Raw genomic sequence first — 72089 nt, 5'->3', positions numbered from 1 at the left:
CCTTCACTTGTGCTTAACAACAACTTGCATTTATATAGCTCTTTTAGCATAAAGACACCCAAGAACTTCACATGAGCGGTATACAGCAAACTTTGCCACCGAAGCACATTCGGTAATATCAGAGAAGATGGCACAAGACTTGGTCAAAAAACAATCAAATAACATATGCTGCAGATATCATAAAATCAGCGACTAGTAAATAAATGACACTATCTGACCTGTCGAGTCTGCACCAGCTCTTTAAAAGAGCAACCCAGTTAGTCGCACTCTCCCACTCGTTCCACATATCCTTGCAGCCTTTTCTCCCTCAAGTATTTTTCCAATTTCTTTACAGGAATTGCTGTTGAATCTATATATACCAGACTATCAGGCAGTGCATTCCAAATCCTAACCACTCGTTGTTGCATAACATTTTTTCCTTCATGTTGCTTTTACTAACCATCTGAAATCTGGGCCCTCTGGTTATCGACCCCGAAGGCATTGGAAATAATTTCTCTTAATTTGCCCTATCTAAACCCTTCATAATTTTAAGTACTTCTAACAAATTCCCTCATAGACTTCGTTGCTCCAAGGAGACCAATCCCAGCTTCGCCAGTCTAACCACGTAACTGATATCTCTCATCTTTGGAAAGGCTCTGGTAAATCTCCTCTGTATCTTTCCTAAGGTATAGTTCCCATAATTGTACACAGTTTTCCGTCTGGGGCCGAATTAATGATTAGGGAGACTTCGCACAGCCTCCTGACTTTAGCATTCTATGCCTCTATTTACAAAACCAGAGGTGACATGAACTTTATTAACTGCTTTGTTAACATGCCCTACCACCTTCAAAGACATCTGCACGAAACCCCATGTCTCTCTGTTCTTACACCGCCTTTAAAGTCTACAATCTAGCTTGTACTGTCTCTCCTCATCGTCCTAAATACATTACCTCACACTTGACGTGGTTGAATTTCATTTGTCATGTGTCTGCCCATTCCACCAGCCTGTGTAATTACTTTTGGTTTATTGCTATCTTATAGAGTCATAGAGTCATAGAGTCCTACAGCATAGAAACAGGTCCTTCGGCCCACCGCGTCAATGTCGACCATAATGCCTATCTATACTAATCCCACCTGCCTGCATTAATTCCATATCCCTCTATGCCTTGTTCTTTCATGTACCTGTCCAGATGCCTCTTAAATGTTGCTACTGTTCCTGCCTCCACCAACTCCTCAGGCAGCTCATTCCAGATACCCACTATTCTTTGTGTGAAAAATCTACCCCTTTGATCCCCTTTAAACCTCCTTCCTCTCATCTTAAATCTATGCCCTCTAGTTTTAGTCACCCCTACCATGGAAAGCAGACTCTGGCTATCTACCATATCCATGCCTCTCATAATTTTATATACCTCTGTCATGTCCCCTCTCAGCCTCCTTTGCTCCAGGGGAAACAGACCTAGCCTATCCAATCTCTCTTTATAACTCAAGCCCTCCAAACCAGACAACATTCTTGTGAATCTTTTCTGCACCCTCTCTAGCTTAATCACATCTTTCCTGTAGTGCGACGAGCAGAACTGCACACAGTACTCCAAATGCAGCCTGACCAACGTTATGTAAAACTGTAACATGACGTCCCAACTCTTGTACTCAATGCCTTGGCTGATGAAGGCAAGCATGCCATATGTCTCCTTCACCACCCTGTCTACCTGTGTTGCCACTTTCAGGGAACTATGTACTTGCATCCCAAGGTCTCTCTGCTCAACAACACTCCCCAGGGCCCTGCCATTCACTGTATATGTCCTGCCTGGTTTAACTTCCCAAATGCATCACTTCACACTTGTCTGCATTAAATTCCATTTGCCACTCCCTTGCCAACTTCCCCAGTGGATCTATATCCTGTTGCAACCTTAGATAACCTGCTTCACTGTCCACTATACCACCAATTTTGGTGTCATCTGTAAACTTACTAATCATGCCCCCTACAGTCACATCCAAGTCATTAATATATATGACAAACAACAGAGGGCCCAGCATCGATCCCTGCTGCACACCACTGGTCACCGGTCTCCAATCAGAAAAATAACCCTCCACTACCACCCTCTGCCTCCTATCACCAAGCCAATTTTGTATCCAATTTGCTCGCTCACCCTGGATCCCATGTGTTCGAAACTTCTGGACCAGCCTACCATGCGGGACCTTGTCAAAGGCCTTGCTAAAGTCAATGTAGACAACGTCCATCGCCCTGCCCTCGTCAATCCTCTTGGTCACCTCCTCGAAAAACTCAATCAAATTCGTGAGACATGATTTCCCAGGCACAAAGCCATGCTAACTATCCGTAATCAGACCATGCCTTTCCAGATGCATATAAATCCTGTGTCTCAGAATCCCTTCCAATAACTTTCCCACCACTGATGTAAGGCTCACCGGCCTGTAGTTCCCTGGCTTATTCCTGCTGCCCTTCTTAAATAAAGGCACAACATTAGCTATCCTCCAGTCTTCCAGTACCTCACCCGTGGCTAATTATGATACCAGGAGGCCCCCGCAATCTCCTCCCTTGCTTCCCATAGCATCCTAGGGTACACCTGGTCAGGCACTGGGGATTTATCCACCTTAATGTGCTTCAATATCTCCAACACCTCCTCCTTTGTAATGTTGATATGCTCCAGGATATCAGTGTTCCCTCCCTTCAACTCACTAGCTTCCATGACCTTCTCCAGGGTAAATACAGACGCGAAATATTCATTTAAGACCTCGCCCATTTCCCGTGGCTGCATACATAGATTGCCAAACTGATCCTTAAGGGGACCTAGTCTCTCCCTCGTTACCCTGTCACTCTTAATATACTTATAGAATCTTTTAGGGTTCCCCTTTATCTTATCTGCCAGGGAAATCTCATGGCCCCTTTTCGCCCTCCTAATTTCCTTCTTATGTTTACTCCTACATCCCCTATAGCCCTCGAGGGACTCGCTCAATCCCAGCTGCCTATATCTGACATATGCCTCCTTCTTTGTCCTGACCAGACCCTCAATATCCCTCGTCAACCAAGGTTCCCTAAAATTGCCAGCCTTGCCCTTCCATCTAACATGAATATGCCGGCCCTGAACTCTTCCTATCTCACTTTTAAAAGCCTCCCACTTGCCAGACGTCCCTTTACCTGTAAACATCCTCTCCCATTCAAAGTTTGAGAGTTCCTGTCTGATGCCATCGAAATTAGCCTTCCCCCAATTTAGGACTTCAACCTGAGGACCAGTCCTGTCCTTTTCTATAACTATCTTGAAGTTAATAGAGTCATGGTCACTGGTCCCATAGTGTTCACCCACTGACACATCAACCACCTGCCCATCCTCATTTCCTAAGATCAGGTCGAGTGTAGCCCCTTCTCCAGTAGGGCCATCCACATACTGCTTCAGAAAACTATCCTGGACACACTTAACAAATATTCCCCATCTGATCCCTTAGCACGAAGGCAGTCCCAGTCAATATTAGGGAAGTTAAAATCACCTACTATTACAACACTATAATTCCTCCACCTATCTGTGATTTCCCTACATATATGCTCCTCCACTTCCCTCTGACTATTGAGGGCCCTATAGTATATTCCCATCAAAGTGATCACCCCTTTCTTATATCTTCATTAATATTTTCTGCACTTCCAAGCTTCGATTCATCCGCAAATTTCGTTATGGTGCTCTGCAATCCCAAGCCTAAGTTATTAATATATATCAAAAACAGGTCCTCGTCCTGAAGCTTGAGCCACACCACTATACACTTACTTCCAGTCCGAGAAAGCGCCATTCATTACAACTCTCCGTTTTCCATATCCATACTACTACTGCACCTTTTATCCTATGGGATTTAACTTTGTGAAGGAGCCAGAAAGGTGGTCCTTTATCAAATACCTTTTGAAAGTTGATATTCCCATCAACTGCCTTATCCACCCTCTCTTTTACCTCATCCAAAACTGAATCAATTTAGTCAAACACGATTTTCCCTTAATAAATCACTTCTGGCGTTTATTTATTAATGCATACTTGTCCAAGTGGTTGTAAATTTACTCCTGCATTGTTGTTTCTAAAAGCTTCCTTACCACTGACGTTGTTGTTACTGGTCTGCAATTGACACGTTTATCCTGCTCCCAATTTTTGAACAAGGGAGTAGCATTTATAATCCTACCATCCTCTGCCTCCCATCCTGTATCGATGGAGGGTTGGAATATCTTGGCCAGCACCTCAGCAATTTCCATTCTTACTTCCCCAAGCAACCTCACATTTACCTTTACGGAACTGGATCACTTACCCACTTTATGTACTGCCAGCCTTTCAACTACCTCCTCTTACTTTTTAAAAAAAATGTCGTCCAGTATCCCAGAAAACTCCTTGTTTACTGTAGCTGCGGCAAAGGCCTCTTCCTTGGTGAACACTGATGCAAAGTACTCATTTATTATACCAGCTATGCATTCTGCCTTCACCAATAGATTCCCATTTTGGTCACTATCTCACCATACTACTCCCCTTTACTGTCACATGCCAATAGAAACTCTTTGCATTCTCTTTATCTTAGCTGGTACTATTTTCTCAGACCATCTCTTTGACCCTCTTTTCTTCTTTTACACTTTTCCTCTGCACTTTTCACATTCGGTCGGATTCTGCCTTTCATTATCAAGATGACATCTGTCATACGCACCCTTTTCATGCTTACCCCTGCTCTAGAAATCATTCCTCATCCAGGAAGCTCTGACTTTGATTGGGTTCCCTTTTCCCCTTGTGGCAATGTACCTAGACTATAGTTGAACAATCACCTCTTTAAAGGCCGCAATTAATCCAATACGTTACTACCTGCCAGTCTTTGACTTCAATTTACCTGGGTGAGATCCAGCCGAATTCACAGATGTTAGCCCTCCTCCAGTTTAGTATTTCTATTCGAGATTGCTCTTTGTCCTTCTCCATAACTAATCTAAACCTTATGTTAGAATGGTCAGTATTCCCGAGATGCTGTCCCACTGTGACATTCTCGGCTTGGTTCGCTTCATTCCCCAGGACGTCAGACAACAATGCCCCCGCCCTGTTGGGCAGAAACAAACTGATCAAGAAACTTCTACTGAATGCACTTTAGAAATTCCCCTTCCCTCCCTTAACACAATCACTGCTCCTTTCAATATTCGGAATAGTTGTCTCCCATATCATAACTCGATGAATGATATACCTCTCAATGATTTCCCTGCAAATCTGTTGCTCAATCTCTTTCCCACTATTTCGTGACCTTTCAAAATACACCAATTATCGTTAAAGCTCTTATATTGCTTCTCAGCTCCAAGCAAAAAGATTCTGTCTTTGACCCCTCACGCAAATCCTACATATCAATAATTTCTTGCCCACATTGTACTCTTTATACTTTCCAAACAGTGCATCAATCCATAAAACAATAGTCAGAGCCAGAAACATATAAGTCTCTTTTACCTGAATTTATCTGCCAAATGCAAATCAAGAACTGATAACATGTGACTATTCCACAAAATACCTTTCTTTGTTGCTTAAAATTTCTCTCTAGATTCACTAAGCATATAATCAAATGAAATAATTCAATGCGTTGGCAATTTAGTACAATTGATCAACGAATAAAACTATAATTTGCATCTATATTTTTCCAGCTGCAACCCAGGAAAATGTGAGGTAGCAAGTGATCTACACAACTGGTATCACAATTTCTTTGGCAGTTCTATGGAATAGCAACATCAATGGCAAAAGTCTGACTGTCCAAGGCAGGGTTGTATTTTGCTCTGGCATGTTTTGCGTAAACACATTTGATTAATGTATAATCCATTGACTTCAATGGAACTGAACATCGCACGAGGCCGCAAGAAGCCACCCCATTCCACACAACCCGTTTTGTGGTATTGAGGAACGAATTTCGACCCAGTGCCTTCGATTGCATTAATCAAGCATAATTACCATTACATGTAAAAGCATTTGGTTGCACCACAAAAAGGTAGAGCTCCATCCTGAACTTAACTCAGTTTTGAACTGTACTGTCCGCACCCAAGAATTCCTTCTTCCATGACATCACCTCACCAAGCATAAACAGCTTCATTATTCGCAGAATTGATTTTCACCTACCTGCTCACCGGCCTCTTCATCTATCACTTGTCAACAAATCGGGAACTCTGCGAACCCTCTGTCTCCCATCCAATGGGCGTGGAATTTAACTTCAGCTGGGCACAAAACTGGCGTTTACCATTAAACTGGCCTTCAGTTATACACCGCCGGATTTTCCTTTTCAGCAGAGGCAATACATAAGATAATCAGACAGGTGTAAAGGAAACCTATCTGTTATCGCCCGTCTTGCACTATCTCTGGAGAACAATTACACCCGCACAGTATTTTCCAGTCCTAACATCTCAATAATTGCCTTGTTTCATCCCATTTCTTCCGCCCTCCCATTGGAAGGCAGCCCTGCCTCTGTGCTCAATTCAATTCCCAAAGCAGCGACACGTTGACTGTTCCTGGTTGTGTGATGAACCATTGAAGAAAAAATAAAATCTTCCAGGCAGTATTTTAATTTACAGGGCACTTTCGCAATTTTCTTGGTTGGAAACAAAACCACATAATATCCCCAAAATGGTCCCTTTAACCATACTTACTTCCGTCATCATCCCCTGTTACTGAAACAGAATAGGTAACGTTCTGTGAAGAATGTTCAGTAGAAACCATTTCCAATCCATGTTTAGATTTTTATCTTTTAAATTTAGTAAAGCAGAGAAAGCATTCAGAATAAAATCAATTCAAATATTGGCATATTTCCACCTTAGCAGAGAGTTTTGTAACGTCCTGAGTAGGACAGGAAATATGCGCTCTGGGCTAACAGCAGATGCTACAAGCACAAGAGGGCATTCATTCTAAACTTTTAAGTACTGAGAAGTTGTTTGGTGGAATTTTCCCAGATTTCGCGCTATTGACGTGGACAGTACGCAAAGTTTGCATACTGTTTTAGATTTCAGACTTACTGCATTTGTTAGACATTGTTAGCAGGGAAAATCCCAAGATATTCTATAAGTATTTCAATGGGAAGAGGATAACCAGGAAAAGATAACCATTAGGGACCAAGGGGGAAATCTGTGGGTGGAGCCAGAGGACATTGGTAGGGTGTTGAATGAATGCTTCACATCTGTCTTCACCCAAGAGAATGAGGAAGTAGATATGGAACTCAGAGAGAGAGACTGTGAGCTTCTGGAGCAAATTGTCATTGGGACTGGCAAGGTATTGGAGGTTTTGGCAGGCTTTAAAGTGGACAAATCTCCAGATCCGGACGATTTGTGTCCCAGGATGCTATGGGAGGCGAGGGTGGAGATTGCAGAGGCTCTGACCAAATTTTTAATTCCTCTCTGGCCACCGGGAAGGTGCCAGAGGACTGGAGAACAGCTAATGTGGTCCCGCTATTTAAGAAAGGTTGTAGAGATAAGCCAGGGAACTATAGACCAGTGAGTCTCACGTCAGTAGTAGGGAAACTATTGGAGAAAATTCTGAAGGAGGGTATCTATCACCACTTGGAGAGGCAAAATTTGATTAGGAATAGTCTGCAAGGCTTTGCTAGACGGAGGTCATGCTTAACAAATTTGATTGAATTTTTGAGCATGTGACCAGGTGTGTAGATGAGGGTAGTGCAGTTGATGTAGTTTACAAGGATTTCAGCAAAGCCTTTGACAAGGTCCCACATGGGAGACTTGTCAGGAAAGCAAATGCACATGGGATAAAGGGTAACTTGATAAGGTGGATTCAAAATTTGCTTAGCTATAGGAGACAGAGAGTGATGACAGACGGTTGTTTTAGTGACTGGAAGCCAGTGTCCAGTGGCGTACTACAGGGATCTGTGCTGGGTCCCCTATTGTTTGTCATTTATATAAACGACATAGATGCCTATGTGGGGGGTGGGATCAGTAAGTTCGCGGATGACACAAAGTTTGGTCGAGTGGTTAACAGTGAGGTTGAGTGTCTTGGCTTACAGGAAGATATAGATGGGATGGTCAAATGGGCAGAAAAGTGGCAGATGGAATTTAACCCTGAAAAGTGTGAGGTGATGCACTTTAAATGGAGTAATGTGACACGGAAGTATTCAATTAATGGCCTGACACTGGGAAGTTCTGAGGAACAAAGGGACCTTGGCGTGTTTGTTCAAAGATCCAGAAGGCAGAAGGGCAGGTTAATAGGGTGGTGAAAAAGGCATTTGGGCAACTTGCCTTCATCAATCGAGGCAAGATCACAAAAGCAGGGAGGTCATGTTGGAGTTGTACAGAACTTTGGTAAGGCCACACCTGGAGTACTATGTACAATTCTTGTCGCCACATTTTTGGAAGGATGTGATTGCACTGGAGGGGGTGCAGAGGCGATTCACCAGGATGGTGCCTGGGATGGAACATTTAAGCTAAGAAGAGAGGTTGGATAGGCTTGGGTTGTTTTCGCTGGAGCAGAGAAGACTGAGGGGTGACCTGATCGAGGTGTACAAGATTATGAGGGGCATGGACATGGTGGATAGGGAGCAGCTGTTCCCCTTAGTTGAAGGGTCAGTTACTAGGTGACACAAGTTTAAGGTGAAGGCTGGGAGGTTTAAGGGGGATTTGAGAAAGAATCTTTTTACCCAGAGGGTGGTGACGGTCTGGAATGCACTGCCAGGGAGGGTGGTAGAGGCGGGTTGCCTCACATTCTTTAAAAAGTACCTGGATGAGCACTTGACATGTCATAACATTCAAGGCTATAGGCCAAGTGCTAGCAAATGGGATTAGGTGGTCAGGTCAGGTGTCTTTAATGCATCGGTGCAGACTCAATGAGGTGAAGAGCCTCTTCTGCACTGTATTATTCTGTGATTCTGTGATTCTGTGATCTGCATTTGCTTGCTGTTATAGCGCAGTGCGACTGCCACCTTCTACAATCCCACAGAGAATAAACAGAACAAAGTTCCCACCATTCCAAAGAGATGGTTACATCTTTGTGTACTAGCAGCAATTTCGTTAGGAACTAAAATCACTGGAAAAGAAAATGAAGCAGAATGCAAGCTGGCTGCCGCTTCACTATCGCCCCTTGTGTAAAAGGGAACAAGTCGAATTGTGATTCCCCTCTCTTTGTTTCTAAGTTGGCAGCAGAAACGTTGGCTATTGTTTCCACCTGACTATATTATAGAGGTCCTCAACTCCTATTGGAATCAGAGCTGGATGCAATGATAAATTTCATAATTTCGCAGCTGTTGAAATATAGAACTGTCAACTGTCACCGTTGTTAGGGTCGATATTGTGCAGGGATTCAACATAACTAAAAATCTACTTAGCATGTTACTGTCACTGACAGAGCAAAAGTAAGAATCGATTGCTTTTTAAATTTAGCTGCCATAACTCAATAATTCCAACTATCTACATTTATCCCAGATGTTGGGACAGATTTCCGTTGCAGGCGCTCCACAAGAATCATATAAGCCGTCTTCTGGAAGAAGCTACTTATACTTTTTGCATTTTATTCATTAAAAACTACATTAAACTTGATGTAAAAAGGCGAAATATATATTACAAATGCATGATAATATAAGAATATAAGGACATAAGCATTATGAGCAGAAGTATACTATAAGACCCCCGGTGCCTGCTCCGCAATTCAATGAAGTAATGGCTGAACTTTTTCATCAACTTCACTTTCAAGCACTGTTCCCATATGTATTGATTCCCTTAGTGCCCAAACATCTATAGACCTCAGTCTTCAATTTCTTCTGTTACGAAAATGCTTCCATTTTAAAATATATTTTATTTTTTGAGGACTTGTGCTAAAACTGAAAAGGTTTCCTTGGATGTGTTTTTTTTTATACCAAGTTCGCTGACAGGACAAAATGTTGTTTGAAAGCCACCTGTGCTGGAGACCAATTGTGATTTGGGCTCAGTGACAGCAGAACCATGCATGACTTGGGGAAATATGGTTCCAGGGAAGCCACATGTCAGGGTTTATGGAGGTCAGGAGGTCGACTTTCTGTTTGGGGTTCGGACATTGCTTTCAGTTAGTTGTGGTGTGAATTGTTTGAAGACAGGTGTTTTCCTGCCAGGAAAATGAAGTCACCCAGCTCACCTCCTTCTTTACTTCTTTGAAGAAATCCTGCCAAGATTCAGTGTGGAAGAGCTAAACAAAATCCCTGGTGTTGTATGGCTCCTGAGGAACTGAAAAAAAACCCCTGCCACTCAAGTGGGTGCTGGTGGAAAAATCTTGATGTCACATTTCTCCTAGAAAGCCTACTACTTCTGAAATGATCCTAGTGACTATCTCCATATACCCGGATGCCAGACCGAAAAAGGGAAAACTGACTTCCTTCCATATCTTCTTTCTTTTTTCGTCAAGAATTAGCAAGCATTTCGCCAAAGTAGTTTTTTTGTCTCTTTTTTGTGACAAACCCTCTGCAGAGAGAATTTGTGTATTTTTCCCCAGTGTGTAATTGTGGAATTCAAAATGGGAACTTTCATATTTTAATCAGTGTGTTAATACTTTGCTTCGTTACTGGTTGTCATGTTTTATAATAAACTTATAATTTTGTTGTTTGTTAAAGAAACATGGTTGGTGTGTTTTATTCTGGGATAAAAATAGGGTATACAATTGGCTACATTAAACTATATTTTGTGACCTGTGGAGAAGTGGAACTAGAAAGATGGTGCGCTCCTCCTGCCTCAGTCACAGCATAGCTTCGACGGAGCCCTCTGGAGTATAGAATCCCAAAAATTCACAAGCCTCTGCGTGAAGAAAGGACTCCTCCTATCAGTCCTATTTTTTCAGTTCTAAGAGTTGATTATAATATTTGCAGCTGTGCGGTTTTAACATTGACACACATATTGGGCATTACTCGTGCTATGTAACGGGTGAGAAAGAGGTGTAACGCATTTGTCGAATATTATGCAACATGCCGGATGTTGCAAGCAGCCACAATGGTGAACAGAATTCTTATTTGGGTTCCTGGCTTGTGCCAGTGGCGCGGCAGTAATAAATCCCCCATGAATTACATTAGCTTGCAGGTCAATTTTGCGATTCTCTGCTTGTGTCACAGATGAAAATAAAACCAAAGAATTGCCCCAACATGAGCCATTTTGCCATACTTACAGTCCTTTGTGTAGTCTGCAAGAGAAACCGAACAGGAATCGTTTTGAGAGTAAAGGTTCAGTAAATGCTTTTTAAAAGCACATTTTTAGATTTTTAGCCTTGAAAATTCGTGAAATGTAGTGGAGCAGGAATTCTGAACAAAAACAAGTCAAACAGTTGAATATCTCTGTTTAAGCAGTGAGTTGTGTGACGTATTTGCACAGGATTTGAAATACTAGTTTCTGTGTTGATGGTGGATGACACGAGCGCAGGAGGGGATTTGGCACTCTTTAACTTTTAGGAAGTTGTTAAATGGAATTTTCCACAGCTCTGTGTCATTGGCAGGGTCAGGCACTCACTGAGCAGCTGATGGGAACTTGTCTATTGCGCTTTCACGTCCCAAAGAGCGTTGCAGCCAATGAAATACTTTTGAAACAGTCACCGTTTCAATGTAGGAAATGTGGCAGCTAATTTGCGCACAGCAAATTCCCACCAACAGTAATGTGATAGTGACCAGATAATCTGTGTTGTGATGTTGATTGAGGGATAAATATTGGCCAGGGTACAAAGATAAACTCTCCTGCTATTTTTCAAAGTAGTGCCATGGGATATTTTACATCCACCCGATCAGATAGACGGGGCCTCGGTTTAACGTTTCATCCAAAAGATGGCACCTCCAACAGCGCAGAACTCCCTCAGAACTTCATTGCAGTGTCAAACTTGATTTTTATGCTCAAGCCTTGGAGTGAGACCTGAACCTGGAATTCTGTGACTCAGATCAAGAGTGCAACAAAGTCACCTACCATCCTCTTTTGGTTGACCACCTCCTGCGTGAAAGTAAGTATAAGTTAGCATAATAGCTGTAACAAATCAGTCATGATGCTGCTCGTCCAATTGTATATTTGAACCCAATATGTTGGAACAAAATGATCCTTTTAGGCACTAAGGCCTGAAACAGTAACCTGAATGATTTACACAAGTTTCTGTAGAAGCCTGTCCTTCAACTTACATATTTAATACAATGTTAAATGAGTGAAATTCTGAGGTTATAATGCATTTTGTACAGTATCAAGCCATGCCAAAAACAGCAACTGAGCGGGGATCATTTACGAGCTTGAACAGATTTGCTTGAAATTATCACTAAACAGTTGCACTGTCAGTTGACGGGCAGTGATGCCGTGACCCTGTCTTCTAGCACGTTGGCGAAAAACAAATGGTGCCATCCATCTCTCTATGTATCGATGGACCACGACTCTGTCGAGGTGCAGCCTCCTTAATGTGTTCTAATTAGGTGATACCTGAGCAGTTGTATTGAAGCCCTCATTTATTAATGTCCCTGCTCTACTTCCAAGATAGCTAGCAATATGACATTTGCTGCAAACTCATGCTGCGGATCACACATACGAAATTGTCTTCTCGGAAGTTTCTACCGTTCCTCTACCCAATTGAATTATTTATGTATCTTGTTGTAACTCTAAATTATAACATGAAAAGTTAACACAGCATGTAAATAAAGGTAACCTATGTACATTTTCACGTTCCTTATTAATTACTACCTAACAAGAATTTAAAGGTAAAACCCCGCAAACTGCAGTGTTGCTACGTGCCACACAGTTATTTACTTTTAGGAATGAGGGTAAATTGAATTCAAAATTCATGATTGGAACTGGAAATGCAATTTGCAATTTTAAATCATGAACTAGCTGCAACATAGAGGGAAATGAAAGCTGCAATCCCGTTCTGCGGTAACAGCATCTGATGACTCAAAACGTTGAAACAAAATCTCTTTGTCCACTACTTTAAAGCCTTCACCCCAATTATTTCAATTGTTTAGAGAAAAGCAAAGCTTGTAGGAAAGTTAAATAAAGTTGAAACAAAACTTTAGTTCCGAAAACCGCATAGAAAGGTAAGAAGTATCCAGGAAATGTTTATAAAAATAGAATTGATTTGGTTTCTGCAAAATGAAAATATATTTTAATGCGACCCGAAGGTAATACAATTATATGAATTAAAAGAATAGTAATAGGGATAAACAACTGTGTTCCAAGATACAATCGATTTACTGGGAAGCCAGGGTCGTTTCATTGAGCTCCCGATCTGGAGCAGTAAACAGATAGGTAGACGTTTTCACAGACCATCAGATTGTGTGAAAGAACGCGAAAATTGATAATGGTGGCTGTGAATTTTTATCTATTATTGATATATTAATAATGGTGGACCTGGGTGCTGCAGTTGGGACAGGAAGTGTGATGAGAAGGCGGGGCTTGAATTTCTTACACTTTATATCAGAGACCAGAGCGTGCATGGTTTAGAATTGGAATAGGATGATGCTACTTATCCAAAAGCCAAGAGATCAAAAGTAGCTTCCGAGAAAAACCTGGAAATTTCGCCACGGGGATTATCTAACAGTGAAGTTCGTACAGCTGAACCTGACAGCCTTGATGTTTGTTCAAAACGGAAACATATAAAAACAACCTGATGTATTATTCAGCTCAAAGTGTTTCTAGTGAGTATCGTAATGTTTAATTCTAAGGCGAACACACGAACATGTGTTATAAATGAATTGCCTCACCAGCAGTCTTTAGTTGATCGAGCAGCTTTGCTATTTCTGAAATCAAACCGTAATATGAACACCAGGTTGTTGTGCTGTCGGGGCTGAAGACCTCATGGCATGCCCGTTCATAGTTACCGATTCACCAAGAATATATTGGATATTAATTCATTTTGGGCAGTTACACATACCGGAAGTTGCCAAATTTTGGAAACAGCAAAGAAAATCAGGCAGGGTGAAAAAAGGCTGTCAATTTGTTTTTGCCAGTTTGTGCAACCACGAATAAATGTTCATTCTCAATTCTGTCTACTTCCTGGGGTTTAGATCTGCATATAGATCACCCACGCCTAAAACTGGCGTGGTGGAGCCACCGCAGTCATAAAAAGCGACCAATTTCCATTTCCACTAACTTCAGAGAAATCAGCCATTTTATTTCAATAGATATTAAATTGGAAGGTTTCTGCAATGGGCTGCCAAAACCCCAATGTGGGAATACCGTTTTAACTTTTGGGCGCTAATAGAAAATGGACGGTTCTAAATTAGAAGCCCATTATTACATCTGGCGCGGAAAAGCTTAATTACTGCTCAACAACCATTGAAAATTAACTTTCAGAAATGGGCATTTACATACCTTCAAATTTTAATAATTGTTAAAGTGATTCAAAAACAAAATAAAGTAAATGAATTTTTAAAACCTTTTTCTTTCTTCTCTTTTATCTCTTTCCTGTTCCCATACTTCTTTCCCTCTCTTTATTTCATTTTCTGTGCAGGATTTCGCATTGATTTGAATATTCTAACTTCCTAGTTCAGTCTCCTCTCTGCTGAGTAACAATTGTTCAATCTGGTTGGTTAAGGAGATAAGGAGTCGCTTGCTCTGTTCACAGAGAACCCAGACTACAAGTAGAGAGCCCTGTGCTGAAAGTACTTTCTAATCACAGCAAGTTCCAGTGCAAAATACTTCCGTAAATGAGTGGTAAATGTATGTGTACTGAATGGCTGACGCTCTTCGGTCACTGTTGAACACAAATTCTGGCCCATTAATTAATTATAATGTCGTTTCGGTATGGTACTATTTAAACAATCCGTAATGAAAATAAGTGCAGCAGCCAAAACATGTAGTCAGTCGAAGCCCCAAATCATTTAGTGCAAAAAGGTAAAAAGGGGGATGCCAGACTGCCCTATTATTACAATGTTCAAATTATGCTACAAATCAAGAGATTAGTCATAACATTCACGGTGATTTTAATCTGCGATGTTGCCATGTCACAGATTATATTATATAATTATTCGTCATGGTTTCAAGTAATTTTACTGCACATTAAGTTTTTACAAAGACTCGTCAAAAACACCAATGGATGAAGTGGCATTACGTTGTTCATCTTACAAATTCAAAGGAATTGGTTAGATGTGCAGAATATGAAGAAGTAGAAGACTACTTATAGATACTCTGACTCATTTACCGATATCTTTGACAAGCAGTTGTCTCACTGTAATACAAGTGATCAAGTTAATATGTTAATTATAGTTCGGATTCTACAAAGAACACACTATATATATCTCTCAAACGAATCATTCTGGAATATAAAGTCCAGTTTATAAATTAATACCAATGTCGCAAATTGTAATTAAAAGAGCATGGCGCCAATGATGTGGTTGATATATTTTGGAAATAATAATTTACAATTAAACGCAGTCACTGTAATTACCCAGTGGAATTCTAGCTAATGTACATATTGTCAGGACGACCCATAAATGTCTTAAGGAATGCTCTATTACACTTCACTATACATCACCGAGTTATAGCTGGTAAGGTCATGTACCAGATTTTCCTCTTCAGTCGTCCAGCGTAAGAACACAACAGGGAAAAAGCTCTTATTACAAATTGTGAGCGTTTAATGCTCAGAATATTGCGCCCTTAAATTTTAAAGAAGGAAATAGATTGAGTCCCAACAGGTTTGGGTGGAAAATCTGCCTCATATCTGCCTAAAATTTTGGTCTACTTTTTGTGTGAGTTCTTCTTTGATATCACGGTCAGATATTTATTTATTTATTTTATTCATTTATTTAGAGATACAGCACTGAAACAGGCCCTTCAGCCCACCGAGGCTGTGCCGACCATCAACTACCCATTTATACTAATCCGACATTAATCCCATATTTTTACCACATCCCCACAATTCCCCTACCACCTACCTATACTAGGGGCAATTTATAATGGCCAATTTACCTATCAACCTGCAAGTCTTTGGCTGTGGGAGGAAACCGGAGCACCCAGCGGAAACCCACGCGGTCACATGGAGAACTTGCAAACGCCGCATTTGTACTGTGTCCTGAAGTGAATTCTGATTCGCAGAGAATGGAGAAAATTAATAAAAATATGCATGCCTGAATCTGAATAACAGTGGGTTGATGATTGCTTTTAACCGAATGAAACTTGCAACCTCACCTGTGGTCTTCCTGATCTGTACAGAGCAGGAAGTCGGTGCATGAATGGATTGTGAATCCATCGACATTCTTATTTCCGAATATGCAGAACGGGATTCAAAGATCTGCATTCTCAGTGGGGCTTCAGCCGCACTGGTTGTCTTATCGTAAAAGAGGACACACCATGCACATGCTCCTGTCCAATCACGCCTGTTCTCCCACTGCTTTAACATCAACAGGTGATATCCCTACTTCGAAGAAAATTTCACCAATTATAGCGCTGAAATCAACGTATAAACGAGTGATTGTAATTGCATAGTTTGCTTCCTGTGTCTGTCATTTTTATTTCCTAAAACAGCAGAAAGGAATGGTCTGAATCTTTGGTATAATTTCGAGTTATCCTTCATTACTTACTGCTCGCTTGAAGAAGTTTTTTACATTCTGAAAAGTCAAGAAATAAAAAAGTTAGTCACAAAATCACAGAATTGTAACTGCACAGGAGGCGGTCATTCGGCCTGTCGTGTCCCGCTAGCTCTCCGAAAGTGCTAATTTATCGAATGCCAGTCTGCTGCCTTCTCCGCGTAGTGCTACACGTTCTTCCTTTTCAGGTAACAATCCAATTCCCTCTTGAATGTCTTGCTTGAACCTACCTCCACCACACTCTCAGGTAGTGCATTCTAGTGACGGTTGTCACTTCAATGATATCATGCAACTGGGTGAGAATGTAACATATGCGAAATATCTGATCTGGCCAAGATATTTGACAGATCATAAGCAAATGCAGTCTGAAATGACTGTGTCTAAAAGGACTCGTTTCTACGTTTGTTGAATTTGCAAAAGATTGCTGATATGTTCGTACTATGTAAGATAATGATCAATAAATATAGAGTCATATTCGGCAGAGAAGGAGGCCATTCGGTCCATCGATTGCATGCCGGCTCTCTGTGGAGCAACCCAGTCAGTCCCACCCCCAGCTCGATTCCCGTCGTCCTGAAAGTCTATTTCCTTCAAGTTTCCATTCAATTTCTTTTGAATTTATTGATTTTCTCTTCTTCCACCACCCTCGTGGGCAGCAAGTTCAAGGTTATTACCACCCACAACGTAAAATGATCTTCTTCGCATTGCCCAGCATCTCTTGCCCAAAACTTTCAATCTGTGCCCCTTAGTCCTTGTACCATCAGTTAATGGGACTCGTTTTTCCTTGTATAAACTATCTATGCCTGTCATAATCTTGTACACCTCTATCAAATTTCCTCTCAATTTCAATTATTCCAGGGAGAACAACCCCAGCTTCCTCAGCCTCACCTTGTAACTAATTTTCCCTATACCTGGAACCATTCTGTTAAATCTCCACTGCACCCTCTCAAGGACCTTCACATCTTTCCTAAAGTGTGGTGACTAGAACTGGATGCAATATTCCAGTTGGGGCCTAACCAGAGCTTTATAAAGGTTCAGCATAACTTCCCTGCTTTTGTACTTCATGCCTCTATTTATGAAGTTTGTAACCAAAGGGTGAACGATTGATTATGAGTTCAGAGCAGTGCTCTTTATGTGGAAATCGGATGGGCGCAATATCTGCTGACTACATCGACACATGTTAATGGGAGCGATACTGCTGAGTGGAATAGAACAATTTACACTGGAATAGAGTAGACTAATTCATCGCAGCAACTGACATAAATCGGATGGGTGACATACTTGCTAATTACATCGATATCTGTTAAGAGCAGTGGCTGCTGGACTGGGGAGGACAATTTCGACTGAAATAGAACAGTTGATCGAAGCAAATTGATTGAAGTTACAGAGGTAATCGCAGCAGGACAGGAAGAAGTCCTTATATGGATAAGTCAATGCAAGACAACTTGGGAATGCACAAACCAACCAACAGCCGATCTTGCATCCAACTAATCAAACACATGCAGAAGAGATTGTGCACGAGTTTTTCATAAAACTGCATTCTGTATGTAAACCCCTGAGAAAGACCCACACAGAGGGTTGGCCCTGCAGAAAGAACACGGAAGATACGTATCAACTGGCAGCGCTATAAAAAGAAGACAGACAATATATATCGATGGGAAGAGTCCCAGGGAACCAACTAGGAAGATATTAGGCGACGTGCAGCCATCTCGGATTGACCACGGAGGAGTTACTGTATGATTTAGTTGGAACTATTTTGTTTAAAATTCTCAATAATGCTGTTGCATTTAGTGTGAGATTGTGCCAATCGTAATTCTCGCTCTCCGAACTTAAAAAAGAGATAAAGTTACCTACAATTCTGACAAGCCAGGGAGGAAACTGAGTAATTGACGCAATGGCTAAATCCAATAAGGATATGGAAATATTAGTGACTAGATACATCACTAAAAATGATGGTGTTCGCATCTTGTGTTAAGGAGATAACCTGTGGTGCGAATCCAGTGGAACAGGCCGGTGAATGGGCGGAGGGTTGTCTCTCCAAGTCATGATTAATGAAGGCTTCTGGCGTATAAGGCCCAAGTTCAGAGACAAGAGGAATCGAACTGGAGTTAGAGAAGGTAGAACTGCAGGGAAAAGCTCGTGAGAAAGAAGCGGTGGTGAATGCGTTAATGAGTAATCTCACGGAGGAACGTGAGAAATCAGAATGTGAAAAGGATAAACGGAAGTGTGCGGATTCGTTGCATCAATGCTCGTTTACAGAATGTAAGCAGAGGTGTAATGAATGGAAGAAGGAGAATAAGTTTAACGTAGAAAGCGCGAAGAGAGTAGAAAAGGAAGTGGAAGATATAAAAGCTGTCTGGAGGGTGCTGCGAAATGAGTCACTCAGTAAAGGTTGCCGTCAACAGCGTGAGGCCCCAATTTGGGTATTGAGGCAGCTATTGAGTGCAGCACGGGGTCTCTGTGTTCAATAAGTCCAGGGGATGAGGAGCCTGATGATGCACCCCAGCATGGTGGCTGCAGACTCCCACTGTACTGCTCTGACCCCCCAGATAAAAAGGTGCTGTGACCGATGGTCCCAAAGAAATAACAAAAGTTTACTGTAGGTGCACAAGGGACCTGAACGTTACATAATGATTCTGGGGTCCCTATATCAATGCAACATTGATAGAATTAGTGATGGACACTAATTCCTAAGTTGGGAATGGGAGACGATCCCACCATCATTTTCGAGGCTGGAGAACAGGTAGTTTGCCTCAATGAATGCAGTGATAGAGAACATATTGTTACTGCTGTCGGCTTTGAAGCAGGAGGTTTATAATGGTCTTCCCAGACTGCAAGAAAGGGTGAAAGTACCCTGGCAGGCACAAAAGATCAAATCCCCGGGGACATGGGATACAGAACTGGTAATTCTTACGAGCGGGTGATTAGTATCAAATGGAAGCCGGGTGAGTCCCCGGTAGCGTTCACTGATCGCCTCTGATCAGTTTATGCCAGAACCAACAGAGATACCTTGGTTAGAAACATCTTTGACGGGGAAAGCCGTCCGCATTGGTTAAGGACTCTGATTGTGAGTAGCCTCTCGTTTATTAAGCTAGTCTATTAAGCTATTATGTTTATTAAGCTAGTGCGTGGTTTGAACGGCAATACGATCAGACAGAGGCGGTAGTTTTGACGCCTTCGATGCTCACAGGGCGGAGGAAAAGAAAAAAGGACGAGTCGTTCAAAAAAAGAGACGGGAGGTAGGGACACAGGAAAAGCAAAAGGCAAATTGCATGAAGCCAGAGGACCCTTGAAGTAGGACTCCCGCAGTAGGCGGTGAAAACAGAAAGGAAAGGAAGCTAAATCCTCTCAAGATAGGAGCTGCTATAAATATGGAGGAGCGGAGCACTTCACCCGAGAATGTGAAAGGTCCAAGGAAGAAACAAAGGAAAATTGGGGTGGTATTGGTGGTGGTGGTGGTGGTGGGGGGACGGGAGGTGGGGGGGGGGGGGGTTAGTCTGAGGAAAGGCTTACCCTGGACAGTCCCAAGAACAGCAAATGTTGGAGATGCTGGTAAGGGCACTCCAGCTCGTGACCAAACATCAATAAATGTAGCCCCTGGAGAAGGAGAACGACAGGGCATCAGAGGCCCTTATGAAGGGGGTGCACCCAGCCTGAGTATTTGTGTGTGCTCTCGTATGACGATTGGGAGGACTGCCTGCAGAGATTTGGGTGGAGGTAAATGCTGGAGCCAGGGCCACTGAGCTCCTGACCGCATTACAGCAATTGTTCAAACATGGACAAAAGAGCTAAGTCAAGAGGTGAGGTGAGAGTGATTGCCCTTGACATCAAGGCAACGTTTGACCGAGTATGGCATCAAGGAGCCCTAGCAAAACTGAAGTCAATGGGAATCGGGGGGAAATGCTCTGCTGTTGGAGCAATATGAAGCACAAAGAAAAATAGTTGTGGTTGTTGGAGGTCAATCATCTCAGCTCCAGGACATCACTGCAGGAGTTCCTCAGGGTAGCGTCCCAGGCCCAACCATCTTCAACTGCTTCATCAATGATCTCCCTTCAATGCAGATGTTTGCTTATAATCACGCAATGTTCAATACCATTCGTGACTCCTCAGATACTGAAGCAGTCTGTGTAGAAATGCAGCAAGACTTGGACAATATCCAGGCTTGGGCTGATAAGTAGCAAGTAAGATTCAGGCCATACAAGTGCCAGGCAATGATCATCTCCAACAAGAGAGAATCTAACCATCTCCCTTTGATATTCAATGGCACTATGATCGCTGAATCCCTCACTATCAACATCCTGGAGGTTACCATTGAACAGAAACTGATCTGGCGTCCAGTCATATAAATGCTGTCGCTACAGGAGCAGGTCAGAGAGTAGGAATCCTGCAGCGAATAACTAACATCCTGACTCCCCAAAGCCTGTCCTCCCTACAAGGCACATGCCGGCCACATGGTAATCAGCAGGGTGTTTCCTCGCCCATGTATGACCTGATGTCATGAGACACCATGGGTCCAGAGTCAATGTTGAGGACTCCCAGGCTAACTCAAGAGAATGAGGAGGTGTACATGGAACTCAGAGAGAGAGAGAGAGAGACTGTGAGGTTCTTGAGCAAATTGTCATATGGAGTGACAAGGTATTGGAGGTTGTGAAAGGCTTAAAAGTGGAGAAATCTCCAGGTTTGGACGATTTGTGTCCAAGGATGCTGTGGGAGGCGAGGGTGGCGATTGCGGGGGCTCTGACCCTAATTTTTAATTCCTCTATGGCCACGGGGGAGGTGCCAGAGGACTGGAGAACAGCTAATGTGGTCCCGCTATTTAAGAAAGGTTGTAGAGGTAAGCCAGGGAACACTAGACCAACGAGTCACACACCAGTGGTGGGGAAACTATTGGAGAAAATTCTGAAGGATAGAATCTATCTCCATTTGGAGAGGACAAAATTTGATTAAGAATAGTCAGCATGGCTTTGTCAGAGGAAGGTCATGCCGAACAAATTTGATTGAATTTTTTGAGCATGTGACCAGGTGTGTAGATGAGGGTAGTGCAGTTGATGTAGTTTATATGGATTTCAGCAAAGGTCCCACATGGGAGACTTATGAAGAAAGCTCATGCACATGGGATACAGGGTAACTTGATAAGGTGGATTCAAAATCTGCTTTGCTGCAGTAGACAGAGAGTGATGACGGACGGTTGTTTTAGTGACTGGAAGCCAGTGTCCAGTGGTGTACCACAGGGATCTGTGCTGGGTCCCCTATTGTTTGTCATTTATATAAGTGACATAGATGACTATGTGGGGGATAGGATCAGTAAGTTTGCGGATGACACAAAGACTGGCCGAGTGGTTAACAGTGAGGTTGAGTGTCTTGGGTTACAGGAAGATATAGACGGGATGGTCAAATGGGCAGAAAAGTGGCAGATGGAATTTAACCCTGAAAAGTGTGAGGTGCTACACTTTGGAAGGAGTAATGTGACACGGAAGTATTCAATGAATGGCCTGACACTGGGAAGTTCTGAGGAACAAAGGGACCTTGGCGTGTTTGTCCATATATCTCTGAAGGGAGAAGGGCAGGTTAATAGGGTGGTGAAAAAGGATGCCTTCATCAATCGAGGCATAGACCACAAAAGCAGGGAGGTCGTGTTGGAGTTGTATCGAACTTTGGTAAGGCCACACCTGGAGTACTGTGTGCACTTCTGGTCGCCACATTATAGGAAGGATGTGATTGCACTGGAGGGGGTGCAGAGGCGATTCACCAGGATGGTGCCTGGGATGGAACATTTAAGCTATGAAGAGAGGTTGAATAGGCTTGGGTTGTTTTCGCTGGAGCAGAGAAGATTGAGGGGTGACCTGATCGAGGTGTATGAGATTATGAGGGGCATGGACAGGGTGGATAGGGAGCAGCTGTTTCCCTTAGTTGAAGGGTCAGTTACGGGGGGACACAAGTTTAAGGTGAAGGGCACGAGGTTTAAGGGGGTGTTGAGGAAGAACCTTTTTACCCAGAGGGTGGTGACGGTCTGGAATGCACTGCCTGGGAGGGTGGTAGAGGCGGGTTGCCTCACATCCTTTAAAAAGTACCTGGATGAGCACTTGGCACGTCATAACATTCAAGGCTATAGGCCAAGTGCTGGCAAATGGGATTAGGTAGACAGGTCAGGTGTCTTTAATGCATCAGTGCAGACTCAATGGGCCTCTATTGCACTGTATTATTCTATGAACTCCCTCCTGACTGTATACGATGGTGCTTCGGGTGGGTCTGTCCTGCTAGTGGCTGCAAGGTATGCTTTTGTCAGGCTGTTGATTGAATAGTCCTTGGGCCAGCTCTTCCAATTTTGGCACAAGCCCCCAGATATTAATCTGGAGAACTTTACAGGGTCGGGTTTGCTGTTGTCATTTCTAGTGCCTAGGTCAATGCTGGGAAGTCCATCTGATTTCATTCCTTTTCCTTTGGCTTTGTATCACTTTAATATAATTGACAGCATTTTAATAATCAACCACATTGCTGTGGATCGGGAGTCACATGTAGTCCAGCAGATTTAATTCCCTAAAACCAGATGGGATTTTATTACAATCAACAATGGTTTCATGGTCACCGTTTAATTCCAACTTTATTTCTTTAATTCAAATTTCACCATCTGCCGTGATCGGATTTGAACCCATGCCCCCAGAGCACTAGCTTAGATATTTGGATTACTAGTTCAGTAAAATTACTACTTCGCCACCGCCTATGTAGTACCTATTTGGGTGTAAAACATTTCTGGGTGTTCTCTGGGACTCAAGAGTTAACTCTCTTAACTCATCACAGCCCCATGTGACTGATAGTGGATAGACGGTTGAAGGATAGCACAGTGTCAAGCCAAAGGATTTCTATTTGAACTCTCCTTTTGGGGGAGGAGCATATGAAAGTGCAAAGCATGGGGTCCCGGTTGCCTGCTACTATGGCTTACCACGGGGATCCACATGAATGCTCAGTTGAAGGCACATGGAAGACAAATAGTGGCCGAAGAGTCGAATCCACCCAGGAGGGACAGACATTTATGTAAATGTCTCTAGTTTGGTAGTTGATGGGAAAATAAGGATAGGGTGCTGGATCGATGATACTGAGGTAGGAATAGAACGAGCCTTGAAATTGCCCACGCACCTGAGTGCCCAACAGGTCAGGATGACTGCTTTGGTGTATGTGGTGACCCACCCCACAGGAATTCACTTGTAACTTATGTACCGAGTATTTAGCCATCTGGGAGCATCGAGGGTTTAACTCGGCAGAAGGGCGACCTTTGATGACAGACCCTTTGTTGACTGCAATTCTCCGGGCTCTAAAGACAAATGGAAGCAGTTCTCAAGGTCCATTCCAAGAGACAGCCCAAATGGAAAGGCAATAAAAAGGCCGATGAACGAGCGAAACTGGGGGCAGCAGAGGGTAATCTGTGGGATCAGCTTCAGTCAGGCATAATATCAGCAGTCACTCAGGTAAAGAATGCAGCAGAAGGAATTCCCTTGCCCCCCAGATGAAAAGGACATACAAGCCAAGGGCATACTGCAACGGTTGTTTTTAAAGGCCAAACAAGAAGGAAACCTTTGGGGCTACGGAGGTGACAATAAATGAAGGGATGCTGTTTAAAGGGGACAAGTGGGTAGTACTGGAGGGGTGGAGATGTGATTGCATGCAGTTACCTCATGGAGGCCCGGGGCCAGATACCCAGGACCAGACGTGACTAAAGGTAAAATAGAGGAAGTAGGATGTTTGCGCCACTTGGGACAGAATGTGATATATTACTGTGAATTTTGTTTTGTGTGCTTTGCGAACAGTCCTGTCCTACATAAGTGAAAAGCTCCATTAGGCCGCAACAGAAGGGCAGAAGTCCCATGGCAGCGTGCACAAAATGATTTTATTGGACAACTGCCCAGAAAATATCGGTGTAATAAGTGCTGTTTGGTGTTGATTAATGTCTTCTCCAAATGGGTAGAGGAATTTCCGCTTAAATTCGACACTGCCCTGGCAACGGGGAAGCTATTGATGAAAGAAGTGTTCTCAGGTGGAGGCTACCTTCAGAGGTTGACCAGGATCAAGGAACCCACTTCATTGGTCGGCTCATATAGGCTACCTTGAGGTTGTTGGGAGTTAAAGGGAAATGGCACATTTCCCAGAATCCTCAGTCCTCTGGAATTGGCGAAAAGATGAACAGAACCCTGAAGGAAAAACTGAAGAAAGAGTTGGGGGCAATCCTAAAAACTGAGATGTGGCACTGTCACTGGTTCTGATGAACATTAGAGCCACTTCTTCAAAGGCGACCAGCTATTCGCCCAAGAAACTGATGACAGGGCGGCAAGTGAGAACCCCAACTCATCTGCTAGTCCCCACTCTTACCGAAACTCAGTTGAGGGAGGTGACCAAGAACCAGTATGTAAAAGACCTATGGGAAAACTTGAAGGCAATGTATTTGGCTGCTGCTAGGAAAATTGGGAAAGAACATGCAGGGAACAAGATGCGGTTGGAATCTCAGAATGCAACATTAGGCAACAGGTCATGGTAAGGAATTACGCTGGAGTAGGGGCTTTTTCACGCTTGTATAAGGGACCATATCCTATTGTAGATAAGCCTCCTCCAGGGTGTATGCAGTCCAATTGCCCAAGCGAATGAAATGGTATTGCATCAACCAGTGTAAATTGTACCAGGGAAAGGGTGAGCTGAAGGCAGAACGAGGGAAGGGGACAGCCCTCTGTATAGCCTATCATGAGTATCGCATGTTCTGGGATGATGATGATGATGACCAAACTCAGGATGGGAATCCAGGAAACCCATAGGCCAACGTGATCAAAGACCTCATCCCGGGATAAAACACAAGCACTACTATCTCAAGGGCCAACACCGGTCTGATTATTAACCAGATCAAAAGGCCAATAGACAGTGGCCACTCCACTACCCAGATACTGGAGGAAACCCAGCCAGAGAACCATTATCGCTTCTGTCTCCTACAGGTGACGAGATGCGGAGGATAGTCTTTACCTGGATGGTAGGAGAGGCTATAGGAAGTCCTGAGGTTCAAGGGCGCCATTTAACAAAGTATAATCCGAATAGAATTATGCAAAGGGTCTGGAGAGGGTGTGGAAACTTTGAAGTATTTTAGGAAGGAGGGCCTAAATCTTTGAGGATAATCGCCACTTCACTAATGGGCAGTGTGATACTGAATGCTAGCATATATCAGGTGAAGGAAGAAGGTAGGGTATGTGTGGTATGTGCCCCAGGCAAGGGGAAACCCAAGTTAGCCGACTTTTTGACGGAGCCTGAGATGAGGTCTGGTTATGAGTCAAGAGATGAAGGAAATAAAACATGTGCATATAAGTTATGTTGGAGGAATTTCTGGAAATGAAATGAAGGTCTTTACAAATGCAAGGATGATTCAGATAGGCCTACAGGCAAGGGAGTGAAAGTTGAAGTTCAGGACAAAAGACCACGATAATCCCAGAATCACGCAGTCACCTCTCAGATATATCCCCATTATCCAACACATTGGGCCGGAATGGGTTAGTTTGAATCCCAATTGGGGAGCTTTTGTACCATGGTGCGCACTATGAAGTAGTCACACACGTTTTAAGCATGACTGATGTAGGACTGCTGGATTGGTGCCCGGTAAATACAAAGGGGATGTATACTGAAATGATGCATACCTTAATGAAACAACAAGGATGGATGAATCAGGAGTACTTTAGGTTGCAGGATATTTATGGGAAATGGATAGGAAATCAATCGACTGAATCAATTAAGGGGGCGGGACGAAGGAAGCTAAATTCAGTTACTGATGGATTTTCAATTTTTAATACCGGCACGTCGGCAATCAATCGCCTCGATCTGCTCGCATTGTCCATCGAGATAGAGCAGATTCAACAAAAAGTGAAAGCGCTACTACAGGGAACCAATGAAACGGAGTCGAAATTGGCTGAAGTGCGCGGAGCCATGATCATACACTTGCAAGTTATAGTTATGGCAATAGACCTCCATGAAAATACCGTTAATTGATTAAGTAAGGAAGATTGTAATGCCTCGAATGAGGCAGCCTAGAACGATGTATGTCTAATATATGGGTCATGGTTATTGAATAAGCTAAGGGTGACTTGGAAATGATTGCGAGGGCAGAGGCTTAACGGATGAACATTTGGGAGCCATAGTCTCATATGAGAATAGCCTGACAGCTTGTCAGTTGCAAGGACTGGTTAAAGTTCACCCTGCCGGACCTAATTGTACTCCCTCCAACCTGACCCTCTTTGGTTTGGTTGTGCGAGTTTCTGTGTTACCAGGGCAATAAGGCTGCAAGGAATGGGTTAACGACTGACTACGAATTCAAAGCAGAGTTCGTTTTGTGGAAATCGGATGGGTGCAATGCCTGTTAATTAGATCAAAAATTGTTAATGGGAGTGATCCTGTTGAATGGAATAGAACAATTTACTCTGGAATAGATTAACATAACTCATTGTAGTAACTGACATAAATCGGATGGGTGTGATACATCGATACCTGTTAATGGCAGTGGCTGTTGAACCCAAGAGGAAAATTTAGACTGAAGTAGAACAGTTAATCACAGCAAACTGATCAAAGCCAGACAAGTAATCAATGCGGGACAGCAAGAGCCGATCCTGCATGCAACTAATCAAACACATGCAGAAGAGATTGTGCACGAGTTGTTCAAAAACTATATTTTGTATATAAACCCATGAAAAAGAAGCACACGGACTAGGGCGCTGCAGAAAGGGCACAGAAGATACATATCAACTGGCAGCACTGCAGAAAGAAGACCCTCAACTCATTCAAGAGGACTTTGGATATATGTTTCAAGTGCCGTAATCTGCAGGACTACGGACCAAATGCTGGAAGGTGGGATTAGAATGGGTGGTATCGTTTTTCATCCGACACAGACATGATGGGCCAAGTGGCCTCTTTCTGTGCCTTAAAGGTTCTATGATTCGAAGATCTTTTTGATTTTTTATGATTATTGTTTCAAAAACCTTATGTTAAACTAACTGGCCTATTGTTGCAAATACTGTCCTTACACACTTTCTTGAATAAGGGCGTCACATTTGCCACTCTCCATTCCTCTGCCACCTCCCCCTTGTCGAGGGAAAATAGGAAGATTTTGGCTAGCCCGTCAACAATCTCCACCCTCACATCCTTTAGCAACCTGGGATACAAGCCAACCGGACCAGGTGACTTATCTACCCTAAGCATAGCCAGCCTTTCCAGTACCTCTTCCCTCTCAATTTTCAACCAATCCTTTGACTCTGCTCCCTCTGCTTCTGCAGATATTTTGCCAGATTCCTCTTCCTCAGTAAACATTGATGCAAAGTACTCATTAAGTATTCCCGCCTTCCCCTGTGGCTATAAGGATATCTTACCCTCCTCATAGGCTGCACTCCACATCTTACTACCAGCTGACTATTTACATGCCAATAGAGGATTTTTGTGTTTCCTTATATGCCGACTGCCATTTTGTTCTCAAACTCTCTCTTGCCAGTCTTATTGTCATCTTCACCTCCCCTCTCAACTTATTGTATTTGGCCTGGTTATCACTTGCAGACTTTACCTGACATACATCATGCGCACTCTTTTTTTTTATTTCATCACAATCTCTATCTCCACGGTCTTCCAAAAGAGCCCTGCTTTTGGTTCCCCTACATTTCTCCCTTGTTGGAACGTACCAAGCCTGTACCTGAAACATCTCTTCTCTAAAGATAACCTATTGTTCCATTACAGTTTTTCGTGGCCGTCTTTGGTTCTACTTTATCCTGGCTAGATCCCTTATCATCGCATTCAAATTAGCTCTCTTCCAATCTAGCAGATTCGGAGGGCGGAGTTCCAGAGCGGGAAGTATAAAAAACGTACCTCGGGGATTCTCGGAGCAGACTCAGAGGGCGGAGTTCCAGAGCGGTAAGTATAAAAAACTTATCTCGGGGATTCTGAACTAAATTAATGAACTAAATTGTGCTAGAAATGACAGTTAGAGGGGTGAAGTGCATCACCTGTGAGATGTGAGAAGTCCGTGACGCTTCCAGCGTTCCAGATGACTACATCTGCAGGAAGGGTAACCAGTTGCAGCTCCTCACAGACCGCATGGATCGGTTGGAGCGGCAACTGGATGCACTTAGGGGCATGCAGATGGCGGAAAGCGTCATAGACAGGAGTTTTAGAGAAGTGGTTACACCCAAGGTGCAGGCAGATAGATGGGTGACCACTAGAAGGGGCAGGCAGTCAGTGCAGGAATCCGCTGTGGCTATACCCCTCTCTAACAAGTATACCGTTTTGGATACTGTTGGGGGGGATGGCCTATCAGGGGAAAGCAGCAGCAGCCAGAGCAGTGGCACCACGGCTGGCACTGTTGTTCAGCAGGGAGGGACAAAGCACAGAAGAGCAATAGTTATAGGTGACTCGATAGTCAGGGGGACAGATAAGCGCTTCTGTGGACGTGAAAGAGACTCCAGGATGGTATGTTGCCTCCTTGGTGCCAGGATCAAGGATGTTTCTGAACAGACAGGGGGCATTCTGAAGGGGGAGGGTGAACAGCCAGAGGTTGTGGTACACATCGGTACCAACGACATAGGCAGGAAGAGTGATGAGGTCCTGCAGGGGGAGTTTAGGGAGTTAAGTAGTAAGTTAAAAAACAGGACCTCGAGGGTTGTAATCACTGGATTACCCCCTGTACCACGTGCCAGTGAGGCTAGAAATAGGAAGATAGTGCAACTAAACACGTGGCTGAACAGCTGGTGCAGAAGGGAGGGTTTCAGATATCTGGACCATTGGGCTCTCTTCAGGGACAGATGGGACCTGTACAAGAAGGACGGGTTGCATCTAAACTGGAGGGGCACTAATATTCTGGCTGCAAGCGTTGCTAGCGTCATTCGGGAGGGTTTAAACTAGTGTGGCGGGGGTTGGAAACCAGAGCAGTAGGACAGCTAATGAAATAAATGAGGAGAACATAGTAAATAAGGCCAGTAAGACTAAAAGGAAGAGCAGGCAGGGAGATGTTGCTGAGCACAGCGGGACTGGTGGTATGAAGTGCATTTGTTTCAATGCGAGAAGTCTAACAGGTAAGGCAGATGAACTTAGAGCTTGGATTAGTACTTGGAAATATGATGTTGTTGCTATTACAGAGACTTGGTTGAGGAAGGGCAGGATTGGCAGCTCAATGTTCCAGGATTTAGAAGCTTCAGGCGGGATCGAGGGGGATGTAAAAGGGGTGGGGGAGTTGCATTACTGTTTAAGGAGAATATCACAACTGTTCTGCGGGAGGACACCTCAGAGGGGTCATGCAGCGAGGCAATATGGGTGGAGGTCAGGAATAGGAAAGGTGCTGTCACGATGTTGGGGGTTTACTACAGGCCTCCCAACAGCCAGCGGGAGGTAGAGGAGCAGATATGTAGACAGATTTTGGAAAGATGTAAAGGTATCAGGGTTGTGGTGCTGGGTGATTTTAACTTTCCCTATATTGACTGGGATTCACTTAGTGTGGGGGCTTGGATGGGGCAGAATTTGTGAGGAGCATCCAGGAGGGCTTCTTGAAACAGTATGTAGATAGTCCAACTAGGGATGGGGCCATTCTGGACCTGGTATTTGGGAATGAGCCCGGCCAGGTGGTCGAAGTTTCAGTGGGGGAGTATTTCGGGAGCAGTGACCATAATTCCATAAGTTTTAAGGTACTTGTGGATAAGGATAAGAGTAGTCCTCAGGTGAAGGTGCAAAATTGGGGGAAGGCTAATTGTAACAATATTAGGCAGGAACTGAAGAATTTAGATTGGGGGCGGCTGTTTGAGGGTAAATCAACATCTGACATGTGGGAGTCTTCCAAACGTCAGCTGATTAGAATCCAGCATCAGCATGTTCCTGTCAGGAAGAAAGACAAGTTTGACAAGTTTCGGGAAGCTTGGATAACACGGGATATTGTGAGGCTATTCAAAAAGAAAAAGGAAGCATTTGTAAGGGCTGGAAGGCTAGGAACAGATGAAGCATTTGAGGAATATAAATACAGTAGGAAGGAACTTAAGCAAGGAGTTAGGAGGGCTAAAAGGGGTCATGAAAAGTCATTGGCAAACAGGAGTAAGGAAAATCCCAAGGCTTTTTATTCATATATAAAGAGCAAGAGGGTAACCAGGGAAAGGGTTGGCCCACTAAGGGACAGAAATGGGAATCTACGTGTGGAGCCAGAGGAAATGGGTGAGGTGCTAAATGAGTACTTTGCATCAGTATTCACCAAAGAGAAGGACTTGGTGGATGATGATGAGCCGAGGGAAGGGAATGCAGATAGTCCCAGTCATCTCAGTATCAAAAAGGAGGAGGTGTTGGGTGTCTTGCAAAGCATTAAGGTAAATAAGTCCCCAGGGACTGATGGGATCTACCCTAGAATACTGAGGGAGGCAAGGGAAGAAATTGCTGGGGTCTTGACAGAAATCTTTGTTTCCTCATTTGCGACAGGTGAGGTCCCAGAGGACTGGAGAATTGCCAATGTTGTGCCTTTGTTTAAGAAGGGTGGCAAGTATAATCCAGGAAATTATAGGCTGGTGAGCCTTACGTCAGTGGTAGGCAAACTATTAGAGAGGATTATTCTTGACAGGATTTATTCCCATTTGGAAACAAACGAACTTATTGGCGAGAGACAGCATGGTTTTGTGAAGGGAGGTCGTGTCTTACAAATTTGATTGAGTTTTTTGAGAATGTGACGAAGATGGTTAATGAAGGAAGGGCAGTGGATGTTATGTATATGGACTTTATTAAAGCCTTTGACAAGGTCCCGCATGGCAGACTGGTACAAAAGGTGAAGTCACATGAGATCAGAGGTGAGCTGGCAAGATGGATGCAGAACTGGCTCGGTCATAGAAGACAGAGGGTATCAGTGGAAGGGTGTTTTTCTGAATGGAGGGATGTGACCAGTGGTGTTCCGCAGGGATCAGTGCTGGGACCTTTGCTGTTTGTAGTATATATAAATGATTTGGAGGAAAATGTAGCTGGTCTGATTAGTAAGTTTGCGGATGACACAAAGGTTGGTGGAGTTGCGGACAGTGATGAGGATTGTCAGAGGATACAGCAGGATATAGATCGGTTGGAGACTTGGGCAGAGAAATGGCAGATGGAGTTTAATCCGGACAAATGTCAGGTAATGCATTTTGGAAGGTCTAATGCAGGTGGGAGGTATACAGTGAATGGCAGAACCCTTGGGAGTATTGACAGGCAGAGAGCTCTGGGCGGACAGGTCCACAGGTCACTGAAAGTGGCAACACAGGTGGATAAGGCAGTCAAGAAGGCATGCGGCATGCTTGCCTTCATCGGTCGGGGCATAGAGTATAAAAATTGGCAAGTCATGTTGCAACTGTACAGAACCTTAGTTAGGCCACACTTAGAATATAGCATGCAATTCTGGTCGCCACACTACCAGAAGGACGTGGAGGCTTTGGAGAGGGTGCAGAGGAGGTTTACCAGGATGTTGCCTGGTCTGGAGGGCATTAGGTATGAGGAGAGGTTGGAAAAATTGGGATTGTTTTCACTGGAACGACGGAGGTGGAGGGGAAACATGATAGAGGTTTACAAAGTTATGAGCGGCATGGACAGAGTGGATAGTCAGAAGCTTTTTCCCAGGGCGGAAGAGTCAGTTACTAGGGGACATAGGTTTAAGGTGCGCGAGACAAGTTTTTTACACAGAGGGTGGTGAGTGCCTGGAACTTGCTGCCAGGGGAGGTGGTGGAAGCAGATACGATAGTGATGTTTCAGAGACATCGTGACAAATACATGAATAGGAAGGGAATAGAGGGATATGGGCCCCGGAAGTGCAAAGGTGTTAGTTTAGGCAGGCATCAAGATCGGCGCATCCTTGGAGGGCCGAATGGCCTGTTCCTGTGCTGTATTGTTCTTTGTTCTTTGTTCTAGCCTGTTTCCCTTATATACCTAAACGTTACACAGCGGTTGTGGTAGAAATTTAAGTTCAGAAATTATTTAAAGTTGCTTTGGCAGCATGATTTCAGAACGTTGGCATGGTGGGGCATATGGGGTCATTTTCTTCTACCTGTCCATGCGGGAACACGAAGGGACTGGACAGCCGCCGATTTATTACACTACTCAGTCGTAAAATCGTTGAGGATAAAACCTGCGTTGCACTCAATCCTGTCAGTTTCCTTACTTGATCTCTGGATTAAAATTTGCCCCATTTCAGCATGTTAGTTTTTCAACAGACAGACGAAACACTCGATCTGCATCAGAACAGTATTTCTGGAAGAAAGGACGTATGGAAGAAATAGTGCCTTAATGCAAGTTAAGCTTTCAGGACGGACAGTTGTTAGCAACAAATGCCCGTTGAGTCAATGTCGTTGCATTCGCTGTTTAATATTGTTAAATTACTTGGACTGGAGCACGTTGAGAATCTTTTGTGAAATTGTGGACGAAAGGAAACATGTAAAACAGTGGATATAAGAAGGAATAGTGCAGGCTAATCAAAAAAGTTTCGTCCTTTAACTTCCGATGCCAAACAAAAGCAAATAGAATTCAGTGGAGTCATCATCTTTTTTTAATTCATTCATGGGATGTGGGAGTCACTGGCCAGGCCAGCATTTATTGCCCATCCCTGATTGCCCTTGAGAAGGTGGTGGTGAGCTGCCTTCTTGAACCGTTGCAGTACATTTGGGGTAGGTATACCCACAGTGCTGTTCGGGAGGGACTTCCAGGATTTTGACCCAGCAAGAGTGAAGGAACGGCGATATAGTTCCAAGTCATTTTGGTGCGTGACTTGGAGGGGCACTTGCAGGTGGTGGTGTTCCCATTTATTTGCTGCCCTTGTCCTTCTAGTTGGTAGTGGTCGCGGTTTTGGAAGGTGCTGTCTAAGGAGCCTTGGTGCATTGCTGCAGTGCATGTTGTAGATGGTACACACTGCTGCCACTTTGCGTCGGTGGTGGAGGAAGTAAATGTTTGTGGATGGGGTGCCAATCAAGTGGGCTGTTTTGCCCTAGATGGTGTCGAGCTTCTTGAGTGTTGTTGGAGCTGCACCCATCCAGGCAAGTGGAGAGTATTCCATCACCCTCCTGACATGTGCGTTGTAGATGGTGGACAGGCTTTGGGGAGTCAGGAGGTGAGTTACTCGCCTTAGGATTCCTAGCCTCTGACCTGCTTTTGTAGCATTGGTATTTATATGGCTACTCCAGTTGAGTTTCTGGTCAATGGTAGCCCCTAGGATGTTGATAGTGGGGATTCAGCGATGGTAATGCCGTTGATTGTCAAGGGGAGATGGTTAGATTCCTTCTTGTTGGAAATGGTCATTGCCTGGCAATTGTGTGGCGTGATTGTTACTTGCCACTTATCAGCCCAAGCCTGGATATTGTCCAGGTCTTGCTTACACGGACAGCTTCAGTATCTGAGGAGTCACGAATGGTGCTGAACATTGTGCAATCATCAGCGAACATCCCCACTTCTGACCTTATGATTGAAGGAAGGTCGTTGATGAAGCAGCTGAAGATGGTTGGGCCGAGGACACCGCCCTGAGGAACTCCTGCAGTGATGTCTTGGAGCTCAGATGATTGACCTGCAACAACCACAACCATCTTCCTTTGAGCTAGATATGATTCCAGCCAGCGGAATGTTTCCCCCCTGATTCCCATTGACCTCAGTTTTGCTAGGGTGATTTGATGCCATACTCAGTCCAATGCTGCCTTGCTGTCAAGGGCAGTCACTCTCACCTCACCTCTTGAGTTCAGCTCTTCAGTGCATGTTTGAACCAAGGCTGTTGTATTGTCAGGAGCTGAGTGGCCCTGGCCGAACCCAAACTGAGCGTCACTGAGCAGGTTATTGCTAAGCAAGTGCCGCTTGATGGCACTGTTGATGACACCTTCCATCACTTTACTGATGATTGAGAGTAGGCTAATGGGACGGCAATTGGCCGGGTTCAACTTGTCCTGCTTTTTGTGTATAGGACTTACCTGGGCAATTTTCCACATTGCAGGGTAGATGCCAGTGTTGTAGCTGTATTGGAACAGCTTGGCTAAGGACGCAGCAGGTTCTGGAGCACAGGTCTTCAGTACTATTTCCGGAATATTGTCAGAGCCTATCGCTTTTGCAGTATCCTGTGCCTTCAGTTGTTTCTTGATATCATGCAGAGTGAACCGAATTGGCTATAGTCTGGCATCTGTGATGCTGGGGACTTCAGGAGGAGGCCGAGATGAGTCATCCACTCGGTACTTCTGTCTGAAGGTTGTTGCAAATGCTTCAGCTTTATCTTTTGCACTGATATGCTGGGCTCCCCCATCATTGAGGATGGGGATATTTGTGGAGCCACCTCCTCCAGTTAGTTGTTTAATTGTCCACCACCATTCACGGCTGGGTGAGGCAGGACTGCAGAATTTAGACCTGATCCGTTGGTTATCGGATCGCTTAGCTCTGTCTATCGCATGCTGCTTGTGCAGTTTGGAATGCAAGTAGTCCTGTGTTGTAGCTTCACCCAGTTGACACCTCATTTTGAAGTATGCCTGGTGCTGCTCCTGGCATGCCCTCCTGCACTCGTCATTGAACCAGGGTTGGTCTCCTGGCTTGATGATAATGGTAGAGTGGAGGATATGCCGGGCCATGAGGTTACAGATTGTGGTTGAGTACAATTCTACTGCTGCTGATGGCCCACAGCGCCTCATGGATGCCCAGTTTTGCATTGCTAGATCAGTTCGAAATCTATCCCATTTAGCACGGTGATAGTGCCACACAACACGATGGACGGTGTCCTCAATGTGAAGGCGGGTCTTCGTCTCCACAAGGACTGTGCGGTGCTCACTCCTACCAATACTGTCATCGATAGAAGCATCTGCGACAGGCAGATTGGTGAGGACGAGGTCAAGTATGTTTTTCCCTCGTGTTGGTTCCCCCATACCTGCTGCAGACCCAGTCTAGCATCTATGTCCTTTAGGACTCAGCCAGCTCGGTCAGTAGTGGTGCTACCGAGACACTGTTGGTGATGTACATTGAAGTCCTCCACCCAGAGTACATTTTGTGCCCTTGCCACCCTCAGTGCTTCCTCCAAGTGGTGTTCAACATGGAGGAGTACTGAGTCATTAGCTGAGGGAGGGCAGTAGGTGGTAATCAGTAGGAGGTTACCTTGACCATGTTTGACCTGATGCCATGAGACTTCATGGGGTCCGGAGTCGATGTTGAGGACTCCCAGGGCAACTCCTTCCCTACTGTATACCACTGTGCCACCACCTCTGGCGGGTCTGTCCTGCCGGTTAGAAAGGACATACCCAGGGATGGCGATGGCAGGGTCTGGGACATCTGAATCACAAATAGACATAAACCAAGGAATATATTTTAGGAACATAGGAGCAGGAATAGGCCATTCAGCCCGTTGTGCTTGCCCCGCCATTCAATACGATCATGGCTGATCATCCATTTCAATGCTTTCTCCCCACACTATCCCCATATTCCTTTATGTCATTGGTATTTAGAAGTCTGTCAATCTCTGCTTTAAACATATCAATGACTGAGCTTCTACAGCCCTCTGTGGTGGAGAATTCCAAAAGTTCACAACCGTCTGAGTAAAGACATTTCTCCTCCCCTCTGTCCCAAGTGGCTTCCCCATTATTTTGAAATTGTGTCCCCTGGCTCTAGACTACCCCACCAAGGGAAAAATCTTGCCTGCATCTACCCTGCCTATCTCTTTAAGCATTTTGTAAACAAGGCATTTAAAATGCACGACGTGAGATTCGAAAGAAGATTTAAATTTCTCAGAGCGAAATTATCTTTTCCCTAAGTCCGAGACTCACAGAATGAAAGGCCATCACTGTGCAGATAAACTGGCCCATCACTTGGTCTATTAATTTTACCCTGAGTTTCTTTCTCCTCACGGACCACCTTTTATAATCAGACTCTTCTACTGACTCCTCTTATCACTCAATATCAACAGCATTCTCTCAAAATGTATATAAATGAACAAAAGAGTACAGGAAATATTTATACCTATGAATTGTTCCTCTTGCTCGCCTGTGATAAGACAGACATCACATTAGGATACAGCTGATAACAAGGTGTTAACGATCTACAAAGTAAATCTTAATCCTACTGAGTAAACTGGTCGTTTTGGAGAATAACAGCCGATGCAAATTAAAATATACATAAACAATCGGTGTGAGGGTGTTTCCTCTGTGCGTGCATGCACAAAGTCTGTGTATATTCTTCATAAGTTAATTTGAGGTCTCGCACGAAGAAAATCTACTCCAGTCACCAAAGGACGTGTTGACTTTGTTGTGCGGTAAAAGAGCATGCTATTGACAATGATTGAACATGAATGATGAAATCCAGAATATGTAACAATACTCACTGTTGCAAAAAGGTTTCTTCTTCAGAGCGATGCAGGGTGTGAAATGGAAGGCATAAATGCCCAATAGTCATTTCCATGATTCGTAGTGGGGTTATTCACCAGTGTTAAAACTAGTCCAGTCAGTATAAATGTCTGAGTATACCAGGTTACTACCAAAAACTCAGATGCAATACTGCAGTTAATGAAATCAGAATGAAGGCAGTTTCCCATTGGCTTATTTGGCAGGGACACTGCCTTATACATCAGATCCAAGCAAATAGGGATTTGTTTTGGGCAACGTTGTCACCAGCGGATTTATCACTCGTTATATGCATTTCCCGACATTCAACTCAGTTGACTGCAATGTAACTGAATGTCGGATGGGGTGTATTGATAGCGCCCGTCTTACGCAGCTGGCAAAGACGAATTTATATTCCAAGATAGCTACTGAGCTGGTAGATTTCAGGTAACTGGTGTCAGCAGGGCTCACATTTCTCTCAGCACACTTGCGATGGGGAAGGAAGTCATACAAGTTACCTGCATAAAGTATGAGTGAGACAGAAGCTATGCATTTTCCAGACAAGACCCTGGGGTGAAATTGGAAAAGAAAATTGCGTGGGGTATAGAAGAACTTCTGCTGATATTGAATCGTTATTACCTGCTTGACACTGCCGCCCAAGACCAATTTTTCTTCCGTGAGCCATCGTTACGACCTCCAAGCATGGTGTTCAACAGATTGTAAACATAATGACACATCTCCAGTTTCCTTAGATGATGACCGATAAATACATTTTCCACCAGATACTTCATGTGGGTATCACATTATTCGATTTAGTGGGAAGATTTCCATGCAGTATTAGCGACATTGTGCCCATGATTGGAAGATCGTCTCCGGCCACGATGTCAAGCTAAATTGTAAGTATATGACAAAACGAAGTATTTATGATTTCTCTAAAAAGGATAGTGATCTTCCTCCTCCCACATTTATAAATTTGCTGATCCATAGTGATCAAAATAATCTTCTAAATCTCTCCTGTCAAATCAAACTTTTGTTTCCTTTCACAATTACTCAAAAAGGAAGGGCTGGTGCAGCAAACATCGGCCTCCGAAATCCGACAGATTTCATTGCAGCTGGGGCAAAAATAAAGTCCAATTTCATGAAGCATGTACATTTATTGCAGCAATGGGCAGTGAAGATATTACATATAGGGGAAGATAAATAATTCTTGATTATAACAAATGCATGTCTGGCTGGAGCAGTAATGTGCCGCTGAGAACTTTCTGCCCACCCTCGCACATGCGCCGATTTAGGGCTGTCACTGGCTAGGAACACACCCCTTATTTGTTGGCGAGTGCATCGCTGCGACGATGGTTCAGACAGACACTAGTTTGCACAGGAACTCCGGACCTTAATAATAAAACTATGCAAACTGTACTTTACTTGTTAATTTCTCTTTTGATCCTGGAATGCAGAAGAAAGTTTAAATCAGAATTTTATTATGAGATGTGAGGCAACCTGACATAGATTATAGCTATATTTCTGTGTTAAATTGAAATTGCAGTCGTATCGATGCGCCTCCGTGGATATGCTTGCTGACCCAGGTTTGCTGATTCTCGTTGCTATGGAAGCGAATCAGCACAGGCAACCCCATCGTAGCCATATAATTAGGAAACATCGACAAAGCAAATATTTTCACAGTACTAAAGAACTTGTTAGATACTATAGATATCTTTAACACAAATGCTGGTTAGCACGAAACATCTTCGAAATGTCGACAAATCGAGGAACTGTTGTTTTCTGGAAAAATATTTCTGCAAAAGATCGTTGCACTCCAACTGAATGCCATGCAAACAAACAAAGATTTTCCATGATTTTAGAAGTTTCTGAAAGATTAAACATTAGACACAGGTAAAGAAGTTGAAGTGGTGGCATATAAATAAACTACCAACGCAAGTTTGATGTAAATAACACGTATTTCCAGATATCTTAATTGACCTGTTCCGTTACCCTTTGCTTTAAGTTCGGCAATTTCTGTAAGAAAAAAGTCATGACAAGTACAGCAGGTTGGCATTGCTGATTGAGTTTTGCCTACGTTTAAAACTGTGCCAGTATTTTGTTGTTGTACAAAATATTGCAATCTCCAGCTGTAGTTCGGAACGTATATTCAAATATTCGGCCACAAAAGGGCCCAAAATTCCGGTGTAGAAACGATTCATTTAAGCAAACAATTTAGTTTGCTGGACTGCTTTTCATCGTAGGCATATTCATGAAAAATGCATGGAATGCATCAACTCTGGGAGCCAAATATTCCTTCATTCATTCTTTAGTGGAAGAATTCAATTGTTCTTCTAAAGCTGAATTGAGGTGACTGTCTTACTTCAAATGTTATAGTATATATTATGCCTTGTTTGTATTAATATCACGTTTTTTGACTTGCAAAGTAGCAATGCTCCAGCACAAGAAATTAAACTGAGCTCTTAATGTCTTTCGGCATGAGGAGAATTGGGGATAGATTTTCAATATACCGCCAGGGCATAAAATCTGTGTTGGGCTGGTCTTATTGCTATATAACCACTTGAATCTGTCAGTTCCTATAACTGTGGCGGAACTGCAACAATAAAAGCAAACTACCACAGATGCTGGATATCTGAAATAAATCAAGAAACGCTGGAAATACTCAGCAGGTCTGGCAGCATCTGTGGAGAGAGAAGCAGAGTTAACGTTTCAGGTCAGTGACCCTTCTTCAGAACTAGCAGATGAGTGATTAGATTTTAGATTAGATTAGAGATACAGCACTGAAACAGGCCCTTCGGCCCACCGAGTCTGTGCCGACCATCAACCACCCAATTATACTAATCCTACACTAATCCCATATTCCTACCAAACATCCCCACCTGTCCCTATATTTCCCTACCACCTATCTATACTAATGACAATTTATAATGGCCAATTTACCTACCAACCTGCAAGTCTTTTGGCTTGTGGGAGGAAACCGCAGCACCCGGAGAAAACCCACGCAGACACAGGGAGAACTTGCAAACTCCACACAGGCAGTACCCAGAATCGAACCCGGGTCCCTGGAGCTGTGAGGCTGCAGTGCTAACCACTGCGCCACTGTGCCGCCCTTAGAAAGGTGAAAGGTTTAAGCAAGTAAAGTGGGGGTGGGGCAAGAGATAACAAAGGAGAAGGTGTAGATAGGACATAGTCACAGAGAATAACCGACCAGAAGGTCCTGGAGCAAAGGCAAACAATTTGTTAATGATGTGTTGAAAGACAAAGCATTAGTACAGATAAGGTGTTAATGGACTGAAAACTGAACAGCCACAAACACAAGCATGAAACAAACAGTGGGTAGGCAAACGGAACAAACTAAGATAAAATAAATTAAACACTATATATATATATTAAAAAAACTAAAACTAAAAATAAAATGGGGGGCCCATCATGCTCTGAAATGATTGAACTCAATGCTCAGTCCGGCAGGCTGTAGTGTGCCTAATCGTCCAGCAGGCTGTAGTGTGACAGACTGAACACTGATTTCAATAATTTCAGAGCATGACAGGCTCCCCATTTTACTTTTATTTTTAGTTGTTTTTTCTTTTAAATTTTTTTTTGTGTTTGTTTTATTTAATTTTATCTTCGTTTGTTCAATTTGCCTACCCATTGTTTTTTTCGTGTTTGTGCTTGTGGCTGTTCAGTTTTCAGTCCATTAACACCCTATCTGTACTAATGCTTTGTCTTTCAACACACCATTAACATATTGTTTGCCTTTGCTCCATGACCTTCTGGTCGGTTATTCTATGTGACCTTGCCCTATCTACACCTTCTCCTTTGTTATCTCTTGACCCACCCCGCTTTACTTGCTTAAAACCTTTCACATTTCTAATATCTGCTAGTTCTGAAGAAGGGTCACTGACCTGAACCATTAACTTTGCTTCTCCCTCCGCGGAACTGCAACAGTAGTTTTACCTTCAGGTGGAAAGGAAATGTCCCACAAAATATCTAAATTAGCAACTAACACAAAAATAGGGAGAGTGGATAAGTCTAAAACCTACTTTAAAGATGAACAACTTCAGGAAGACAAAGGATGTTTAATAGATTGAGCAGATATATGTCCGATATAATTTAATGTATTGAATCGCAATGAATTGAAAATTGAAGTAAATAAATGGAATATGGTGTGAAACATATAAAAGGTAACCAATACGACACCGTCTGTTTTGTTGGCCAATGTTCCAACAAGCGATTTCGAATATACATAAGTCACTTGGATAGGAAAAAATATGCTTTTGGCAAATTTGGTGACGATACGAAATTATGAGTACCGTAAAATCAGAATATGCAGCACAGATTTACCGAAGGCTGGCGATCAGTAGTATCAAAAGTGTTGAATAAAGATGGGTTAGAATCTGCAATTATTGGCTGGTGTTTGTCATAGGAGGCACATTTGCTATTTTTATTTCGGCTCACCACATCGACGATAACATATATGTATACATTCACTTAATTTATTACAGGATTTCTTCGGGTTCTATACTAACATGCAAGTTACACACGAAATCCAGTCCCCTTAACCCACTACGGATTAAGGTTTTTATTTTCACTATTTCATAGTTCAGTATGGGCATTTTTCAAAATGTTTTGACGATTGTTCCAGAAAAATGGGGAGAAACAACAACTTTGGCCGGGGCGGGGTGGGTGATGGTGGGCAGTATGGGCGCGGGGGAGGGGGGGGGAGGGGAGGGGTGGGTTGGGAGTGCGGGGGCGGTGGTGGTTGGTTCGAAAGGAAGCTCTACGATACCTGTCAGAATTGAATGGTGGCTAAAATTCTGTTCCCATCAAAATTGTAAACGCTAGTCAATTCGTCTGTTGCAAGAATAGCTAAATACATCACATGCTCTTTTTCAATAGCAAAATACTGCGGATATTGGAAATCTGAAATAAAGACAGTGAGTGCTGGAAGTGCCTCGCTAACCAACGAAAGCTGATGAAAGGTCATCGACCTGAAGGGTTTACTTTGTTTCTTTCACCACAGCTGCTGCCTAGCTTGCAGAGTACTTCCAACATTTTCTGTTTTTAATTCTCGCGCAAAGTGTTGGCACGTTTTTGCGCCAGGGCACTAGACATGGGTGCCCTGCTGGGATTTGCTTCCACTTAGAGGTAATTATTACACAGACTATTAAAAACTAAGAGAGGGACAACGCAGCCAGTCAACCTTTAAAGCAGAACTCTGCCAGGTCAAGTTTTCAGGAGGCTCACTGAAGAATGCAGGTTGACAGTTAAGAGCTATTTTATTTAATTCAAGCAGGGTGACCCGCTGATGTGGGGAAACCTATGAAGTTCATTATTTTACATTATTCCATTGATTTAACTATTGTGATGGTCTGCTTCGCAAAATTGGTGGCATTGTTTGTCTCTTATGTGTCCGCTATATATTGTTCCAGTAAAGTCAATGGGAATAATTTTGATTTTGGCGACAGTGTAAAACGCGCAATGTCGGTTTGGCCATCCATAAAGTACTCTTTCGGTTTTCATTTTCATTAATGTCTATAGAAATGAAAAACAGGATCACTTTTTAAATGGTGGTTCAGCTGATACTCGCATCTTGCCTTCTCCACAAAAGTCAATATTACCCCAAATGGAACTGAAAATCAGGCGGAACATTTATGGCGGCCTATGTGATAGAACCTGACGAAATTTTACCCCAAATGACCATCTTGAATTTTTGCCTTGTATGTTCACTCACTGTCAAATGAAGCAGGTTCATTATTTGTATTCCGCCTTGTCTTGGCAAATGTTTTCATGAACCACCTTTATAAAAAATGGGGAGGTACTTGATGAAGCCACAAATGAAGTAAATATCCAGTTAAGCTCTCAGATCGGAACTCTTGTTACACCATAAGATTACGTTATCATAAAGGTCGAATTGGATTTGTAAGTGGTGTGCAGGAACATAGACGGGCTGTGCACTCCTTCATCGGAGCAAGTGACACCATTCAACTTAAAAGTTATCCTGGTAAATATTTTTCTCTTCGATTTCCTTCCATGAAACAAAACAAGATGCGCTCTTTTGGTTGATGGAATCAACAAGCCAATAATTCTGGAGAAGTACAACAAATTGATTTACCATCTTCTTTTGATCGCAGAATTTCCGCTGCAGGAAAATAAATATGTTACCTAGTAACCGCAACAAAGCAGTCACGTTTTTGCGAGGACAATTGTATAATTGAACTCTATATGTTGGAACAAAATGAGCCTTTTAGGTACTTAGACCTTAAACAGTAACCTTAATGATATAGGTTCTTTCATCATCAACGCCAGACAGATACAGTGAGCAAATTTGTGTAGAAAGCTGCCCTTCAACTTATGTATTTAATGCGGTGTTATCTAAGTGAATTTCTGAGGCTATAATGCATTTTCTAGAGTATAAGGCCATGCCAAAAAAGAACCATTTAGTTGGGATCAATTGCGTGCTTCAGCAGATTTGAGATTATCACTAAACTATGGTAATGTCCATTGACGTGCAGTGATGGTGTCACCCTGTTTTGAAGTATATTGGCGAAAACGAAACGATGTCATCCATCTCTCCATTTATCTATATACCACGATCTGTTTATGCAGATCTCTGAGCTAACGTTTTGTTTTAATTATAATTTTCAATTTATTTAACTTCTCTAGAAACATTGTTTTTCTCCACCAAATTTTAAAAATAAATTAAGTAATGCTTCGAAGTACTGGACAAAGCAGTTTTGTCTCAATGCCGTGTTTGTAACTTTCATTTTCCTTTAGGTGCATCTTGCTTACCCACTGTTCCTTACTGAGTTCTAGTTAGGTGATACCCCAGAAGCTCTCTTTTCCTGCTCTTCTTCCAAGATGGTTTGCTCTAAAGAATCATGCTGTGGAACACACCTACGGAATTGTTTTCTCCGAAGCATTCTTCCATTACTCTACCCAATTGAATTACTTCTGCCTGTCGTTTTTACTCTAACACTGAACATGAGAAATTAACGCTAACCTATGTACATTTGTACATTATTGTTCCTTATTAATTACGACCAAAACATTTAAAGGTAAACGCTTTCAACTGCAGTCAGTGTTGTTACGTTCTCTACAGTTTGTTTACTCTTAGGAATAAAGGGAAAATCGACTGCCTAATTTATTATTGGCAACTGATAATTTTCAATTTTAATGCATGAACTAACTGCAACATAAAGGAAAATGAAAGCTACAATTACACAGTATGACGTAGGATGACTTAAGACATTGAGACAGAACCGCTTTGTCACTGCTTTGAAGAGTTATTATTTATTTATTTATTTATTTAGAGATACAGCACTGACATATGTCCTTCCGCCCACAGAGTCTGTGTCGACCAACAACCACCCATTTATACTAATCCTACATTAATCTCATATTTCCTACCATATCCCCAACATTCTCCTACCACCTACCTACACTAGGGGCATTTTACAATGGCCAATTTACCTATCAACCTGCAAGTCTTTGGCTGTGGGAGGCAATCGGAGCACCCGGTGGAAACTCACCCGGTTACAGGGAGAACTTGCAAACTCCACACAGGTAGTACCCAGAGCTAAACCCGGGTCGCTGGAGCTGTGAGGCTGTGGTGCTAACCACTGCGCCACTGTGCCGCCCCAGTTAACTTAATTTATTTTGAAATTCCTTAGAGAAAAGCAAAGTTTGTAGGACAATTAAATAAATTGAAACTGATAGTTGAAACAAAAGTTTAGCTTATAGAATCGCATCGAAGGTGAGGGGTATTCAGGGATAAATAAAAGTAAAATACTGCAGATGCTATATTCAGGGAAATGTTTATGAAGATAGAATAGATTTGGATTCTGGAAAATCAAAGCAGATTAAAATATCACCATGCTATTGTATGCATGTAATGAATAACATTAGGGATGAGCAGAATCTGTTTTAAGGTGCAATCAGAAGCTGGTGCTCGTTTCGTGGAGCTCCTGATCAAGAGTAGAATAAACGTTTTCACAGAACATGGAAATGTGTAAAAAAGCGAGACCATTAATAATGGCGCGGCTGGGTGTTGGGGTGGATGGGGTTGGGCATGGAGGCGGGATGTGGTGTGGAGGCCGAGGTTACATTCGTTCCACTTTTTCTCGGAAACCAGAGCGTGCATTGTTTTAGAACTAACATTCGATGATCATGCGAGTTAAACAACTAGTACTAGTTCCAGGTCAAAACCGAGAAAATTCACGGTGGTTCTTATCTCAGCAGTGCTTAAGTTCCCACAGCTTTACTCTTTGTTCAGAATGGACATATATAAAAACAGCATGATGGCTTATTTATTCCAAAGTGTTTCTGTAAATATCGTGCTGTTTAATTCTAAGACGAGCAGCAATGTATTCTTAAATGAATTGCCTCACCAGCAGTCTGTAGTTGCTCGAGCAGTTTTGATATTTCTGAAATCAGACATTTATATCAACATCAGATGGTTGTATTACAGGGGCTGAAGATGTCATGACATGTCCTTTCAAAGTTACTGATTCAACAAAAATATATTAGGCATTAATTCAGTTTGGGCACTTACACAAACTGGAGGTTCCCTGATTTTTGAAAATCAGGTGGAGTGGAATAATGGCTTCCAAATGCTTTTGCCAGTTTGTGCAACCACCAAGGAGAAATTCATATCCAATTCTATCGACTTATAGTGTAGAGGACACTGTAAACATCCCAACAATAAAAGATGAGCAAGGTGTAAATGGGAGGCAGGAACTTGTAACAATCTCCATCACGATGGAAAAGGTGCTTGACAAATTTATGGTACTAAAGGCAGACAAGCCACCAGGACCTGATCGCCTGCATTCAAGGGTTTGAAAAGAAGTGGCTGCAGAAATAGTGGAGACATTGGTCACAATATACCAAAACTCACTGCATTCCAGTCGGGTACCAGCGGATTGGAAAACTGCAAATGTGACTCCCCCATTCTAGAAAGAGGGAGACAGAAAACAGGAAACCATAGACCAGTTAGCTTCATATCTGTCATTGGGAAAATGCTAGAGTCCATTATTAAGGAAGAAATAGCAGGACATTTAGAAAAACATAATGCAATCGGACAGAGTCAACATGATTTTATGAAAGGGAAGTCATGTTTGACAAATTTGTTAGAGATTTTTGAGGATATAACAAGCAGAATGGATAAAGGGGAACAGGTGGGTGTCGTGTATTTGGATTTTCAGAAAGCATTCGATAAGGTGTAACATAAAAGGTTATTGCACAAAATAAGAGCTCAGGGTATTGAGGGTAATGTGTTGGCATGGATTGAGGATTGGCTAACACACACAAGGCAGAGAGTCGAGATCAATGGGTCTTTTTCAGGTTGGAAAGCCATAACTAGTGGGGTGCCACAAGGATCGGTCCTAGGGCCTCAACTATTTACTATCTATATTAATGATTTGGAGGAAGGGTCAAAGTGTAGCCAAATTTGCTGATGATACAAAACTAGATGGGAAGGCATGTTACAGTGAGGACACATAATCTGCAAAGGGATCTAGATAGGTTAAGTGAGTGGGTAAAGTCTTGGCAGGTAGAGTTCAATGTGGGAAACTGTGAGGTCGTCCAAAATGATAGGAAGAATAAAAAGGCAGGTTATTATTTAGATGGAGAAGGAGTACAAAATACTGCAGCACAGAGTGATCTGGGTGTTCTTGTACATGAACCACAAAAAGTTAGCATGCAGGTGCAGCAAGTATTTAGGAAGGCAAATAAAATTTTGGCCTTTATTGCTAGAGTTTCAAAATAGGGAAGTCTTGTTGCAACTGTTGGTGTGGCCACACCTGGAGCACTGTGTACAGTTTTGGTTCCAGTATTTAAGGAAGGATATACTAGCATTGGAGGCAGTTCAGAAAAGGTTCACTAGGCTGATTCCTGGGATAAAGGGGTTGTCTTATCAAGAGCAGCTAAACAGGTTTATTCAGTGGCGTTTAGAAGAATGAGAAGTGATCTTATTGAAACATATAAGATTCTAAGGGGGCTTCACAGGGTAGATGTTGAGAACACATTTCCACTGGTGGGAGAATCTCAAACTAGCGGACACAGTTACAAAATAAGGGATCGTAGATTTAAAACTGAGATGTGAAGGAATTTCTTCTTTCAGAGGGTGGTGAATCTCTGGAATTCTCTACCTCCGAGTGTTGTGGAGGCTAGGTCACTATATGTATTTCAGGAGGAGGTAGATATATTTTTTGAAATCTTGGGGAGTCGAGGGTTATACAGGACAGGCCTGAAAGAGGAGTTGAGGGCTAGGACTGATCAGCCATGATCTTATTGAATGGCGGGGCAGTCTTGAGGGGCTGAATGGCCTGATCCTGCTCCTGTTTCTTATGTTCTTAAATAGATCGTCCAGCCTAAAACTGGAGTTGCGGAGCCCCTGCAATCATATAAATCAAACAATTTGCATTTCCACTGATTTCATAAAAGTCGCCGTTGTATTTCAATGGAAATTAAGTTGGATGTTTTCTGCACTGGGGCAGGAACAAATCCCAAATGTGGGCCATCGTTCCAACTTTTGGACGCTGATGGAAAATGGATGCAATCAAATTAGCAGCCCATTAATCACACCTTTTCCTTCCAATTGAGCTGAGTCGCAGGAAAACTCGGACGTGGTGTTTAATGGGTGGTCAATTCGATATTCCACATTTTGCACTACCGCCCAAATTTAAACCTACGTTCCACAGGTTTTACGCTTGAGTGGCAGGTTGCACGTGGACCCCATGTTTTCCTTCAGAGTCAAATCTTTTACGTTTCAACTTGCACACAAATGGGAAATGTTCTCTAAATACTTTAGTACCTGAAATGTGGAGAAGAAGTTATTGCTGTCCAAGTGCTCTGCTGCTCCAGAAATTGGGCTTTACCGTTATGTCACATTGAAACACATGAAACCACATGAATTTGCTGTACTTACGAGAGAGATACATACTAAGGTCACTGGAAAAAGCTAAGGCTTGTCCATACCAGTGCAAGTAATTTTTTAATGGCGTAATAAGTCTTAATTACTGCCAAACCAACTCTCCGGTTGAATTGAATTAACTTTTAGAAGTGTGGAAGGCCGTTCCATTAGATTTTAGCAATTCATGGATAGATTTAAAAAAACATAGTGAATTATATTAGTTTCTACTTCTTGATCTTTTATCTCTTGTTCCTAAATTTCTATCCCACTGCTAATTTCATTTTCTGTGCATCAACTGGCATTTATTTTAATATTCTTAATTACTTGTCGAGACTCTGCTCAGCTCAGTAACAATTGTTCAGTCTGGTGGTTCCGGAGATAGAAAGTTGCTTGCCCTGTTCACACAGGCCCCAGACTACCTGTAGAGGGCAGTGCACCGAAACAGCTTTCGAATCGCAGGAAATTCCAGTGCAAAACACCACTAAGAAAATAAGTAGTGCCGTGTAAGTGTACTGAATAGCTGGCTCTGTTCCTTCACTGCTGATCACACAACCTGGCTCATTAAATAATCATAGTGTTGTTTCAGTATAGTATTATCAAAGCAATTTGTAATTGGAAAAATGCAGCAGTGAAAACGTGTAGTGGCTAGTTGAAGCCCCGCATAAAAAGAATTAAAAAAGGCGGATGCCAGACTGCCTTATTATTACACAGTGATTAGATATAATATTCACACTGGTTTTGATCTGCGACTTTGCCATGTTACAACCTGTATTATAATATCAATCGGCATGGTTTCAAGAAATGTTACAGCATTTAGATGTTTCAGTAAGAACAGAGAAGATGGTAAAAGAGGGGGGGGGGGGTGTGGCATTGTTAATCAAGGAGAGTATTACAGTGGCAGAAAGGACGTTTGAGGACTCGTCTACTGAGGTAGTATGGGCCGAGGTTAGAAACAGGAGAGGAGAGGTCACCCTGTTGGGAGTCTTCTATAGACCTCCGAATAGTTCCAGGGATGTAGAGGAAAGGATAGCGAAGATGATTCTCGACAGGAGCGAGAGTAACATGGTAGTTGTTATGGAGGACTTTAACTTTCCAAATATTGACTGGAAATACTATAGTTCGAGTACTTTAGATGGGTCAGTTTTTGTCCAGAGTGTGCAGGAGGGTTTTCTGACACAGTATGTAGACAGGCCAACCAGGGGCGATGCCACATTGGATTTGGTACTGAGTAATGAACCCGGCCAGGTGTTAGATTTAGATGTAGGTGAGCACTTTGGTGATAGTGATCACAATTCGGTTAGGTTTACCTTAGCGATGGGCAGGGACAGGTACATACCGCAGGGCAAGAATTATAGCTGGGGGAAAGGAAATTATGATGCGATTAGGCAAGATTTAGGATGCGTAGGATGGGGAAGGAAACTGCAGGGGATGGGCACAATCGAAATGTGGAGCTTATTCAAGGAGCAGCTACTGCGTGTCCTTGATAAGTATGTACCTGTCAGGCAGGGAGGAAGTTGTCGAGCGAGGGAGCCGTGGTTTACTAAAGAAGTTGAAGCGCTTGTCAAAAGGAAGAAGAAGGCTTATGTTAGGATGAGACGTGAAGGCTCAGTTAGGGCGCTTGAGAGTTACAAGCTAGCCAGGAAGGATCTAAAGGGAAAGCTAAGAAGAGCAAGGAGAGGACACGAGAAGTCATTGGCGGATAGGATCAAGGAATACCCTAAGGATTTCTATAGGTATATCAGGAATAAAAGAATGACTAGAGTTAGATTAGGGCCAATCAAGGATAATAGTGGGAAGATTTGTATGGAATCAGAGGAGATAGGGGAAGCGTTAAATAAATACTTTTCGTCAGTATTTACAGTAGAGAAAGAAAATGCTGTCGAGGAGAATACTGAGATACAGACTACTAGGCTAGATGGGATTGAGGTTCACAAGGAGGAGGTGTTAGCAATTTTGGAAAGTGTGAAAATAGATAAGTCCCCTGGGCCAGATGGGATTTATCCTAGGATTCTCTGGGAAGCCAGGGAGGAGATTGCAGAGCCTTTGTCCTTGATCTTTATGTCGTCATTGTCGACAGGAATAGTGCCGGAAGACTGGAGGATAGCAAATGTTGTCCCCTTGTTCAAGAAGGGGAGTAGAGACAGCCCTGGTAATTATAGACCTGTGAGCCTTACTTCGGTTGTGGGTAAAATGTTGGAAAAGGTTATAAGAGACAGGATTTATAATCATCTTGAAAAGAATAAGTTCATTAGCGATAGTTAGCATGGTTTTGTGAAGGGTAGGTTGTGCCTCACAAACCTTATTGAGCTTTTCGAGAAGGTGACCAAACAGGTGGATGAGGGTAAAGCAGTGGATGTGGTGTACATGGATTTCAGTAAGGCGTTTGATAAAGTTCCCCACGGTAGGTTATTGCAGAAAATACAGAAGTATGGGGTTGAAGGTGATTTAGAGCTTTGGATCAGAAATTGGCTAGCTGAAAGAAGACAGGTGGTGGTTGATGGCGAATGTTCATCCTGGAGTTTAGTTACTAGTGGTGTACCGCAAGGATCTGTTTTGGGGCCACTGCTGTTTGTCAGTTTTATAAATGACCTGGAAGAGGGTGTAGAAGGGTGGGTTAGTAAATTTGCAGATGACACTAAGGTCGGTGGAGTTGTGGATAGTGCCGAAGGATGTTGTAGGTTACAGAGGGACATAGATAGGCTGCAGAGCTGGGCTGAGAGATGGCAAATGGAGTTTAATGCGGAAAAGTGTGAGGTGATTCACTTTGGAAGGAGTAACAGGAATGCAGAGTACTGGGCTAATGGGAAGATTCTTGGTAGTGTAGATGAACAGAGAGATCTTGGTGTCCAGGTGCATAAATCCCTGAAAGTTGCTACCCAGGTTAATAGGGCTGTTAAGAAGGCATATGGTGTGTTAGCTTTTATTTGTAGGGGGATCGTGTTTCGGAGCCACGAGGTCATGCTGCAGCTGTACAAAACTCTGGTGAGACCGCACCTGGAGTATTGCGTGCAGTTCTGGTCACCGTATTATAGGAAGGATGTGGAAGCTTTGGAAAGGGTGCAGAGGAGATTTACTAGGATGTTGCCTGGAATGGAGGGAAGGTCTTATGAGGAAAGGCTGAGGGACTTGAGGTTGTTTTCGTTGGAGGAAAGGAGGAGGAGAGGTGCTTTAATAGAGACATATAAGATAATCAGAGGGTTAGATAGGGTGGATAGTGAGAGTCTTTTTCCTCGAATGGTGATGGCAAACACGAGGGGACATAGCTTTAAGTTGAGGGGTGATAGATATAGGACAGCTGTTAGTGGTATATTCTTTACTCAGAGAGTAGTATGGGCGTGGAACGCCCTGCCTGCAACAGTAGTAGACTCGCCAACTTTAAGGGCATTTAATTGGTCATTGGATAGACATATGGATGAAAATGGAAGAGTGTAGGTCAGATGGTTTCACAGGTCGGCGCAACATTGAGGGCCGAAGGGCCTGTACTGCGCTGTAATGTTATAATTCTAATTAAGTTATTACACATGCCTGTGAATAATATAAATAGAAATAGCGGCATTACTTTATTAATCTGGAAATATTTACAATAAATTGTTACACCAAAAACATTGCGTGGAGAAATATTGCAGTGATCATTCACCTGTAAATTGGAAGGAAATGGTTAGATATGCAAAATATGAAGGATTATAAAACTACGTATAGATATTCTGACCCATTTACCGATATCTTTTAGAAGCAGTTGTCTCACTGTAATACAAACGATCAAGTCCATATATTATTTATGGTAAGAATTCGACAATGAACACACAATATATCAAACAATTCATTCTGGAATATGACGTCCCGTTTGCAAACGAATACAATTTTCACAAATTGTAATTAAAAGTCCATGATGTCAATGTTTTGGATGATTTATTTCAGAAATAATACCTTGCAATTAAATACAGTCCCTGAAATTACCCAGTAGGGTACTAGCGAAAAGTACATGTTGTCAGGGCGAACCATAAAAGTCGAAAAAATGCTCTATCACACTTCACGAGAAGTCACTAATTACCACTGGTAACACCATGAAGCAGATTTTCCTGTTCAGTGGTCTGGCGTAAGAACATAGAATGGTTACAGCACTGTAAGAGGCGACTCAGCCTATCGTGTATGTGCCGGCTCTGTGCCAACACAGCACATCTAGTCCCACTCCCCCGCCTTTTCCTTGTAAATCGCCATTTATTTTCTTCAGATAATTACCCATTTCTCTTTTGAAAGCCACGATTCAGTCGGCCTCGATCGTACTCTTATGCAGTGCATTCCAGATCCTAACTACTGCATAAAATAATTTTTCCTTATGTCACCATTGCTTCTTTTGTCAATCACCTTAAACCAGTGTCCTCTAGTTCTCGATCCTTCCACCAATGGGAACACTTTATCCCTATCTGCTCTGTCCAGATCCCTCATAATTTTGAACACCTCTATCAAATCTTCTCTTAATTTTCTCCTTTCCAAGGAGATTAGACACAGCTTCTCTAATCTATCCATGTAACTGATGTTCATCATCCCTTGTACCATTCTCGCGAATCTTTTCTGCACTCTCTGTAAGACCTTTACATCGTTCCAGAGGTGTCGTGCCCATAACTGGACACAATACTCCAGTTGAGGCAGAATAAGTGTTTTATACAGGTTTATCATAACTTCCTTGATTTTGTGTTCTGTGTGCCACTTTATAAATCCCAGGATCCCGATACTTTACTAACCTCTTTCTCAATGGTTTGTGTACATTTACCACCATGTCTCTCTGCTTCTGCACCCCTTTTAGAATGGTACCCTTTACTTTATATTGACTCTTCTCGTCCTTCCTACAAAAACGAATCACCTCACACTTATCAACATTAAATGTTTTCTGCCATTTGTCCATCCATTCCTCCAGCCTGCCCATGTCGTCTTGAAGTTTATCACGATCCTTCCCACAGTTCATAATACTTCCAAGTTTTGTGTCATCTGAAAACTGTGAAATGTGTCCCTTACAGCCAAGTCTAGGTACATAGGAACATAGGAAATAGGAGCAGGAGTTTCACATTCAGCCCCTTGATTCTGTTTCGCCATTCAACTACCTCAGTGACATTTTCCCACACTATCCCCATTTCCTTTGGTTGCTTTAATATCTAGAAATCTATCTATCTCTGTCTTGAATATACTCAATGACTGAGCTTCTACAGCCCTCTGGGCTAGAAAACTCCAAAGATTTATCACCTTTGCAGGGAATAAATTCCTCCTCATTTCAGTCCTAAATGTCCTACCTCTTATCCTGAGACTGTCCTACCTGGTTCTAGACCCCCACCCATGGGAAACATCCATCCTGCATCTACCCTGTCGCGCCCTGTAAGAATTTTGTATGCCTCAATATGATCAACTCTCATTCCTCTAAATTCTAGATAATAAAGTCCCAGTCTCGTCAATCTCTCCTCATAGGACGATCCTGCCATCCCATGGATCAGTCTGGTTAACCTTCGTTGTACTCCCTCTATGGCAAGTATAACCTTCCTAGGTAAGGAGAACAAAACTGTACACAATAATCCAGGTGCGAACTATTCAAGAAAGAAGGGAGACAGAAAGCAGGAAACTCTGGGCTGGTTAGCTTAACATCTGTCATTGGAAAAACGCTGGAATCTATCATTAAGGAAGTAGTAGCAGGACATTTAGAAAATGATAATAGAATCAAGCAAAGTCAACATAGTTTTATGAAAGAGAAATTCTGTTTAACAAATGTATTAGCGTTCTTTAATGATGTAATGAGCAAGGTAAATAAAGGGGAGGCCATAGATGTAGTGTATTTGGATTTTCCAATGGCATTCGATAAGGTGTTACATAAAAGGTTACTACACAAAATAAAGCTCATGGTATTGGGAGTAAGAAAGGATTCGCTAACTAACAAGAAAGAGTCGGGATAAATGGGTCATTTTAAGGTTGGCAAACTATAACAAGTAGTATGCCACAGGGGTCAATGCTGTGGCCAGAAATATTTGCAATCTATATTAATGACGTGGATGAAGGGACCGAGCGTATTGCAGTCAAATTTGCTGATGACACAATGATAGGAGGCCACAGCGAAGCTGCAAAGGGATATCAATAGGTTAAGTGAGTGGGCAGGAATTTGGCAGATGTGGGAAAATGTGCGGTTATCCACTTTGGTCGGAAGAATAGGAAAACAAAATATTATTTAAACGCAGAGAGATTACAGAATGCTCTCGTACAGGAAGAATATGGGTGCCCTTGGACATGAGTCTTGAAGTTTGAACAAAAGTTAGCATGAAGGTACAGGAAGTAATTAAGAAGGCAAATGGAATATTGGCATTTATTGCAAGAACGTTGGAGTATAAAAGTAGGGAAGTCTTGATACAACTGTGTAGGGTGTTGGCCAGAGTACACCTAGAGTACCGTTTATGGTTTCATTTCATTATTTGAGGAGGGTTATACTTTCATTGTAGGCAGATCAGAGAAGGTTCACTAGGTTGATTCCTGGGATGAAGAGGTTGTCTTATGAGGAAAGGTTGAGCAGGTTGGAACTATACTCAGTGGAGTTTGGAAGAATAAGAGGTGGCATTATTGAAACATAAGATTCTGAGGGGCTTGACAGGGTAGATGCTGAGAGGATGTTTCCCCTCGTGGAGAAATCTAGAACTAGGAGGTACAGTTTCAGAATTAGGCGTTTCACTTTAAAGATGGATATGGAGGAATTTCTTCTCTCAGTGGGTCGTTAATCTTTGGAATTCTCTACTCGCAAGAGCAGTGAAGGCAGGGTTATTGAATATATTCAAGACTGAGTTGGACGATTTTTGATCGACAAGCGAGTCAATGATTTTGGGGAGCAGGCTGGAAAGTGGAGTTGAGGCCACGATCAGATCAGACATGATTTGTTGAATGGCGTAACAGGCTCGAGGGGCCAAATGGACTACTCCTGCTCCTATTTCTTATGTTCGTTTGATCAAGGAAACTAGTGAAACATGATTTCTCCTAAAAATGCGTGCTAGATGTCCTTAATTAATCCACATTTTTCCAAGTGTTAATTTTATTCCAATATTATCATTTCTTAAAACATGTCAGAAAAGAAGCTCTTATTACAAATTTTGGGCATATACTGCTCAAAATTTTGCCCCCTGTAATTGTGAAGATGGAAATATGCCTTATACGTGATGGATGAATAACTTTTCCCTCAGTAATCCTTAAGTTTTTTCGTCTAATGTTTGCATAGGTTCTATGTTGGTATCATAACATGACGTTTCTGATGTTTATACTGCTTCCGTAAGTGAGTTATGGTTCTCAGAGAATGAATGAGAAAATCATTAGAAATGTACATGCCCAAATTTGAAGGACAGTGGATTTAGTTGTAATTAACCAAATGGAACTTACAGCCACACCTGCGATCTTCCTGATCTTTATAGACCAGGCGGTCAGTGATTGAATGAATTATGAAGCTATCGACACTCGTATTTCCGAATATTCAGGGATGTCGCAGGCTGTGCGCCCTCAGTGGAGTTTCAGCCGAACTGGGTGGCCTACGGCAAGTGGGGCACATTATCCACCTATTCCTGTCCACTAAAGCCACTGCACCACTGCTTTAACATAAACATCTGGCTTGGAATGATAGGGAGGACATTTTCACCAATTAAAGTGCTGGTATCATATCGACGAGGTCACTGAAATGGCATAGTTTTCTCACTGAAATTGTAGTTTTTATTTCCCCAGAAACAAATGTTCCGAATCCTTGGTATGATTTGGAGTTATAATTCATTACTTACTGCTCGCTTGAAGAAGCTTTTTACATTCTGAAAAGTAAAGAAATAAACAAAGATCACAGTAAGTAATAATGAAAATCACTTCAATGATATTATGCCAAGTGGATGAGAATTAAACATATACAAAATATATGATCGTGCTAAGATGCTTGACAAATCGGAAGAAAATGTAGTCTGAAATTGCTGTGTCTAAACATGAGTCGTTTCTAAATTTGCTGAATTTGTAAGTCATTGCCTAGCCCTTGTGTGGTGCAAATGTTACTTTCCACTTATCAGCCCAAGCCTAGATACTGTCGAGATCTTGCTGCATTTCTACACAGTCTGCTTCAGTATGTGAAGAGTTGCAGATAGTGCTGAACATTGTGCAAGCATCAGCGAACTTCCCCACTTCTGACTTTATGATTAAAGGAACGTCATTGATGAAGCAGCTGAAAATTGTTTAGATAAAGACACTACCCTAAGCATCTCCTGCAGTCATGGCTTGGCACAGAGATGATTGATTCCAAAAACCGCAACCATCTTTCATTGTGCTTGGTATGACTCCAACCAGCGGAGTGTTTTCCCTTGATTCCCATTCACTCCAGTTTTGCTAGGGCACCTTTATGCACCATACTCAGTCAAATGCTGCCTTGATATCAAGGGCAGTAACTCGCACCTCGCCTCTTGAGTTCAGCTCTTTTGTCCAAGTTTGAACCAAGGCTGTAACGAGGACAGGAGCTGAGTGTCCCTGACGGAATCAAAACTGAACCTCATTGAGCAGGTTATTGCTAAGCAAGTGCCTCTCGATAGCACTGTTCACGCCACCTTCCAGCACATTCCTGATGATCGAGAGTAGACTGATGGGGCGGTTTTTGGCTGGGTTGGATTTGTCCTGCTTGTTGTGTACAGGACATACCTGGGCAATTTTCCAAATTGTCGGGTAGATGGCAGTGTTGTAGCTGTACTGGAACAGCTTGGCTAGGTGCGCAGCAAGTTCTGGAGCATGAGTCTTCAGTAGTATTGACGGAATGTTGTCAGGGCCCACAGCTTTCAGAGTATCCAGTGACTTCAGCTGTTTCTTGATGTCACGTGGAATGAATCAAATTGGCTGAAGACTGGCATCTGTGATGCTGGGGAGTTCAGAAGGAGGCCGAGGTGGATCATCCACACTGCACTTCTGGCTGAAGATGGATACAAATGCTTCAGCCTGATCTTTTGCACTGATATGGTAGGCTCTCTCATAATTGAGTATAGGGATATTTGTGGAGCCACCTCCTCTGGTTAGTTGTTTAATTGTCCACTAGCATTAGTGACTGGATGTGGCAGGACTGCAGAGCTTAGATCTGATCCGTTGGTTATGGGATCAATTAGGTCTGTCTATCGCATGCTGTTTATGCTGTTTGATACGCAGGTAGTCCTGTTTTGTAGCTTCACCAGGTTGACACCTCACTTTGAGATATGCCTGGTGCTGCTCCTGGCATGCCATCCTGCACACTTCATTGAACCAGGGTTGTCCCTTTGGCTTGATAGTAATGGTAGAGTGGAGGATATACCAAGTCATGAGTTACAGATAGTGGTTCAATACAATTCTGCTGCTGCTAATGGCCCACAGTGCTTAATGGATGCCAGTTTTTAGCTGGCAGATCTGTACGAAATCTATCCCATTTAGCATGGTGTTAGTGCCACACAACACGATGGAGGGCATCTTCAATGTGAAGATGGGACTTCATCTCCCTGTGCGGTGATCACTCCTGCCAATACTTTCATGGACAGATGCATCTGCAGCAGACAGATTTGTGAGAACGATGTCAAGTATGTTTTTACCCTCAAAACCTGACGCAGACCCAGTAAAGTAGCTAGGTCCTTAAGGTCTCGGCCAGCTCAGTCAGTAATGGTGCTACCAAGCCATTGAAGTTCCCCACCCAGAGTATATTCCGTGGCCTTGCCACCCTCAGTGCTTCCTCCAGGTGGTGTTCAACATGGAGGAGTACTGATTTATCCGCTGACAGGGGCGGTAAGTGGTAATCAGCACGAGGTTTCCTGCCCATGTTTGACCAGATACCATAAGACTGCATCGGATCCGGAGTCACTGTTGAGGCCTCCCAGGGTAACACATTGCCGACTGCATACTAGTGTGTCACCAACTCTACTGGGTCTGTTCTGCCGGTGGGACGGATGGTGATGTGTGGGAAATTGTCTGTAAGGTGTGATTCCATGAGTATGACTTTTTCAGGCTGCTGCTTCACTGTGGGACAGCTCTTTCAACATTGACACAAGCCCCCAGATGTTCATAAGGAGGACTTTGCAGGACCAGGTTTGCCATTGTCGCTTCCAGTGCCTCTGGCAACAAATCTGATTTCATTCCTTTTGATGAAATAGCAGTTTGATGAAACTGAGTGGCTTGCTAAGCCAATTAAGCATCAATCACATTTCTTTGGGTCTGGAGTCACATGTAGGCCAGTTAAGGACGACATATTTCCTTCCCTTCTCTAAAATGCACGAGTGAACCAGATGGGTGGGGGTTTACAATAATCGCCAATGGTGGTTTCATCGTCATAATTATTTAATTCCAGATTTGTTAATTGAATTCAAAATGCATCTTCTGCCATGGTGGGATTCAAACCCATATCCCCACCGGATGGGTCTCTGAGTTATTAGCCCTGTGACAATACCATTACGGCGCCACCAGCCGTCAGTACACTAGCCTATAGTAAAATCGATGGATACAACCAGCCTTGCACCCAATCCTGTTAGTTTCATAAATTGCTCTTTGGATTAAAATTGCCCCTAGTTCAGCACGTCATTTGCTTCTGCAAGCATTCAAAGCACTAGATCCACGTCAGAACAGGATTGACAAAGGAAAGAAGTTATGGAACAAAAGGTGCCCAAATGCAAGTTTACCTTTGTGGATGGACAGATGCTAACAATAAAAGCCCCTTGAGTTGGTGTCGTTGCATTTTCTGTTTAATATAGTTGAATTACGTGGAACGGAGCACCTTGAGCAACTTTTGTGCAATTGTGGACGAAAGCAAAAATGTAAAACAATGAATACAACAAGGAATAGTGCAGGCTAATCAGAAATGTTTGGTCATTTAACTTACTAGGCCAATTAATAGCAAATGGAATTCAAAGGAGTCAGCATGCAATAATCTGAATAACAAATAATCACGTAAACCAAGGAATATATTTTGATGAGAAGACGGCTACAATATGTTCATCAGGAAAGTGATCGAGGGTTGTTCTCGATACATCCGTAAAATCAACTTCCCACAATGGCTGATGGCATAAATGCCCAATGGGGAACAAATCAGTTATCTGAGAGTTAAAATTGCTTGCCTCAACTACATGAACCGTCTTTGGCTGCGCATTACGAGATGCTGCATTGGCTATGAAATGCATTGGATACATTTTCCCACAATTTTCAAGGAAGGATTGATTTATTTTAAAATCATTGAGGCATAAATTCGGCTTGGGCTTAAATGCAAAAGGGCCTGGTTTGGAGCTATTGGCCATTACATGCCTCTGATATTCGTTTCCAGTAACAACATCATAACTGAATAGTTCACAGCGTTCACAGAATCCTCATGCAATGCAGGCCATTTTCAACTCTGGCCCAAGACAATCTTCAACTCCTATTGACGGCACTAAATGCCAATTTTCCAATAAATGCTCACAGCTTGGTCCAGCATTCAGGCTGAAACGCCAAAGGTCACCATTTACGCAATTAAATATATATATATATACATATATAAAATATGGCTGACGATCAGTAAAATGCTTGGGGAATTTACTGGCGTAACAGGTTCAGGACTGAAATTAGAAATTGTGCTTATTCAATATTATATCCCAGAAACACATTAGGATGCTTTTTTAAATTTATTCTGTAAGAAATCAATAGAATATGGCGGTCAGATGGCTGGTAAATGCAATTGAAATAAACCAAAAATGGAAGATTCAGTTAAACTGGTTGGCAACGTGGGTATTTTTAAATAATAAGATTCATTCAAATGCTCACGAGAATGAGAAAATAAGCAATTATAATGACCATTATACTGTTCACAGTGTGTTGAATATGCATAGTAAAGTCTGATATCACGAGAAGGCCTTCACACCTCTGAACAAAAGGGCAGTACTAAAACAGGGAAGTTGATGATAAACCAAGGCATTAAAAATGTTCTACATGAGATTGCAAAGAAGGTTGAAATATCACAAAACATAATTATCTTTCCCCATTAGTCCTAGACTCACGGAATGAAATGATGTCACTGTGCAGATCAAGTGACTCATCATTTAGTCCATCTAATTTTTCCTGAGGTTCTTTCTCCCCACGGACTTTCTCTTTATAATCACATTCTTCGACTCACTTCCCTTATCACACAATATCAACAGTGCTCTCCAACTTGTGCATAAACAAACAATCGAGTACAGCAAGTGTTTACCTGTGTATAGTTCCTCTCGGGTGCCTGTGATAAGATGGAAAGCTAATTAGGATGCAGCTGATAACAAAGTGCCAAAGATCTACAAAATAAACTTTAATCTTATTGAGCAAATTGATCATTTTGGAAAATAATAACCCATAAAAATGGATAAATAATGTGCGTAGGGGCATTTCCTCTGTGCATGCACGAAAGTCTGTGTACATTCTTGATAAGTTAATTTAGGTTTTCTTTCTAGTAAAGAAAATTTACCCCAGTCATGGAAAAACGTGTTCACTGTTGTAAGGTAAAACAACGTGCTGACGCCAATGATTGAACATGCAGGTTGAAATCCAGAAGATGGGACAATACTCCATGTTCTTCGGAACGATACAGGGTATGTAATGGAAGTCATGAGAAGTGTCTAATAGTCATTTTCATGTTTCGTAATGGGAGTGTTCACCAAGGTAAGAATTACACGAATCCAGTCAACAAGGTTTTCTGAGCAGAAAGCAATATATCAAGTTACTGCTGAAAACTCAGTTGGAACACCGGAGTTGATGAAATCAGAATAAAAGGAGTTGTACTTTGACTTATTTGGCAGGGACACTGTCTTATTGCATCAAATCCAAGTAAGTAGTAATTCATTTTGGGTGGTAGTGCATTGCTGTCGCACAGTCGGATTGGCCACCTGTTATACGCCCTGTACGACACTCAGCTCAGTTAACTGCAATGTAACTAAATATCTGGCGAGGTGTATAACTAGCTCCTGTCTTGTGCTGCGGCCTAAGACGAATTTCTATCTCAAGCTGGCCATTGCATCTGTAGCTCTCAGCTAATTGGTGTCAGCCGCGCTGTAATTTCCCTCAGGACACTTGAGATGGGGAAGAAAGTCATACAAGGATCCCACTGCTGGTGATATCCAGTAAGTCAAATTTTTAAGTGTCCTTTTCCACGAGGTATCCTTTATCCAATAAATCAGTTACCTGCATAAAGTACGAGGAGACAGAAACTATTAATTTTCTAGACACGACCTTAGGTTGAAATTGGGAAATAAAATTGGGTGGGGCATAGAAGAACTTTAGGTGAAGTTGAATCATTATCATCTGTTTTGCACTGCCGCTCAAGACCAAATTTTCCCCAGTGAGCCATCGTTATGACCTCTGAGCATGGTGTTCAACGGATTGTAACCCATTCATAAAGATCATGTCTCCAATTTTCTTATAAAATCACAGTTAAATAAATTTTCCCCCACGTTCTTCATGTGGGCATCACATTATTCGATCGAATGGGAAGATTCCCCTACAGTATTAGCGACATTGTGCCCATAATTGGAAGTTCTTCTCCGGCCACTATGCCTAGCCAAGTTGTAAGCACATTGCAACCGGAAGTATTTATGATTTCTCCAAAAAAGAATAGTGATTGCAGGTACTGTCTCCCCCTACATTATAAATTTGCTGATCTGGAGGAATCAAAACAATCTTAAATCTTTCCAATCACTCTTAAACATTTGTTTCACGTCACAATCAAAGAAGCAGAGCTGGTGGAACATAGACGGACCCTTCAAAATCCGACCGTTTTCTTTATAGTTAAGGCAGGATAAAATTAAAATGGACATCTATTGCATCGATGGGCGGTAGAGACCTTGAGAATGTGCGAAGAATACTTACCCATTAAAAAGCATATCTTACTTTTCAATGTGCTGTTCAGAAGTTTCTGACCACCCTCGCACATACGCTGAGTTATTGGCACGGGGAGACACCCCTTAAATGTTAGCGAGTCCATTGCCGCGAATATGATTCAGAAATCCACTAGTTTGCAAAGGGGTTCCTTAAGTTAACACTTAAACCATGCAACCTCTACTTTACCCATTATTTTGTCTTTTGATCCTGGAATGTAGAAATCAGAATTTTATTACTACAAGTGAGGCAACCTGACACACGTTACTGCTATATTTCTTTATGAAATTGTAATTGCTCGTGCACTGATGCACCTCTGTGAATTTGCTTTGCTGACACCTGCTTCCCGATTCTCTTTCCCATGGAAGTGAATCGACGCAGGGAATCCCTTCGTAGGCATGCCATCAGGAAGTATCTGCAAATCAGATCTTTTCACAGTACTAGAGAACAAGCTGTTACACTTGTTAGATGTTAAGGATATCGTTAACACAAATGCTGGTTAGCAGAAAACTTACAGAACTACATTTTTCAGGATGACGACAGAACAAGCAGCAGTTGTTATCTGGAAAATTATTCTGAAAACCATCGTCCAGCAGAATACCTTGCAAATAAATAACGCAGAATCAAAAAGAGAAATGAACGTTGTACACGAACTAAGATGTGAAGTAATGGCGGATAATTAAACTACCCATGCAAGTTTGATGCAAGTGACACATATTTCTAGATTAATTATTTCACCTATTTTGCTGGTCTTTTCTTGTAGTGCATTAATTTCTGTAAAAGGTCAGTGAACACACATCACGTTAGCACTGCTGTTTGAGTTTTTCTGACTCTTAACGTTGTGGCAGTGATTTGTGGTTGCACGAAATATTGCAATCTTCAGCTGTAATTAGGGATGTATACAAAATATTCGGCCAGTAATTGGCCAAGAGCCCACTGAAAGAAAGATTTATTTTATCAAACTACAGGCCAGTCCTCATATGTAATACAATTCACTTTTCTGACCGCTTTTCAAAGTTGCCATATCTTGAAAAATGTATGTAATGCATATATTCTGCGACCCAAACACATCTTCATTTATTCTTTAATGGAAAAACGCAATTGTTCATCTAAAGTCAGCATCGAATCGTGGTGACTGTCTTACTTCAAGTTTGTAGCATACATTCTGTTTTCAGTTTGTGTTAATTTCACGTTTTATTTTAACCGGGCAAGTAACAATTGTAAGAATGCACAGTATTAAAAATTTATTTATTTATTTAGAGATACAGCACTGAAACAGGCCCACCAACAACCACCCACACAGTGATCCCATATTCCCTACCACCTACCTGTACTACTTCCATTTTTTCAACGGCCAATTTACCTATTAATTTAAGTCTTTGGCTGTGGGAAGAAACCGGAGCACCCGGCGAAACCCCACACGATCATAAGGAGAACTTACAAACTCCATACAGGCATTACCCAGAATCGAACCCGGGTCCTTGGAGCTGCGAGGCTGCAGTGTTAACCATTGTGCCATTGTGCCATCCATCGATGTACATTTTGAAATTATATTGGGGATGCTAATGTCTTTGGGCATGAGGGGCATGGGAATAGATTTTCAACATCCTGAATGGACTTAAATTGGCGTTTTAACTGGTCTGACTGTTATGTGACTACTCAATTGTCATTTCCATTGAGTTCAGTGGAAATTGGAATCAGTCCGTTCCGATAACTGTGGTGGATCCAACAGCAGTTTTACGCTCTGGTGGCAAGTTGGACATCTACCACAAAGTATCAAAATTGGCAAGTAACATTAAAAGAGGGAGAACGAATATCTCTAAAACCTACTTTAAAGCTAAACAACTTCAGGAGGACAAAGAAAGTTTAATAGATTGAGCAGATATATGTCAGGTACAATTTAATGCATTGAATTGTAATGAATTTACAATTGACGTAAATAAAACTGGCTATCGGGTGAGGCGAATAAAAGGTAAGCACTGCCCGTTTTGCCCACCAATGTTCCATCTCACCTAAGACTCCACCTCCCCACATGTGACTTCTAATATGCATTAGTCACTTGGATTTGTAAAACAAATGGAAGTTTGTTAAATTTGATGACGATGGTGAAATAAGTAGAATCGTAAAATTGGAATATGCTGCACAAGATTTGCAGGAGGATGATTATCGATAGTGTCAAAATGTGTTGATTAAGTAGTTAGAATGTACAACTAATGAATCTTATCTGTGATAGTAAACATATTTACTATTTTAGTTCAGGTTCACCACATCACACGTTTCCTCCAATATAAGGCCAGTTCACTGATTGTTCAGAAGCATTTGGAACTCCTCAGCTACTGAATCTGAGCCCAAATGTAGAAGTCCTGGACATCATTCAGGCTTGGTCTGATAAATGGCAAGTTACATTTGCGCTACACAGGTGTCAGGCAAAGACCATCTCCAACAAGAGAGAATCTAAACATCTCTTCTTGAAATTAACGGCATTACCATCTCTGAAAGTCCCAACCACAACATCCTGCGGGTCACTATTGACCAGAAACCTAACCGGACCAGCAATATAAATAAAGTGGCTACTAGAGTAGGTCAGGGGCCTAGAATTCTGTGGCGAGTAACTCAGCTCCTGGCTCCCTAAATTCTGTCCAGCATCTACAAGGCACAAGTAAAGAGTATGATGGGATATGTTCCACTTGCATGGAAGATTGCAGCTCCGGAAACACTCAGGAAGCTTGACATCATCTAGGACAAAGCAACCTAATTGATCGTTACCCTATCAACCACCTTAAAATCCCCTCCCTCCACTAGTGGTGCACAGTGGCAGCAGTGTGTACCATCTACATTATGCAATACAGCACCTCGCTAAGGCTCAATCGACAGCATATTCCAAACCCGCGACCTCTACCATCTAGAAGGACAAGGGAGCAGATGCAGTTGCACAGCACCACCTGCAAGTTCTCCTCCAAATCACACTCAATCCTAACATGGAAATACAATGCTTTGTCAAAATCCTGGAACTCTTTTCTAACCACACTACAAGAGTACCTGCTCCTTATAGATTGCAGCGATTCAAGAAGACGACTCACCACCACCTTCTCAAGGGCAATTAGAAATGGGCAATAGACGCTGGCCTTACCAGCGACAGTCACATCCAAAGTCTGTATAAAATGCATATTACACATCTGTTGATTGGAAAGTGTGCGATTGTGCAGAATATGCAAACAACTGTTATCAAAATTTAGGTAGATTAGAGACGTTTGACTGTTACTATCTAAAATGGAGAGGTAAGATGCAGAATTTGTCTACTCACAGAATAATAAATGTTTAGAATAGTCTTCGCGGATGGGAGATTAGAGACAAAGGGTGAGATTTTAACTCACTCAAAACACATTGACTTACATAGCGCTTAAAATGGTCTGAAGTCATTATCGCGGTGTTCAACACACAGTTGCATGCTACGTTTTGTGATGTGTGTTTAGATTATTGGAATGAGCTATTCCTCTTCTTGCCCCTGTTGTATTCCTATTCAATATGGTCGAACACCTGGGTCATTTACCTGCATTTTTTAGTAGGATCTGTCTCACTGTAAGGCAAACGAACAGCTTAACACATTGAGATGATTAACATTTTCACTAAACTGATAAATATTAATTATTTGACCCAATGTTAATTGCTAATATTTGTCCCTATTTTAATAACACCAACGCAGATTAGCTGGTCATTGTGCAATGGCGCAGAATTACATTGTTTTACATTTATTCAAGTCAGCAGTAATTCATTGTTTGCCAAACTTTAACACAGTACTGCAAGATAAAACACTGCTAATTACAAGAAAGGTCTTCATCATAATCAACGCGATTCTAGCTGCACGCTGCATTGAAACCCAATATAGAATCCAAATTTATAGCTGTATTCACATCGAGTTGATTTGCCCCATGCTGTCGTTTCTTTCTGCCTTCATAACCTTCTGTATTCCCAGAACGGTGCCACCTGAGCTCTCTCTGGCACGCAATTCCTCGTCAGTCTTTCCTTTCTCTTCTAATTTTCATTCAGTAGCCTCCCAGTTCCTGTGTCCTGGGTTAGTCATATCCCTTCCTATGCTCGCCCCAGGTTAGAGATCCTCTTACCCATACCATAAATTCCACATCCACAATGGGTCTAAATTGATGCTTGTGCCTCCACCATCCGGCGTTTATTTTTAAGCCACTAGGGGAAAATTATCATCTGACAGGCTATTGGGCAACTGACGGAATCGGTACAAATGCTGATTTCAGTGGTCTCTGTATAATATCACCGTTTCAGCTGAACCCGTGGATTTTCCAATGCACAGGTTATTTTAACATTATTTATCTGACCGTGCAGCTACTTTATTCACTACTTTATTTCTCTTTTACATCAATTACATCTTGAATAAACTCTGTTCCATGTGTCTGTATTGCACTATTTAATTATGCTTGCTTCCTCTTAGTCAACCTCCTTTCTCGCTGGTAAATTATTCTGAGGGAATCGCTTGTGCATTGTTTGCGTTTCTCCCATTAAATGACTTCTGCTTGTGTGTTCCATCAGGTTGCGCAGGTGTGGAAAAATTCTACTCATTGGGGCAGAAATTCCTGGAAACTGTTCCACTTTTTGGAGGTTTTACCACGCAAAACGTCGAGCCAGCAGCCATAGATGATACCAATTTGAGAGGGAAGGGTAACTAACATAAAGACTGCGCACAGGAAGGAGTAGTTCCTTCTACTTTTTCCCTTGTATGGTTCGAAGTGAGGTATACAGGGGAGACGATGGCCTAGAGGTAATGTCACTAGACTAGTAGCCCAGAGGCCCACGCTAATGCGCTGGGGAAATGGGTTCGAATCCCACCACGGCAGATGGTGGAATTTGAATTCAATTGATAAATCTGGAATTAAAAAGCTAGTCTAATGATGACCATGGAACCATTGTCGATTGTAATAAAGCACCATATGGTTCTGTAATGACCTTTAGAGAAGGAAATCTGCCACCCTTATCTGGTCTGGTCTACATGTGATTCCAGACCCACAGCAATGTGGTTCATTCTGAAATGGCCTAACAAACCACTCAGTTCAAGAGCAATTAGGGATAGGCAATAAAAGCTGGCCTAGCCAGCGATGCCCACATCCCATGAAAGAATAAAAAAAAGGTAGAATTATTAAGGCGCCTGCACTCGAGAGATAGATGTCGCATCCCAGAAAACTTTTTTTCTTGTTTAAAGACGCTAAATGCAGGCAAGCGGTTGTTGCTCCTTTTATTAACCGAAATCACCTGCTGGAATTAAACGTCGCTCAGAATTTTGCAGCAACATGATTGCAACACAGAACATCACAGAAAAACAGCAACACATCGTCTGTACTTATATACCACGGTTCCCACTGTGCTTAGCACCTGTCAACACCTGTTTATTTTCTTGGCTCACGTCATCAGAAGAGTAAACAGCTATTTGATGTGGACTTCAGCGCATGTAATAGGTAATATTTTACAAAATTTCTGTGGTACAGTATATGACCCATATTTTAAGTGCTTTGTGCTTCAAAAATACTTAAATTATGTGTTATATACCCCATGACTTAAGGATAACCAGTTCTACGTATTTTCTGTACTCATACAACATTATATAACAGTTACCCTTCAAATCTGTTTTTTGGAATATCTCATGGATTGTTGACGTGAACTTAATGATTGTTTAATTGGAATCTCAACAGAACGTCATGAATTCACTCATGTTGACGTCAGATCTTTCAAACTGCGAGAGTAGCTTAATTTAACTAATAAATTAAAATTGCTTCTTTTGAATTGCGTCCAACAGTTTTAGTTGAAATTGTTCAACCTACAGTGTATATTTCAGTGGTTTGCTGTGTTGCAATATTCCATTAGTGTTCCAAAATCCTCGAAGTCAAATATCGCAAAACAAATATATTGTAAACTATCCTATGTGACTTACTGATTTTTTGGAGAAGCTCTTTACATTCTAAAAATATATAAAATATAGCAAATGAAAACAACAGAAACATGTCCAGTGAGACTTCGTGGTGAGTAAGCATTGTTAGTATTTGGTTTAATCTTTTGTGATCTATCAGTTTCTTTTTGTCAGCGAAGCAGTAATATGTAATTAATGGCACGCTGGACCTTTCCATCAGAGAGAAAGTCTTATTCTTTGATCTGCTATAGTTCACTTCAAATGGATAATACGTAGACATCTAATAAACGTGAAATAAATATATAGAAGTTTCAAAATGTATAGCAAAAGGCTACATGAAGGATTCAATAAGTAGAGCTGTTGGTTTGGGTGCAATCGGGAAATTGCATAATCGCCAAAGGAAAATCTTCCATGAACCAATGAAAACGTAATAGGACATTTTTTTCTTGTTTCTTTTCATTAAAAAGTATTTACGAACGTATTTCCACCCTCGTTTCACGTTCACAGGATCCATCCCCGACACTTCCAACGCCTTCTGTTTCCATTTCTGGGGATGGGCTATCAACCTAGATCCATGATAAGCTCCCTGACTCCCACAGCTACCTTGACTACACTTCCTAACACCCTGCTTCCATAAGGCATTTATTCCATTCTTCCACTTTCTCTGTCTCCGTTCATCTGTTCAATGCAAACTTATAGACTAGCGCATCCAATACGTCTTCATTTTACTCAAAAAGATCCCCCCCCACCGTAATTGACAGAGCCATCTACAGTGTCCCATCTATTTCATGCACGTGTGCTTTCACCCGTTTCCCTCCCTCCCAGCACAACGATAGAGTTCTTCTTGACCTCATGTTCCACCACATTATCCTTTATATTCCACAGATCATCCTTCACTATTTCTGCCACCGCCAGCCTGAAACCAACATCAAACACATCTTCGCCTCTCCTTCCATTTCAGCATTCCGAAGGGAATGTTCTCTCCACGAAACCCTGGCCCACTCCTCAGTCACCCCCAATACTCCCACCCTTTCTTGCATGCAAGCACAAGAGATGCAACATCTCCCCTTTTACCTCCTCCCTTCTCATCCAACAAGACCCCAAATACTATTTCCAAGTGAAACAGCGATTTACTCGCACTTCTTTACTTGAACTATCTCTCTCCCTCCCTCTCTATCTCCTTCCTCTTTCTAAGCCTCTCTCACTGCCCACTCTCTCTCCTCTCTCTCCACTCACTCCTCCTTCTCTCTCTCCCCTGTGTCTACCTCTGTCCATCTCTCTTTCCCTTTCACTCACTCTCCCTGTTCCCCTCTCTCCCCTTCCGCTCTCTCTTCCATCCCCTTCTCTTTCTCCCTCTCTCTCCCTCTTTCTCCCCGCTCTCTCCCTCTCTCTCTACCCCTGTCTATCTTTCTCCCCTCTTGCTCCCTCTCCTTGCCCCTCTCCCTCCTTCTCTCTGTCTCCACCTCTCACTCTCCACTCTCAACTCTCCCTCCCCTCTCTCGCTCCCTCCTCTCTCACTCTCGACTCTCTCTCCCTCTCTCTCCCATTCTCTCCCTCCCCTCTCTTTCCTACCCTCTTCCCTCCCCTTCTTGCTCCCCTCTTTTGCTCCCTCTTTCTCTCCCTATCTCCCCCCTCTCTCACTCTCTCTCCTTCTCCATTTCCCTCGCTCTCTCCCCACTCCTCTCCTCCCTCTCTCCCCACTCTTTCCCTCTCTCTCCCCTCTCTTTCCCTCTCACTCACACTCTCTGTTCACCCCTTTTTCCCTCCCATTTCTCTCTCCCTCTCCCTCCTCTCCTATCTCCCTCCTCTCTCTCCCTTCCCCTTCTCTCTCCCTCTCTCACCCGCGTTCTCCCCTCTCGCCCCCTCTCACCCCTCTCTGCCCCCCTCTCTCTAGCGTTCTCTTTCTCTCTCCCTCTCTCTCTCCCTCTTTCCTTCTCTCCCATTCTCTCCCTCGCTCTCTTTCCCACCCTCTTCCCTCCCCCTCTCGCTGCCCTCTTTCTCACACTCTCCCCTCTCTCTCTTTCCCTCTCTCCTTATATCTCCATCCCGACATCCTTCGCTCTCTTTACCTCTCCCTTCCCCTCTCATTTCCTCCCACTCCCTATCGCTATCTTCTTTCTCTCACTCACTCCCCCCTCTATTCACAGAATCACAGAATTACAGAATCACAGAATAATACAGTGCAGAAGAGGCTCTTCGGCCCATCGAGGCTGCACCGATGCACTAAAGACACCTGATCTGTCTTCCTAATCCCATTTGCCAGCACTTCGCCCATAGCCTTGAATGTTATGACTTGCCAAGTGCTCATCCAGGTACTTTTTAAAGGATGTGAGGCAACCCGCCTCTACCACCCTCCCAGGCAGTGCATTCCAGACCGTCACCACCCTCTGTGTAAAAAAGTTCTTCCTCAAATCCTCCTTAAACCTCCTGCCCCTCACCTTAAACGTGTGTATCCTCGTAACTGACCCTTCAAGTAACGGGAACAGCTGCTACCTATCCACCCTGTCCATACCCCTCATAATCTTGTACAACTCGATCAGATCACTCCTCAGTCTTCTCTGCTTCAGCGAAAACAACCCAAGCCTTTCCAACCTCTCTTCATAGCTTAAATGCTCCATCCCAGGCACCAACCTGGTGAATCGCCTGCACCCCCTCCAGTGCAATCACATCCTTCCTATAATGTGGCGATCAGAATTGCACACAGCACTCCAGCTGTGGCCTTATCAAAGTTCTTTAAATCTCCAACATGACCTCCCTGCTTTTGTAATCTATGACTCGATTGATGTAGGCAAGTGTCCCAAATGCCTTTTTCACCACTGAATAAACCTGCCCTTCTGCCTTCAGGGATCTATGGACAAACATGCCAAGGTCCCTTTGCTCCTCAGAACCTCCCAGTGTCAGCCCATTCATTGAATACTTCCATGTCACATTACTCCTTCCAAAGTGTATCATCTCACACGTTTCAGGGTTAAAATACCTCTGCCACGTTTCTGCCCATTTGACCATCCCACCTATATCTTCCTGTGACCTAAGACACTCCACCTCACTGTTAACCACTCGGTCAATCTTTGTGTCATCCGCGAACTTGGTGATCCTACCCCCCACATAGTCATCTATGTCATTTATATAAATGACTAACAATAGGGGACCCAGCACAGATCCCTGTGGTACGCCACTGGACACTGGCCTCCAGTCACGAAAACAACCATCTGTCATCACTCTCCGTCTCCTACAGCTAAGCCAATTGTGAATCCACCTTATCAAGTTACCCTGTATCTCATGTGCATTTCTTTCTTGATAAGTCTCCCATGTGGGACCTTGTCAAAGGCTTTGCTGAAATCCATGTAAACTACATCAACTGCACTACCCTCATCTACACACCTGGTCACATGCTCAAAAAATTCAATCAAATTTGTTAGGCATGACCTCCCTCTGACAAAGCCATGCAGACTATTCCTAATCAAATTTTGCCTCTCCAAGTGGAGATAGATTCTCTCCTTCAGAATTTTCTCCAATAGTTTCCCTACCACTGATGTGAGACTCCCTCTTCTATAGTTCCCTGGCTTATCTCTACAACCTTTCTTAAATAGGTGGACCACATTAGCTGTCCTCCAGTTCTCTGGCACCTCCCCGGTGGCCAGACAGGAATCAAAAATTAGTGTCAGAGCTCCGGCAATCACCACCCTCGCCTCTCACAGCATCCTGGGACACAAATCGTCCAGACCTGGAGATTTGTCCAATTTTAAGCCTGCCAAAACCTCCAATACCCTGTCACTCCCTTTGACAGTTTGCTCAAGAACCTCACAGTCTCTCTCCCTCGCTGCCCTTCTTTCTCTCTCCACTCTCTATCCCTCTCCCTCCCCGTTCTCTGCCTCCTCTTTCTCCCCCTCTCTCTATCCATTTCTCTTCCGCTCTCACTCCCATCGTTCTCTCCCTCTATCCTCACCTCTCTCTCCATCTCTCTCTCCCCCATTCTCACCCTCACTCTCTCCCTCCACTCTCTCTCTTTCCGCCCTCTCACTCTCTCTCCTCTCTCTCTGGCGGTTGAAGATCACGTGAATTTTACTCAGAGTTGCTTTGTGATTGGTCATTTAAAAAATAAGTTACAGCCGTCAGTTTCACAGCTGACAAGTGCAGGGAGCAGGAACAGTGGTTTCCGAACTCAGGACAAGTTTGGGGTTTTCGGCGGGCTTTGAACAAAATCGTAAACCACCGGGAAACGCCGAACTTGTCCTGAGTTCAGAAGTTGCTATTTCTGCTCTAAACACCTGTCAGTTGAGACTCTGACGGCTTTAACTTTGTTTAAAGTCGGATTTGTCTGGAAAGAACAAGTCAATGGGAAATTTCTCATCCCTGAAATTACCAGTCACGCACCGCAAACATTTTTACCACTGACATTGCTGCCCGTGCATGGACACGTTGCCGACCCTGATCTTAACCAATGTAAAAGATCAAGAGTTCCGATGAAGGGTCACTGAGCCGAAACGTTAACTCTGCTTCTCTTTCCACAGATGCTGCCAGACCTGCTGAGTGGTTCCAGCATTTCTTGTTTTTATTTCAGATTTCCAGCATCCGCAGTATTTTGCTTTTATAAAAGATCAATGTGTTGGGCGGAACTCATTTTGGT

The sequence above is a fragment of the Heterodontus francisci genome, chromosome 29, assembly GCF_036365525.1.
Source record: "Heterodontus francisci isolate sHetFra1 chromosome 29, sHetFra1.hap1, whole genome shotgun sequence".
Classification (NCBI taxonomy): domain Eukaryota; kingdom Metazoa; phylum Chordata; class Chondrichthyes; order Heterodontiformes; family Heterodontidae; genus Heterodontus; species Heterodontus francisci.
This window is presented reverse-complemented; position numbering follows the sequence as displayed.